At 38.5% G+C, this 60,948-nt stretch overlaps 7 protein-coding genes, 1 long non-coding RNA gene and 1 pseudogene across 11 annotated transcripts; 3 read left to right on the top strand and 6 right to left on the bottom strand.

Moving 5' to 3' along the window:
• The first annotated feature begins 1,416 nt into the window (after positions 1-1,416).
• On the top strand, positions 1,417-3,229 carry LOC147551052 (uncharacterized; annotated as a pseudogene). Its single transcript, XR_015238440.1, has 3 exons — positions 1,417-1,644; positions 2,479-2,568; positions 2,654-3,229. The product of XR_015238440.1 is annotated as an uncharacterized LOC147551052 (transcript).
• Positions 3,230-4,158: 929 nt separating this feature from the next.
• LOC147551051 (uncharacterized) lies at positions 4,159-4,806 on the bottom strand. Its single transcript, XR_015238322.1, has 2 exons — positions 4,738-4,806; positions 4,159-4,638 (listed from the first exon to the last, which is right to left on the bottom strand). It is a non-coding gene; the product is annotated as an uncharacterized LOC147551051 (long non-coding RNA).
• Positions 4,807-13,897: 9,091 nt separating this feature from the next.
• Positions 13,898-33,064, top strand: LOC147551049 (CASP-like protein 5B3). 2 transcript variants are annotated; one of them, XM_086667088.1, is made up of 4 exons: positions 13,898-13,923; positions 31,391-31,657; positions 32,524-32,656; positions 32,751-33,064. In XM_086667088.1, exons 2-4 carry the CDS (start codon positions 31,527-31,529, stop codon positions 32,937-32,939), a joined length of 453 nt encoding a protein of 150 aa, XP_086523214.1. In that variant the 5' UTR covers positions 13,898-13,923; positions 31,391-31,526; the 3' UTR covers positions 32,940-33,064. The 2 variants fall into 2 exon arrangements, with proteins under 2 accessions (XP_086523214.1, XP_086523212.1); XM_086667086.1 differs by lacking the exon at positions 13,898-13,923 and having other exon boundaries at positions 31,196-31,657.
• Positions 14,238-21,804, bottom strand: LOC147551050 (UPF0481 protein At3g47200-like). Its single transcript, XM_086668515.1, has 3 exons — positions 21,555-21,804; positions 19,540-20,854; positions 14,238-14,438 (listed from the first exon to the last, which is right to left on the bottom strand). The coding sequence occupies exons 2-3, from the start codon at positions 20,781-20,783 to the stop codon at positions 14,240-14,242; spliced, it is 1,443 nt and encodes a 480-aa protein (XP_086524641.1). The 5' UTR covers positions 20,784-20,854; positions 21,555-21,804; the 3' UTR covers positions 14,238-14,239.
• LOC147551048 (WAT1-related protein At5g07050-like) lies at positions 32,752-37,069 on the top strand. 2 transcript variants are annotated; one of them, XM_086667082.1, is made up of 8 exons: positions 32,752-33,494; positions 33,606-35,189; positions 35,419-35,481; positions 35,583-35,699; positions 35,779-36,010; positions 36,190-36,348; positions 36,460-36,611; positions 36,719-37,069. In XM_086667082.1, the coding sequence occupies exons 2-8, from the start codon at positions 34,984-34,986 to the stop codon at positions 36,864-36,866; spliced, it is 1,077 nt and encodes a 358-aa protein (XP_086523208.1). In that variant the 5' UTR covers positions 32,752-33,494; positions 33,606-34,983; the 3' UTR covers positions 36,867-37,069. The 2 variants fall into 2 exon arrangements, with proteins under 2 accessions (XP_086523208.1, XP_086523209.1); XM_086667083.1 differs by lacking the exon at positions 32,752-33,494 and having other exon boundaries at positions 34,888-35,189; positions 36,727-37,069.
• Positions 37,070-37,498: 429 nt separating this feature from the next.
• On the bottom strand, positions 37,499-39,586 carry LOC147551047 (transcription factor bHLH104-like). Its single transcript, XM_086667085.1, has 5 exons — positions 39,335-39,586; positions 38,894-38,962; positions 38,492-38,569; positions 38,162-38,324; positions 37,499-37,930 (listed from the first exon to the last, which is right to left on the bottom strand). The coding sequence occupies exons 1-5, from the start codon at positions 39,430-39,432 to the stop codon at positions 37,682-37,684; spliced, it is 657 nt and encodes a 218-aa protein (XP_086523211.1). The 5' UTR covers positions 39,433-39,586; the 3' UTR covers positions 37,499-37,681.
• A 730-nt stretch (positions 39,587-40,316) lies between these two features.
• Positions 40,317-43,194, bottom strand: ETFBETA (electron transfer flavoprotein beta). Its single transcript, XM_086667084.1, has 5 exons — positions 42,823-43,194; positions 42,456-42,740; positions 42,259-42,339; positions 41,447-41,541; positions 40,317-40,710 (listed from the first exon to the last, which is right to left on the bottom strand). The coding sequence occupies exons 1-5, from the start codon at positions 42,889-42,891 to the stop codon at positions 40,485-40,487; spliced, it is 756 nt and encodes a 251-aa protein (XP_086523210.1). The 5' UTR covers positions 42,892-43,194; the 3' UTR covers positions 40,317-40,484.
• Positions 43,195-43,523: 329 nt separating this feature from the next.
• On the bottom strand, positions 43,524-46,305 carry LOC147551045 (CDT1-like protein a, chloroplastic). Its single transcript, XM_086667081.1, has 7 exons — positions 45,956-46,305; positions 45,736-45,855; positions 45,423-45,648; positions 44,384-45,100; positions 44,078-44,279; positions 43,898-43,988; positions 43,524-43,803 (listed from the first exon to the last, which is right to left on the bottom strand). The coding sequence occupies exons 1-7, from the start codon at positions 46,246-46,248 to the stop codon at positions 43,746-43,748; spliced, it is 1,707 nt and encodes a 568-aa protein (XP_086523207.1). The 5' UTR covers positions 46,249-46,305; the 3' UTR covers positions 43,524-43,745.
• Positions 46,306-49,444: 3,139 nt separating this feature from the next.
• Positions 49,445-51,121, bottom strand: LOC147551044 (RING/U-box superfamily protein). The gene has a single exon (XM_086670130.1). The coding sequence runs from the start codon at positions 50,691-50,693 to the stop codon at positions 49,686-49,688; it is 1,008 nt and encodes a 335-aa protein (XP_086526256.1). The 5' UTR covers positions 50,694-51,121; the 3' UTR covers positions 49,445-49,685.
• Between the last annotated feature and the right edge of the window lie 9,827 nt (positions 51,122-60,948).

Genomic DNA, 60,948 nt, shown 5'->3' with positions numbered 1-60,948 from the left:
TATTGCAGCTTCTACTCGTCTTAGCATGCATTCTGGCGAGGTTTTTACTGACCCAACATTGTATCGCAGTATTGTTGGAGCTTTACAATACTTAACGATTACGCGTCCAGATCTTTCTTATGTAGTGAATCGAGCATGTCAATACATGCACAAACCAACAAATGAGCATTGGGAACTTGTGAAGCGCATTTTACGCTATTTAAAGAACACAATTGTTTTTGGATTGCAGTTTTATAAGAATTCCTCGTGTCAATTATCTGTGTTTTCAGATGCTGACTGGGCAGGATGTGTTGATGAACGACGGTCTACCGGGGGTTTTGCAATATATTTAGGTAGCAATCTTCTTACGTGGAGCTCCAAGAAGCAAAATACGGTGGCCAAGTCGAGCACGGAAGCCGAATATCGGGCTATTGCCTCTGCTGCAACTGAGATTACATGGCTTATGTCTTTACTACGAGAACTACACATTTCTGTGCCTAGTCCCCCCATCTTATGGTGTGATAACATTGGAGCAACCTACCTCACAGCAAACCCAGTTTTCCATGCTCGCACGAAGCACGTGGAGGTTGATTTTCATTATGTTCGAGAAATGGTCAAACGCCACCAATTAATTGTTAAAATTATCTCTACCCAAGACCAAATAGCGGACATTTTTACTAAGCCTCTATCTACCCCACGGTTTCGATTTCTTCGTAGCAAGCTAAATCTATGTGGGACAGAGTTTAGCTTGAGGGGAGCTGTTGAGGATAAAGACCCATCGGATCTCATGAGTAAATCTTTTATCAAAGATACTATTTGATAAGGATCAATTAACTTATTCTAGATGGTCATTGAGTTGTTTTGATAGTTATCAAATCTTTTGTAAAGAGTGAGATCTCAGAGAAAAGAGATCTCACTTATCTATTTGTTACAACTTGTATTATATATAAATGTAATTGCCTCAACTTCAAAGTGTGGAAGAATTAATATAATTATCAATTTTTTATACTATTGATCTTATGCATGAGTTGGTTCCGTAGTGCTTGTGATTAAGGAAGGAAGTCAGGAACACATCGAAACCCTTTCTCTCTCTTAGTACTTCTCTAGTTTGAGCAACATACTTGTTCCACCACCTCTATATGGACAAAATTTTGTATGTTGATATACAATTGATTTACATGAACTTGGAACAGTTATGATGAACAGGCAATTCATATATCCTATTTGTTTCGCGAATCTCGAAATTGTCATGAGTTGAACGGTTTAGAAGTTTGGAGTTATATGTGGTGTTTTCTCTCTATATAATTATTAATTTTCCTTTTTTATTTCGTCTAGTGAGGGTTAGAGATTGATATGGTGAGGTGGGGTTTTGTGTGTCTGGACAATGAAAGTATTGGTATGTGGATCAAGGCTTATAGAGGTGGTTTGAATGTTTGATCTGGTGGTGATGTAGACAGGTAAAGAGGAGAGCTTTTGGTGATTCTGGGTGGTTGAATTTGTTGGTATTGAATCTTTGTAGCAGTTGGGTTGGATAATTGTTTAATATGAGTCCACATAGAGAAAGGAGCAGGAGCCCTCGAGGTGCAAGACGTTTCCACAGCAACGACCGTGCCCTTTACCGCGAGTCCGCGATGCTCCATATCGAAGGGATCACAGTGGTCCTAGGTATACATTTCTGAACGCGTCCTTGTTCTGATGTTGGAGAACTTTAATTTATATTAGATTACCTGCTATTACTCTCTATTTGAGTTTGCTCTGGTGTCTGTTGGTCATGATCAACTATTTTCAATTTCTAGTTCATTTTTATGAGGAACAAAACTCCGAGATGGAGTCCTCTTACTGAATAACGTAAATTGTGTTCAATGCACTTGCTTTGTGCTGATACATAAGCTAATTATTGGTCAAGTTTTAAGGAAGGAATTTTCAAAATATTTTGGTGAAGATGATTGAAATATTTATATTTCCATGCATACCGAAATTCAGCTAAGTTTCTCTTAACAATGCCTTGTCAAGGAAATAAATTTCGAAATATTTTGGTTTAAATGAGTAAAATATTTCTATTTTCATGTCTACCGAAATCGAAATTTCATGCAACTTCATTAAATTATTTTAGTCTTCTTATTTTTTTCATCTCTCTAAATTTACTTCTTGTTCCCGTTTTTGTCCTCTCTGTTCGTCTCCCCCCAACACTCCTTTAAAAAAAGAGGCTTAGTTGGGGAACCAAATTGTGAGAAGATGACAATGATTATGTGGGTTGACGTGTCCGATTAAGAAAGTGAGCAGAGTTTAGTCGAATTGGTTCTTGGGCACATAGTGACTAGTTTGAGAATCAAATTTGAGTAGCTCAGCGAAAACTACGTCGGTAAAGCTGGCTGACTTTAATAGGGGGTTGGAGTTTGTCAGTTGGTGTACTTCTCTGAAACGAAGTTTTACTGAAAATAACTTCCATTATCACTTTCCATTTTGGAGTTAGGCCCTAATATGTTTTTTTTTCTACAGAGACAATCTTCGCAAGAACTGCAGGAGACCTGGGCATTTTGCCAGAAAGTGTCCGAATGAAGCGATTTGCAACAATTGTGGACTTCCTGGGTAAGAATAGATTTTATGAATATTAATCAGTTATCCCCACGGAATTTAGAGTGTAGTGGTCTTATAAACAATGCTTGGTAAACAGACACATAGCTTCTGAGTGCACTGGAAAGACAGTGTGCTGGGACTGCAAAGAGACGGGTCATGTATCAAGTGAATGCAACAAAGACCCAATATGCCATGATTGTTGCAAAAATGGTCACTTGGCACGGGAATGTCCAGGCTCAAGCCTTCCCCTCCATGACCCAAGAGTCTGCGACAACTGTCACATGATAGGCCACATTGCTGCTGATTGAACAAAGGAGAAAGCATGCAACAATTGCCGAAAACATGGGCATATTGCGCGGGAGTGCCCAAATGAGCCCTCTGCAACGCCTGCAATATCCCAGGGTCATATGGCTCGCTAGTGCCCCAAAGCAAATCTCGCATCGCTCATTGTTGGTAGGTCGTTTCGGAGACATCATTTGCTGCAATTGCAGCCAGCCAAGGCACATGAGTCGTGACTGTGTACCAATTGTCATTTGCAACTACTGTGGTGGATGGGGCCATGTTGCTTACGAGTGCCCTTGTGGACGGATGCTTGATCGTGGGTTTCAAAGGTACTAACAATGGGTGGAAAGTCGACCCAGAAGATCATTGTTGAGATTTTTTATTTATTTCATACATCATATTTAGTTGTGTCAGAAGCGAACAGCTGTATCACTAGCATGGAATCCTTTATTTGTTGTTTAGAACAAACGTTTAGTGGGTTATTAAGGAAACTATCTTCTCTCAATTTCTGTTTGTTCTTCACTAATAAGAATTTATCTGGTGGAGTGTCATATTCATTTTCTTTTCTTTTAGATAGATCTAACTTAAGTTTTTTTGGGATAACAAAGAGTAGAAGAAAAAATGAAAGAAAATGTTGGCGTGGATACTAGTTTCTTCTCTCATTAAAAAATCATCTCGATCTTCATGAACAAATGAGACTATCTTCAAGTAGTGTTGGTTTTCCTATACTCTTCTAAGGTTACTAAATCTGACCAAAGACAGGTAGTTTGTCTAATGATCAACCCTTTTTAGGGTTCACTTTACAATAATCATCACTTCAAGAAGAAAATACTATATGAAGAAGAAAATACAACATGAAGTAGATATGAACAACTGAATCTGCAAAAAACTATGAATAGAAGACATCAACAAGACAAAATTGCATTCGATCATCAACCTTCTTCCACAAACTCATCAAATTCAAAATTTTCCACTAATTGTTGTGTTAGATGTATAGTAACGTGCACGACCTCTAGGGTATCTTTGTAGACAGGTAAACAGGAGAGCTTTTGGTGATTCTGGGTGGTTGAATTTGTTGGTATTGAATCTTTGTAGCAGTTGGGCATATAGTGACTACTTTGAGAATCAAATTTGAGTACTTCTTTGAAACTAAGTTTTACTGAAAATAACTTCCATTATCACCTACCATTTTGGAGTTAGGCCCTTATATGTTTTCTTTTTCTACAGAGACAATCTTCGCAAGACCTGCAGGACTGAAACCAATCATAAAAATGCATATAACTTCTTGAGATATGCTGTCAAATTAAATGTTGATAGTACTTCTGAAAGTCAAATGTTTTATGTTTATTGTCATATGTACAGATTTCCGCTCAGTATGTTTATTTACTAACAAATTGTTTCTGTCATGAATGCAGAGGATACGTTGCTAGTGCCCGGACAAGAGATATTAGAGCTTGTTGGCCATTTCCTCCAGAACTTCATAACAATAGGGACGAGGAAGTGCTTGCAAGGCTTCCTCGAAGTGTTCCCTCATTTAGCTACTGGGATTGCCCCGATTGCACGACGAGAATTTCTAATGAAAATGTAGAGGAAATGAGAGCAATGAAAATCCCATTGATCCCAATCATCACCCGTTGTCGTTTCCTAGAAAAGAGAATGAAGCTTCTCCTGTAAACCCCGAATCGGTCCAGTCTTCCAGATGAGGTGGATAAAGAAACCATCCAAAAACGAGAAGCTCACTGAGGAGACAGCCTCCGAAATGAACATGAGAGAGAAAGTCATAATGATGGCAATCTTGCCCTACAATAAGATAATAAATTGATTAAAACATCGTAAAGTAATAAATACTAAAATAAAATTTTGTTAGGAATGCAAGTAAATAACCAAAAAAAATGCTACCTGAGAATAATACGACTCATATGGAGTAATATTTTCTTGATGAATCAGCTGCTCACCTAGATTGTCAAGGTAAGTGTGTTGGTGTGATTAGATTGGACCCAATTGGTACCAGAGCCTTGTTTGAGATTGAACGAAAAGAAGATGGGATCGAGAAGTGGTACGGTCAAATCAGGGAAATATGAGATAGAGAAGTTCAATGGGAAAAACGATTTTTCTTATTGGCGGATGCAGATGAAGAATCTGCTAATCTCGCAGAAATTACACAAGACGTTGACGGGAAAGAAACCAGGAGATATGTCAGATGAGGATTGGGAAGAGTTAGATCTCGAAGCACGGGCTACCATTATGTTGTGTCTTGAGAGGGATGTGGCGTTCCTAGTAGACGAAGAAACAACGGCGGCGGGTGTGTGGTTAAAGCTAGAAAGCAGTTTCATGACGAAAACTTTAACGAATCGGGTCTACTTAAAATCCAAATTATTCACATGTAGAATGGAAGAGGGTTCTTCTATTCAGGAATATGTGAATAGGTTTGACAGGATTATCTCAGACTTGAAGGATATTGATGTTAAGGTTGAGGATGAGGACCAAGCCCTCATATTGTTACTTTCATTACCTAAATCCTATGAGAACCTTGTTCAAACTTTGATGCTTGTTGGTGATAGTCTAACCATGGAAGAGACGAGAAACTCGTTATTAGCGGATGACCTTCGTAAGGTTGCTACTAGCAGTATGGCGTCGGGTGGAGTAGACAAGGAACAAGCACAAGGGTTGTTTGTAACAAGGGGGAGGAGTAATGAAAGGGGAAAGGGAAAGGACGGGAAATCTAGATCCAAATCTAGAGGCTCTTTCAAGAAAACGTGCTTTAGTTGTGGTGAGCTTGGCCACTTTAAAGCGGCTTGTCCAAAGAGAAAGTTGAAGCAAAAGAACGAAGGCTACAAGGAGAAACAAGAGATGCAAGAGGCGGGATATGTGTCAGAAGAGGCGGACGAATGTTTCTCGGTGACAGAGGTGTCTGAGAAGATCTTCGATAAGTGGATGCTTGATTCAGGGGCGTCACACCATATGTGCCCAAATAGGGAGATGTTTACTACCTATAGGAGTATAGATGGTGGTACAGTTATACTGGGTGATGATAGTATATGTAAAACTGTGGGACTCGGAACAATACGGATCAAGATGCACGATGGAGTGGTGAGAACATTGACGGACGTAAGACACATACCCGATTTGCGGAAAAATCTAATTTCCCTTGGTGTGTTGGAGCGGAACGGCTGTAAGATAATTATAGAGAATGGCTCCATAAGAGTCGTTAAGGGTTCTTTGGTGGTAATGAGAGGTACTCGTTACGGTAATTTATACAAACTTTTGGGGACAACAATTACGGGAGATGTAGCAGTAGGAATCAGTGGAAGGGATCCAACGGCTAGTACGAGGCTTTGGCATATGCGCCTTGGGCATATGTCAGAAAAGGGTCTATCTTTGATGTGCGGGAAAGGCTTGTTGAAGGACATGAAGAAGCCTTGCATGGAGTTTTGTGAGCATTGTGTGTTCGGGAAGGCACACAGGGTGACGTTCTCTACAAGCAAGCACAGGAGCAAAGAGGTATTAGACTACGTACACACCGATGTCTGGGGACCGGCAAAGTTACCTTCCAAGGGTGGTTCCAGGTATTTTGTTACATTCGTTGATGATCATTCGAGATTTGTCTGGCTTTATTTTCTGAAGCATAAGAATGAGGTATTCAACACATTCCTGGTGTGGAAAGCAATGGTTGAGAACAAAACTGGTCGAAAGCTGAAGACGTTAAGGTCGGATAATGGGACCGAGTACACGGATGGGGCATTCAAGGAGTTTTGTAATCAGGAAGGCATTGTGAGGCACTGGACAGTAGTAAACACACCTCAACAGAATGGAGTCGCAGAGAGATTGAACCGTACACTACTTGAGAAGGCTAGATGTATGCGCTCCAATTCGGGATTAGGCGTAGAATGGTGGGCGGAATCTGTTGCTACAGCTATTGTTATATTGTGAACAGGTCTCCACATTCTTCTTTAGATGGCGGCATACCTTACGAGGTGTGGTCAGGTGAACATGCAGATTACGGGAGACTTAAGGTTTTCGGTTGTACGGCCTATTACCATGTTAAAGGTAACAAACTTGACAATAGAGCAAAGAAGGCAATTTTCTTAGGATATGCTACAGGAGTCAAGGGTTATCGGCTATGGTGTACGGAAGACAAGAAGTTTGTAATCAGCAGAGATGTGGTGTTTGATGAGTCATCTATTGTAGCTATGGCGAAAGCTACGGTGCCTAGTTGTGGTGATGTTGGGTCTACTAAAGCTCAAGTAGTGGAAGTAGAAGCCGAAGACCAACGGGTTTCTAGGAATCATGATCAGGTGGAGCATCAGGATAATACTCAGGATGAGGAAATTGATGAACCCGACCATGAGGAGGTTCAAGGGGAAGGTACACAAGTTTTACAACAACAGCAGCAGGATGTTTCGGTACACACTAGGCCGAAACGGTTATATAAGCCGGTACAGAGGTTAGGGTCAGACAAACCTCTTAGGCATTACGGGCAGGCAAATGTGGTTGAATATGCACTCTCGGTGGAAGACGACGAGCCGGTCACCTTCAAACAAGCTATCACCGCGGCGGAAAGAGAGAGTTGGTTGGTTGCTATGCAAGAAGAGATGGAGTCTCTTCACAAGAACCAGACATGGGAGGTTGTCCCATTGCCCGAAGGTAAGTCTGTTATTGGTTGTAAATGGGTGTACAAGAAGAAAGAGGATTCTTCCCAGATCAAGGGTACAAGGTATAAGGCAAGACTAGTGGCCAAGGGTTATGCACAGAAAGAAGGGGTCGACTACAATGAGATTTTCTCACCGGTCGTGAAACATACTTCTATTCGGGTGCTATTGAGTATTGTTGCTCATAGTGATCTTGAGCTGGAATAACTCGATGTTAAAACCGCCTTCTTGCACGGAGATTTGGAAGAAGAAATTTATATGGCTCAACCAGAGGGATACAAGGTTGAGGGCAAAGAAAATCAAGTATGTTGTTTGAGGAAATCTCTTTACGGATTGAAACAATCCCCTCGCCAATGGTACAAACGATTTGATTTTTTCATGCTAAAGCATGGTTTTCGCAGAAGTGACTATGATTGTTGTGTATACATCAAGAAGCTTCGCGAAGGTGACTTTATTTATCTCCTTTTGTATGTGGATGACATGCTTATTGCTTCTCGAAGCATGGTGGAGATAAATAAGTTGAAATCTCAACTCAGTCAAGAGTTTGAGATGAAAGACATGGGCGCTGCAAAGAAGATACTGGGAATGGAGATTAAGAGAGAGCGGTCAAGTAAGAAACTGTACTTGAATCAGAAAGGTTACATCGAACGAGTAGTTTCTCGGTTCGGGATGCAGAATGCGAAGGCGGTGTCAACACCTTTGGCACCACACTTCAGGCTCTCGGGAAAACAATCTCCCACTACTACGGTGGAGAAGGATCATATGGATCGTGTACCGTATGCTAGTGCAGTTGGCAGTTTGATGTACGCTATGGTGTGTACTCGTCCGGATATTTCACAGGCGGTCAGTGTGGTTAGTAGGTTTATAGCAAACCCGGGAAAGACACATTGGGAAGCTGTGAAGTGGGTCTTGAGGTACTTGAAGGGTACTGTTGATACGGGTTTGTGCTTTGGTGGAGACACATGTCAAGTAAGCGGTTATGTTGACTCAGATTATGCTGGCGATCTAGATAGAAGACGATCTACTACTGGTTATGTATTTAGGGTACATGGTGCTCCAGTTAGTTGGCGATCGATGTTACAATCTACAGTTGCGTTATCTACTACGGAGGCCGAGTATATGGCTATGGCCGAGGGTGTGAAGGAAGCATTGTGGTTGTGGGGTCTTCTGGATGATCTAGGGATTAAGCAGGAGTGCGTGGATGTATGGTGTGATAGTCAAAGTGCGATCCACTTGGCGAAGAATCAGGTCCATCATGCTCGTACTAAGCATATCGATGTCAGGTATCACTTTGTACGAGATGTCATAGAGGAAGGTGATGTTTCTCTCATGAAGGTACACACAGATGAGAATCCCGCAGACATGTTGACTAAAGTGGTGACGTGTAGCAAGTTTCAGCATTGCTTGGAATTGCTACAAATCGGCTCGTGTTAAGTTGCCCGAAAGGGCGTAATGGCGACAAGGTAAACTTTATGTGAAGGGTTAGTAGAACTACGGTAGGCTTGATCCTGTAAAAAGGTACGTAGGCAACCATGGTCATATGGTGCAGTCGGATGAAGCTACAAGAAGCAGATATATCTTACAAGGAGTATCCGGGTGTTCGTCCAAAATTTGAAGTATATCAAATTGTGTACGAGGTGGAGAATTGTGAGAGGCGGTTTAGTTGGGTTTAGTTGGCAGTTTCCAAAACTCAATAGGCGGTTTAAGCAATAGGCGGTTTTGGATTCAATTTTCCAAAATTGAAAGGTTTCCAAAATTTGGTCGCCCACCGGCTTATATATTATAATATAAATAGGGGGTCTTGGGTCCAATCTAATCACACCAACACAAACAACAACTCTTCTTTAGAGAGCTAGAGAGAGAGCAAGCGTGAGAGAAATTTCTCGGTCGTCGAAGATTTAGTATAGAAGGTTATTACTATACGGTACCATCTTGGGACGAACTTGCGGGTTGTGTTAGTCGTCTTCATCTATCCTTCAATAAAGATTTCTTGTTCGCCCGAGGACGTAGGCTTTAAAGCCGAACCTCGTTAAATTCTGTTCGCATATTTGATTTTGACTTAGCTTTTCGATTAATCTTCATAATCGGATCAATTTCTAGGATAGGTTCGATAGCTTCCGCGACTTTTAGTTCTAACAGTAAGTCTCTGATTCAACTCGTAAGTCGATCTTCATATGGAGCAACTTTTTCTTCTTGTCCTTACTTTTCTCCATCTCCAGAATTATTGATGGACAGATGGGAACAAAAAGATGAAAAAGATTAAGATGTTTGCAACTTTGCATCCTAAGTAAACTAAGAATATGCATATTGAACTAATGTTGGTTCACTTTTATAGGTTCATTTGCGAGAATTATGACCTCTCTAGCCTAATAAAATGAAAAGTAATATTCTAAATCTTAAAGATTGTGTTGATGGGATTGCATAAGGTAACAAACAATAAATGTTTAAATCTTTTTCAAAAAGTATAAGTATATTTCTTGTTTTAACAACATGATAATGCATATGCAATAACATGGTTTTGATTTTCCATTTTATACTTTATTTTAGGTCCAATGAATTTTGTTATTTCCATTCTTGGTGTTCAATTAGGAAAGATATAATATATGTACTCACTAGTTAGTTTCGAGTTAAGAAGCACTTAGCTGTGAAATAATAAGTACTCAAAGAAATTGATTAATAAATAGACGTAAAAAAATACGTACCACCCTTTATAATAGGATACTGATTTCCCCCATATGTGCAATAAAACCACTCATTGTGTAAGATTCTAATTAGTAGCTACTTAAGATATTATACTTCGTCCAATATCTAGATTCTCTACTACTTTTGATATATTGAAATTTCGTTATATAAGGGAACAAACAATAAATATCAAAAAATTCAAAAGCGTTTTCAAAATTTATGTCTTAAACTTTTTTTTCTGCTTGAGCACAACTTGAATAGATATATGCCGCCGAATATGTGCCTTAATTTTACAAATATTCTATGAGTTACATATATTTTCCTATAAAAGTAAAATATATCTAGTCGTTACTAATCTCTATGGCCATGTACTTGGTGATTTTAACAGAAAAGCAAACCTAGAAAGAAGCAAAGGGTATCAAGGGAGAATTTAATATGCTTCAAGTTTCGTTAGTTTATTGACATCTTAATGGGAATTATATAAGAATAAGATCAATGTCGGCAATATCTCCACAATTAGATAGAGGAAATCGTACGTACTTTCTACATTCTTATTTGGTAGACTTTTAAGTGTTATCTTTTACTATTTACATATGAAATTTGTAAGATTTGTTTGTGCTGTACTGGTAGGTGAGAACCACTTGTCTTCTCCATTACTTCCTTATAAAAACCTGAACAATGATTTTCTCTTTTTGGTTGTTTAGTGATTTTATTTATGGGTTTTGAATGAAGTGAAAAAAATTTAGATGCTTTCAATAGAAAGTAGATAATGGTGCTTTAGAGGTCATGGCAAAGTTCTTGTTTGTGCACAGTGCATCCAAGTGAATAACAAACAGACACTTCTACTCCCATCAACCCTTTGCGGCGACTATTTACGCCCTTTGAGTTTAAAGCATATGTGATATCTTATCCAGTCATTCACTCATCTCTAATTTGTCTTTGATTTTATGCACTCTCTTTCCTTGCGCACAACTCACATATGTTCCAGACTGATTGTTGATAGGATGTAGATGCCCACTCTTACTGGCGTTAGGCCTTCTTTACACATTTTCCTTGACTCTAGGCCTTCCCCATGTGTACTATTACTAATGGTCCTATTGATCTTATGCATGAGTTGGTTCCATAGTGCTTGTGATTAAGGAAGGAAGTCAGGAACACATCGAAACCCTTTCTCTCTCTTAGTACTTCTCTAGTTTGAGCAACATACTTGATCCACCACCTCTATATGGACAAAATTTTGTATGTTGATATACAATTGATTTACATGAACTTGGAACTGTTAAGATGAACAGGCAATTCATATATCCTATTTGTTTCGCGAATGTCGAAATTGTCATGAGTTGAACGGTTTAGAAGTTTGGAGTTATATGTGGTGTTTTCTCTCAATATAATTATCAATTTTCCTTTTTTATTTCGTCTAGTGAGGGTTAGAGATTGATATGGTGAGGTGGGGTTTTGTGAGTCTGGACAATGAAAGTATTGGTATGTGGATCAAGGCTTATAGAGGTGGTTTGAATGTTTGATCTGTGTGGTGATGTAGACAGGTAAAGAGGAGAGCTTTTGGTGATTCTGGGTGGTTGAATTTGTTGGTATTGAATCTTTGTAGCAGTTGGGTTGGATAATTGTTTAATATGAGTCCACATAGAGAAAGGAGCAGGAGCCCTCGAGGTGCTAGACGTTTCCGCAGCAACGAACCATGTTTATCTAAACTAGGAATCAAGGCGTTGTGGCTCCGGAACATAGATGTTGGTCATTATGGTATGACACTAGCACTTTAGCTCAAGATCATCAGTGAAGGGGCCTTTAGCTTTTACAAGAGCTTATTTACTTGATTCATTATGCATTGACATGCTTAAACCCTTTACTATATGAACCATGTTTATCTATGATTTGGATTTTGGACCCTTGTGTATTTGAAACCACGATGTTTGTGGGTGTCATCTATGGAAACCCCCACGAGACGACACTCTGGGGCAACCTAAGGGTTTAAAGGCTTGTTGCATACGCTAAATGCAACCGGGATGCCTCCGAAAGTGAGTTAGGCTTTTATTTTGTTTTATTTGCTCGAGGACTAGCAATGTTTTAAGTTTGGGGATCTTGATGTGACACGAAAATGTCACATTTGGAGATCCGAACTTAGATTAGTCCCTTTTCGAGTGTTATCAATAATATTTTATGTGTTTTCATGTTAGGTACCTATTTTGGAGTTAAACATGTAAATCGGAATAAAGGGAACGAATTGTCACTATCATTTCATGTGCCGAAAACGAGAGAAAAAGACTTCAAGCAAATCAAATGACAAGAGGAGTTAATGGCGAGTCCAACGGTGAAGACGGAAGTCAATTCCGAGTTCGGACGAGGAAGTTGTGAAAGATAGAAGCCAAGGTCTTTTCTTGAAGGCACCCGGAAGATGAGCATAAACATGAATGGACGAGGAGAACCATACTTTTGAGCTGGTTGAATTACCTAAGGGTAAGAAGGCATTGCTTAACAGGTGGGTGTATAGAGTAAAGCATGAGGAGACCATGTTGCTCTCTCGATACGAGGCTAGGTTGGTTGTGAAAGGATTCAGCCAAAGGAAGGTTATTGATTTCTATGAAATATTCTCTCTTGTTGTGAAGATGTCATCCATTCGGGTTGCAATTGGATTGGCAGCGAGCCTTGATCTAGAGGTGGAGCAAATGGATGTAAAGACTGTTTTTCTCCATGGGGATTTGGTTGGCTGATTACAACCAGCCCCGCTTCATCGACTATCCTTGACAGTCTTGTAATCAGCCTTGCTATCCTTGACAGTCTTGTAATCAAGGATAGCAAGGCTGAAGTTTCCAGGGCTGTCAAGAAGAAGCGGGGCTGGTTGTTCAGGGTTGTCGAGGAAAAGCGGAGCTGGCTGTTTCTAGGGTTGTCAAGGGGACAATAGGGCTGGTTGTTTCTCCCACCTAGTCGGAGGGGGAGTTTGTTGGGTTTTCCTCCTAAGTGGGGAAACCTAGTTGGGTTTGGATTAGGAAACCAAACCCGGACCCGAGTCGAGCTTCTTTGGGTCTGTGACTTAGGTCGGTGACTTAGGTCGGTTACTTAGGTCGGTTACTTAGGTCGGTGATTAGGGTTAAGAGAAGTCTATAAATACTTCGTTAATCTTAATTAGAAGTAAGTTGCACAATTAGAAACGCACAAGAGAAGAAGGAGAGAGAAGGAGGTTGCCGAGAAGAGCAGAGCTGATCTGTTTCAGCGTGCGCAGTCTTCGTTGTTCGGAAAATCCGACGGTGAGTTCTTCTCCGATTAAGCTGAAATTTTTCAGAGGTGTTCTTAACCTGTTCATCTAATATTCGGACGGAGGGATCGTTGATTGGTCGCCGGAATCCTAGTGAATTTAGGGTCGTTTTAGACTGAACTGTTCTGGGCTGTTTTGTTCTTGCTTGTGAGGGTTTCTGAGTGTTTCTTCTTTGTTTGAGATAGATTCCTATTGGAGTTGGAGTCTCGGTTGGACGTAGTCTGTAACTACTTTGATATTATAGTTGATTTGGTTGGACTACGAGTCCCGTGGTTTTTACTTCTCACATTGAGAAGGTTTTCCACGTTAAAAAATCGTTGTCTTATTCACTTTCGTTCTTTGTTTATTGCTCCCACATATTCTTCTATATTATCCTCGTAACTAACACAAAGGGAAAAACTCTCGTTTCCGCTGCGCCTAAGTGCTCGTTTTTCCCAACAAGTGCTTGGTTAATTTATGCATGAGAAACCCTTTTCTTCCTCATTTGTTTCAGAAGTGCTTTTGAAGATGAAATGTTTTTTTATGTCTCTCTCACTCTTATTCACACACACACATAGGTAAGAAAGACAAATTTCATTATAATACAATGTCAGAATCAGCAGGAATAGAAAGCACCAAACATACGTAACAGACTGAAGATAACACACTAAAAAAGGAAACATAACATACAAAATAAATAACGAGAATGATACAATAAACGTATCCAAGAAAACATTTGCAACAAATAGATTATGGAGACCCTTCATGATACAAAAAATGCTGGCATCAGATTTATTATTACCATGCCGTTTCAATTCATTAATCAAGAAGGGCGAACAACGGGAATAATACCAAATATAGTTGAAGTAAGAGTAAGAAGAAGAAGTAAAATTGCACCGAAGAATGAAATAATTGCCCATGGACCATTGAAGTAGTCACGCTTCAACGTTGCTCTCCAAATATTTGTTTCCTTACTGCAATATGCGTTAATTTCATTATAGATATGAGAATAATGAGAGCTACTGGTCAATATGTTACAACAGAGATTATTGAAAAGAGTTGAGGCCTCTTGGTCGCTTCCTAAATGGTTTCTTATAATATCATTAGAACAAAGTATCTATTGGCGTATCAAGAGAAAGAGAAGGAAATCTCCGACAGATCAAGAAATAGGAAATAAATCCTAAATAGATTTCCTGTATAAATTCTTTCTATGTTTGTAATATATACAAAACCCTAATGTAATACTATATATACAACTTATTAATAATACAAATTACCTTTTCAACTGCAATTGCTCTATGTTCTTGATCCAATATTCACTGCAGGACATCTAATTTCACATGGTATCACGAGCCTAGGTCTTCTTTTTGAACGATATTATTATCTCCGGCAACTTATTGGTTCTTATTTCATCTCTTGACTCATTGCGTTGATCAGTCATGAACCCTGACACTACAATTCTCTCAGACACTAACGTCTCTGATGACTCTTCAGCGATGGAAACAAACGTCTCGGCCTTGGTCAATTCTGAGGCTTACTCTATTCATCCATCTGATAACCCAACTTCAGTGTTTTACTCACCAGCACTTTCTGGAGATGATTATGCCCAATGGGCTCACGGCATGACCATGGCCTTAGCTGCTAAGAATAAAGAAGGCTTTATCGATGGGTCTCTTCCAAAGCCCACAGACCCTACTGCAGCTACTTTATGGACACGTTGTGATGTTATGGTTAGAAACTGGATTCTGAATTCTGTGTGCCCTGAAATTCGGAAGAGTTGTATGCGATGCCCTACTGCTCTCTTGATTTGGAAATTTTTGAAGGAACACTATTCCCAATCGAATAACCCATACATGTTCCAAATTCGTAAGAACATTGCTTCACTTCGCCAAGGTAACTTGACTGTTACCTCTTACTTTTCCACAATGAAGTCTCTCTGGGATGAACATGACACAGTAATGCCTCCACACCCCTGTGTTTGTGGTGCTGGTAAGGGTATGCTTGAATATGTTAACAAAATTCGCATCATGGAATTTCTCGAAGGCCTTCATGATCGTTTTTCTGCTGTTCGAAGTAGTATTTTACTTCTAGACCCTTTACCCCCTTTTGGTAGGGTGTATAATTTGATTAAGCAAGAAGAGCAACAACAACACATAACTGCTGGTGCTCCCTTTGACTATTCGGCTCTCGCTGCCAAGGTGACTGCTTCCCAGTCACAACAGTCAGATTCTTCCAACCGGGGTAAGAAACCTCGCCCTTACTGCGAGGCTTGTGAACGACACGGACATACTATTGACCGTTGCCACAAAAATGTTGTTTGTGACCACTGTAAGAAAACTGGTCACCCCGTTGAACGGTGTTTCATTCTCCATGGTCGAGCTGATCGTTCTCAAGGTACTAAGCGATCTTTGGCGGTTTCTGGCGCGTCTACTTCGGGCTCTTCTCCTGCTCCAACTATCTCTAGAGAAGACTATGATAAAATCATGTCTCTTATTCATGGACCTTCTCCACCTCCTGCAACTACTCCCCTGACAGGTAAAATTAATTTAACACTTTCTAGTTCATGGATTGTTGATAGTGGTGCTTCTAACCACGTTTGTCCCTCATTGAGTGTTTTTACTTCTTATCAAACTGCTCCCCCTTCCCTTTATGTTCAAATACCCGATGGGAGCACCCTTTTAGTTCAACATGTGGGTAAAGTTATTTTCTCTGACTCTATCTACATCGACAATGTCTACCACATTCCAAGTTTTCAATTTAACTTGATTTCTGTTAGCCAATTAAGTAAATCTCTTAATTGTTCAGTCACTTTTAACCCCACTCGTTGTGTTTTTCAGGCACTTTCGACGAAACGGCTGATTGGTCAGGCTGATGAAGATGGGGGTCTCTATTACTTACGTAATACTTTTCCAGCACTTGCATTCAATAAGTCGCTCGACGTTTGGCACCGTCGCCTTGGACATCCTAGTTTAGGCCGTTTACGTTTTCTTTCCAAACGTTTTAATTATATTTCTATTCCTCATTCGGATAATTGTACTGTTTGCCCTATGGCAAAACAATCTAAATTACCTTTTAATAAAAGTAATTCTATTAGTACTTTTCCTTTTCAATTAGTACATGCTGATATTTGGGGACCTTTTCCTGTCCTATCACTTTCAAATAAACGTTATTTTCTCACTTTAGTTGATGATTATTCTCGTTACACTTGGACCTTCTTAATGCAATCTAAGTCTGAAACAAAGTCTTATTTAGATTTTTTCTTCAACTTCACAATTAAACAATATCGGAAATCTATCAAATCGATTTCTTCTGATTTGGGTCTCCCTAGCACGTGCCCTATTCAGACATTTCGTTCTGATAATGGAACTGAATTTCTTACAAAGGAACTTCAATCCTGGTTCCAATCAAATGGCATTATTCATCAACGCAGTTGTGTCTACACTCCTGAACAAAATGGCGTGGTCGAGCGCAAACATCGCCACTTACTCGATGTCGCTCGTGCCTTGCGTTTTCAAGCTAATCTCCCCCTTTCTTTTTGGGGTGAATGTCTCAAGACGGCTACGTATCTTATTAACAAGATGCCTACCCCGCTTCTTTCTCACAAATCTCCTCATGAGCTCTTATACGGTGCCCCACCGGACTATCAACTTCTTCGGGTGTTTGGTTGCTTATGTTTTGCCCACAACGTTCATGCTACAAACAAATTCGACCAACGAGCAAAACCAGGCATCTTTGTAGGCTATCCTGTCGGCAAAAAGGGCTACACAATTTATGATCTCGAGAGTAAGACTCTCTATGAATCACGACATGTTCGCTTCTTTGAGGATAAATTTCCCTATTCCACAGTCTCCCTTGATTCTTATGAATCCCAGAAATATACTCCATTCAATCTTCATATTGTGGATGATCACATTGAATATCCCCCTCCGACTTCTGCTTCACCTAACCCAGTCGTGCTTTCTCCGCCTTCTCCTGCAGGTTCCCCTGCAACTTCCCCTTTTAGCAGTGAAGCCCCAGATACACCTCCCTCGCCTACATCAATTTCAGCTGATTCTCCCACTCCTTCTAGGCAGGTGGATAATCTAGGCGATGATCCTGATATGCACTCTTCTACTTACCAGCAGTCTGACGCCTCACTTCCTTCCGCGCAGACTGATGACTCGCTTCCTCCCGAGCTACTCCCTTCTCGTCCTGTTCGGGATCGACACCCGCCGAGTTACTTGGCTGATTACATTCTTGCAAGTTCTGAATCTCACCCTTCACGGACTCCCTATCCATTAGTTGATTATCTCACTTTTGAGACCTTCAGCACCCCTCATCGGGCCTTCCTAACCTCCGTCATCACGACGGATGAACCTAAGTCTTACAAAATCGCTTCCGCTTCCCCTATCTGGCGTAACGCCATGTCTAAAGAAATTTCTGCACTCGAGACCAATAATACTTGGACTCTGACTCCCTTGCCTTCTGGCAAGAGACCTATTGGCTGCAAATGGGTCTACAAAATCAAGTATCGTTCTGACGGTTCTATCGAACGTCACAAAGCACGCCTCGTTGCAAAAGGTTTTACCCAAATAGAAGGCGTTGACTATCATGACACATTTGCCCCTGTAGCCAAAATGGTCACAGTCCGTGTCTTATTATCCCTTGCTTCCATTCAGGGATGGCCCCTGCTTCAATTAGACGTGAATAACGCTTTCTTACAGGGTGACTTAGACGAGGAGGTTTACATGACCATTCCCCCTGGTTTCAGTAAAAGCGGTGATAATCGCGTTTGTCGCTTGAACAAATCCCTTTATGGTCTGAAACAAGCCTCTCGTCAATGGTTCGCCAAATTCTCATCTGGCTTACAAGCTGAGGGCTTTGTTCCATCTTCCTCTGACCACTCACTTTTTTGTTATTTCCGTGGTTCAACTTCTATTTACATTCTTGTTTATGTTGATGACATCATCATCACCGGCAATGACCCTAAGGAAATTCATTTCCTTCGCCTCCGTCTTGAGAAACGTTTTTCTCTTAAAAATTTGGGGCGCCTTCAATATTTCCTTGGCCTTGAGGTTTCCCGGTCTCCCAAGGGTATTTTCCTATGTCAACGGAAGTACACCTTGGATATTATACGAGATTCTGGTCTCCTTGGTGCCAAACCTTGTTCATTCCCTATGGAACAACGCTTAAAATTTCTACCTACTGACGGCACCTCTTTGGATGACCCAACTCCTTTTCGTCGTCTCATAGGACGCCTTCTTTATGTTACTGTCACTCGTCCGGACATTGCTTTTTCAGTGAACTATTTAAGTCAGTTCATGCAGCACCCCCGCTCAGTTCATATGGATGCTGCTAATCGAGTTCTACGCTACCTTAAAGGTACTCTCAACTACGGGATTCTCCTATCTTCAGCTAGCACTCTGACCCTTTCGGGTTTTACCGACTCTGATTGGGCAAGTTGTCCCACTAGTCGTCGTTCTACAACTGGTTTTTTTACCATGCTTGGTAATAGTCCATTGTCGTGGCGTTCTAAGAAACAGCCGACGGTTTCCCGATCTTCTGCTGAGGCAGAATATCGTGCTCTTGCTTCTCTTACTGCGGAGCTCCAATGGTTGAAATACCTGTTTCAAGATCTCCGCATTTCTATTCCAGAACCATTTTCGGTTTTCTGTGACAATAAAGCGGCTATACACATTGCTGCCAACCCGGTCTTTCATGAACGCACCAAGCACATCGAGATCGATTGCCACTTTGTTCGTGAAAAGGTTACCTCGGGCCTCATTCAGACTCATTACATGCGCTCTGCTGATCAAGTAGCTGATATCTTCACCAAACCTCTTGGTTCTGATCAATTCCAACGACTTCTTTCCAAGTTGGGCTTGACTCAGATTTCTTCCCCTGCTCCAACTTGCGGGGGGGTATTGGCGTATCAAGAGAAAGAGAAGGAAATCTCCGACAGATCAAGAAATAGGAAATAAATCCTAAATAGATTTCCTGTATAAATTCTTTCTATGTTTGTAATATATACAAAACCCTAATGTAATACTATATATACAACTTATTAATAATACAAATTACCTTTTCAACTGCAATTGCTCTATGTTCTTGTTCCAATATTCACTGCAGGACATCTAATTTCACAGTATCCGAACATCTTCTGCAGAATCAATTAGACAATCCATGAGAGAAGCGTAAGAACTTATATAAGTAACTTTGCCATCTGCACATTGTTCAAAAGCCATAAGATTTCTAAAGAACAATTCAGTATTGTCATCTAAAGATATAGGAGGAATCTCCAATACACCATTACTGAATTTGATGTCTAAGAAGCTGCCCTTGGTAGACCCTTTCTTGAACTTTACTCCGGATTGTTTCATCTCTGTAACAGATGGTAGTAATCTCCAAGAATCAGGTGAAGGGCCTGACTCATAAAATTTATTAATTAGATTACTTAGTAAATGTTTACAGTTGGAGTACTTATGATCTTCATCAACAACTTGTACTACTTCATTTTTTGGAGAAGGATGTAATGTGATACCGAAGAAATCTAGTAGATGTTTGGATTCACAGTAGAGGTATCTCGTAAAAATATCGTCGTCTCTTTTAATCATAACATTGAAGAAAGCCAAAATGTATGAATTTAGGGGAAACCCTTCAACTGTTTGTCCATTTACTGCAATTGTCTGGAATAAGCCGGTTAAAACAAACATAGGAATTTGGTTCTCAAGGAGAAATAGATCTCTAAATAAACTTACCAAGTCCCCAACTTTACTAAATAAAGGATCATGATTTTCTTTCTTGTTCTCGTCAACGAGCCTCGCAAATAGCTCGATTATGAATAAACCATCAGTTACCATCATTCGGACGAACTCATCCCTTTCAAGAGTAATGTCTTCTGAATAACATTTTCGAGCTTGTTCTTCTATAAGCTCTATGTATGAAACACAATTCTCTAATATGTCTAACCACCCTATTGTTCTCATTTCCGATTCCTCTATCTGTCTTTTGTAATAATTGCCAATAACATTATCACTAGTACTACTCTCTCCAATGACATTTTGCTCTAGGAATTTTCTTTGAGCTGTTCGATAAAGCAAGGCGTGCATATACATCAACTTAGTTTGTTCCATTGCTTGTAACTCTGGTTTTCCACGGTGTAAGGGACCAATGGAAGCCACTTCAGGCCTGTAGGCACAATCATTCATTTTGTGAAACTTTTCGTGCACTCTATATATACTGCATTCTCTCCCAAATCGTAAAGAAAACGCTTGCTTGACCTCCGCCTCAATCAAATAAACCAAAGTCTTCCGTGGATCTTTGCTTACTTCTGCAGTTACATTTCCTGACCCATAGTTTGCACCAACAGAATCTTGTGGAATATTCATAAGTGCAATGTGATCTTTATCGGGTTTTCGTTGTTTTAGACCTTCTATTTTTCAGTATCTACGAATGTACCCTGTATAAACAACTTATTAACCCCATAAGTGAAAGAGGAAAAACAAATTGAAAGATTATGCAAAAAACAATTAGCTTTACTCCACTTGCAACAAAAAAGAAAATTAGCTTTATTCCTTTATGGTTCCTGCGCAAAGATGTGACCAACTCACCATTTTATTCTTTGTTTCCAATACGGTCCTTTTGTCTTTTCTTTCTTTCAAATTGGTCCCCTTTCATTTTTTTTCTCTCCTCCATTTAAGTCATGAAAATTATGTCCAAGGCAAGAGAAATCCCCTTTTGCAGTTGGAGAAGGGACAGAAGAGAGGTTCTATTCTCTATTCTGAGATCAGAGAAAGAGAGAAGACGGAACCTTTGTCTTTTTGTTATTGGACAAAGAGAGAGGACTTTTCTTCCTAATCGGACATTGAACAGAAAAATAAAGAAACCCCTTATCTCTCTCTTTCTTTTCCACTTCAGATTAGAGAGAGGGAAAATCCCTTCTTCTTCCTTACAAGTAAAATGGGTATTTATATGCGTTGATTATAACTTTTTCTCACGAGCACCTCAATCAATAAAAAATTTCAAAGAGACAAAAAAAAAGAAGGGCAAACTTGAGTGCATAAATTAAAAATATATCAACAGATGCATACACTGCGGAGGCCAAATTGGTGAGTTAGTCATACACGGGGTCAAAGAATAATCACATTAAATCTTGTCACTTTTAGATTTTGGATTTATTCAAAAAAACAAACACAGCCTATGTACTTTTAGCATGATATAGCTAGGCTGAGTCTTCATAATCCTAACAAAAGAATTTGATGCAACTAAAAGTACAGAAAATACATACATACATATGTATATATATATATATATAGAAAGAGAGAGAGAGAGAGAGACCTGGATGAACTCTGTATTGAGATCTACTAGCTCCTTCTCTTGCAACTCCTCATCTACACATCTACATAACAAACAAGTTCATTTGAAATTAATCAAAGTCAATGGTTTTAATTTTTGGTTAAATTTTTTTATACAAAATACTAAGACCAACTGTTATTTTCGGTCGACAACCCTTAGCTGGAACAATCACAAATTTGATGTTTGTTCGCCATATACCTGGATCTGGGTGAGGCTTTATAAATTTCATACTCTCTTATAAATTGTTGACTACTTTAAATAAAGAAACAAAAAATGTTTCACGAGTTGGTTCAATACATATCTTACCATTGGCTCATAATGTCAATGATGTCCCCAATTCATTTTGGTGGCCAATACGCGGACAACCATTTTTCTTATATGGACAACTATTTTCGGGCCCGATGCGAGTCAACTATACTTGACTTAGTTGACTTTGATTTAATAAGGGGACAACTCCATAAAGTCTTGGATACTAATAATTAGTAACTTGTGGACTACTAACAAAAATAATAGTTAAAGATTGAAAACCTAAACTGTCTTCTTCATCTTCTTCCTTCTTTTTAGTCTTCTTCTTCCTTCTTTTTAGTCTTCTTCTTCTTTCTTCACTTCTACTAAAAGTAAACTGTAGTTTCTACCATTTTTTTTATCAAACCCTAGATGGATGAAGAAGACAAAATCTCTTCTTAGTCTTATTCTTCTTTATTCACTTCTACTAAAAGTAAATTGTAGTTTCTACCATTTTTTTTTATCAAACCCTAGATGGATGAAGAAGACAAAATCCTCAATCTGCACCTGTAGAAGTTTTTCCGGACGTTTCTATAATAGGCATTAATGAAATTGATGAGGTAAAACAGAACATAACTTGCGACGAAAATCGGACAATTTTCCAGATTTTCGTAGCAACTTAGCTTCTGTTATGCCATATTTTCGCAGAAAATCTGCGAAAATATGGCATAACAGAAGCTAAGTTGCGACGAAAATCTGGCAAGTTTTCTGATTATGCCAGATTTTCGTCGCAAGTAATGTTCTGTTATGCCATATATTTGCACAACCCCAATTACTAGATTCATCTTCCTCTTCACCATCGTTTTCAGAGTCGGAACCAACAGATCCATCTTCGTCTTCCACATCTTCTCTGATTTTTCTCCCATCAGTACCATCTTCTTCTTCATGGTTGGTTTTAGAATTTTAGGGTTCTAACCTTTGTCTTTGGGAAGATTCTACAACAACTCCCTTGCCTTTGTTTGATGCAATAACCACCAATATTGCTTCTCCAAGGAATTTCTCTCTCTAGAAATTTGGGTGATGATGAAGAACAAGTAATAGAAGAGATGAAGACTAACTAACCTAGGGTTTATGGAGAAAGAGGGAGGTCATCAAATAATACATCTGATTCTAAGAGGACTTGAGTGAAAATAATAGAGAGTTGTCCCCTTAGAAACTGATGTCCATATAAAAATTTAATTTTTTTGCGATGTCCACATAAGATAGTTGTCCATATAAGAAAAACGGTTGTCCGCGTATTGGCCACCTTCATTTTCTCTCCCCTCTTATTAGGGGTGGCAATGGGTACCCGTTTACCCGAGAACCGAACCGACCCCGAGTCTTAATGGGTAGGTACTGGGTATAGGTTTTAGATCCATTAAGGAAATCGGGTCTTAAATGGGTATACACGAAAGGACCCGACTCGGAGGCGGGTCCTTATCGGGTATATCCGCCGGGTACCCGACGGGTAATGGGTACCCGAGATAATACCCTAGATTATATAGTATTCTTGTACGTCAGAGTTTTTCTCACCAAGTTACCAACTCACCAAGTTATGAAATTTCTCAAATCCTCTTTTCCTTGGTTGAAAACTAATTTATAAAACACAAAAGTGAGCGAGTTAATATAACATAAAAAGGTTCATTTCTTCTTTCTTGATTCCCCTAATCTCTAATCTCTTATACTCATCAACTATTGTACCCGAGATATTTGCTTATTTAAGGATCTATGTCGTTTATGATATTTCTTTTCACTAGTTTCATGTAGATTCTTCTACTTTAAGAAATATTTGATCTACTTTTGTGAATACCCAATGGGTACCCGATACCCGATGGGTACCCGAGAATTTTAAAGGTTCCGGTTCTGGATCCTTTGATTGAGGTACCGGTACCGGAACCGTCAAGAACCGAAACCGTTACGATTTATAGGTTCCGGTTCTGGATAGTTAAATACCCGAACCGGAACCGACCCGTTGACACCCCTACCTCTTATAATATGTATTTAATTCTTATTGAGCTAGTACGAGAAAATAACCATACATAAATAAGCATTTAGTAGTTCCCACGTATGACCAATCGGATCAATTTCACAAGTTAAATGATAAAACTGTATAACAAAACTGTAGTCAACATATTGACAATATTTTATGAAGCATGCAAATTTCCAGGAGGCCTAACTTCGTCATTACATTTGGAAATGTCTTTTATATATAAAATTCCTCATAACTTATGGTTACACAAACAATTCTTTTATCCTAGTCCCACTTCCTTATTTATATTCTCACATTCATGGAACCACACACAATCCATAACCCAAGATCCAAATATAGAATTGGGAAGAACATAATGCAATACTAGAGTTTATGGCTTTTGGTATTTTAAAAAATTACAAGCATTAGATAATGTGGTAAGGTTGCTTCCTTATTAGTCTCATTAGTAATGGACCATAATGTCATGGGACTCATGGTGCTTTTTTTCTTTTTTTTTTTGTTGAGTAAGGAGTCATGGTGGTTGTATTATCCATTTCAGATCCAAATCATCAATACATGATAAGTCGTTAACATAACAACATAAGATGGTCCCAAATGTTTTACCATCGATTGCCACTGAACACAACTTTCGTTTTTTTTTTTTGATGAAATAAACTAGCATTAAAAAAGAGTCTATTACAACTTACTAGAAATCCGAAAATAAAGAAAGAACGTCTTGCCATATTTTCTTTTGGCCATGGGTACGTCCCCATTTAGCTAAAGCATCAGCATAAGTGTTACAATTACGAGATATATGCGTAAATATAGTGCCTGTAAAGCTATCTTTGATGTCGTTTATCTGATGAATGATACTCTGAGTTTGCCAGTGTAGATTTCCTCCCTTGCCATTAAGCGCTAAGATTATAGCTTGATTATCGCTCTCTATGTGCACATACTGAATTTGGAGTTGCAATGCCTCTTTTAGGCTGGATAATATTGCTAAGCTTTCGCATTCTTCCGCATGTTGTCCTCGAACTGTGTCTGCTACCGCTATTATGTAATTAGCCTCTGCATCACGGATGATGTAACCAATTCCCGCCGGTTCTTTAATATTTATAAAAGAAGCATCCACATTGACCTTCATATATGGTGTCGATGGAGGTCTCCATGTTTGGATAATGGTTTTTTCCTTACCTTTCTTGATCGTACTGGATTCGGTTTTGAGAGGTGTCGTGGAGGTGTTCATAATCCTCTCTATAATCTGTAAAGGGTTTTGTTTATTCGTAGTAAAGCAGTTCTCGCATCTGGCTTTCCACAGGAACCATAAGATTTTTGCATAAAGGTTGATATTATGCTCATCTAGCGATTTCCAAAGTAGAATCCACTGGGTGGTAGTAATGATCGTGTCCGTTCTAATATTAAAATGGAACCATATTGCTTTAGCAAAGGAGCAATGCAGCATTACATGATCAAGAGTCTCCTCTTCATTGCAATTAACACATGAGTAATTATTGCCAATGAATTTTTCAATCTTAGCTCTAACTGATAGGTTATTGGTGCAGCATTTCCAAAGGAATAATTTAATCCGAGGAATGGTATTCATGTTCCATATAAAGAACCAGTCCATCTGAGCCTGATTATTATAGATAGTTTGGTTTCTAAGAAAATTATACATAGATTTGAGAGAGAATTACCTGATTTGGTCAGTGTCCATATGGCGTTATCCTCTTCGTTAGGATTAAGGTTGATGCTAAGAATCGATCTGCAAATATCATTGTTAAAACACATGTTAATTAAATTAGTGTTCCAGATACCATTCGTAATGAGTTGGGAAACCATCTCGATAGTGCATCCTCTTTCATTAGTAATTGGAGGTGGATGATTAGGTATGCAATAGTCAGTCCAAATATGGATATGCTCACCTTAATTAATATTCCAAAAAATAAGGTTGTCAAGATTATGATGGTATTTGGAAATAGATTTCCAAGTCCAAGAATGATGATTCTTAGGCGGTGTTGGTTGGGCAGAGTTATGAAAGTATTTACCTTTGAGAACTTGAACCCAAATAGCTGCCGGATTTTTAACAATGCGCCAATTGAGCTTATGCAGAAAAGCTTGATTATCGAGTTGAGGCAGGCGCAGACCTAGCCACCCTGATTACGGGGTTTGCAAATAGAATTCCAGTTTATGGTGTGAAAGGTTTTGGATTTTCCCCACCAATATGTCCTCTGAATGGACTCAATACTGTCACTAATGCCTTTAGGAAGGGCAAAGCACTACATTTGGTATCGGGGAACAGCCGCTGCGATAGTTGAGATGACTACCGAGAGGCCAGCTTGCGAGAGAAGATGAGTTTGCCATTTGGCAAGTTTATTCTTAATCTGAGTGATGAGGGAATTGAAAGCTTATTTCTTGTTACGATCAATGAAGAGCTTGGTGCCTAAGTATTTATCCCCGGAAGACGACTGATGAACTTTAAGTTCCCGGATAATCATCCGTTTGAATTTCGGGTGAGAGTTTTTAGAGAAAAAAATGTTCGATTTAGCATAATTAATCATCTGCCCCGAAGCCTCGCTGAATTCCTTAAGGATCTGTTTTAAATTGTAGATATTTTCCAGAGAGTTTTGCCCGAAAATGATACAGTCGTCGGCAAAGAGAAGATGTTTTATAGAGAGGCTGGAGTACGGAATGGGAAAGCCAATGAAAGAAGACTCGTTGTGGTGCTTCTCTAAAAGACGACTAAGGCCTTCCATCGCGATGGCAAAAAAAAAGGGAAAGAGGATCACCCTGCCGAATACCCCTGCTCACATTGAATGTGCTGCCAGGGCGCCCGTTGATAAGAACTGCCATCGAGCTAGAGGTGATACAGGTCTTGATAAGATTGATCCAGGAGTTAGTAAAGCCCATCAAGTTCATAACCTTATTCAGATAACTCCATTCGATTCTATCGAAAGCTTTGGACATGTCCAACTTAAGACCGAAATAGCTTTTGGGGCCCTTAACTTTTTTGAAAGAATGGATGAGTTCCTGGCTTATGATGATATTATCAGTAATTTGCCTACCTGGAACATAGGCACCCTGAAAAGGAGAAATAATATCAACCAAAACAGGTTTAAGTCTATTGGCCAAGATTTTGGTGATGATTTTATAAGTGGTGTTAAGTAAGCTAATGGGCCGATAATCAGCTGGAGTCTGAGGGGTTTTAGTTTTGGGAAGAAGGCAGATATGAGTGTGATCGGAAGTAGCCGGAAGCGTAGCATTCTGAAAGAACGAAGAGATCATCAACTGAATATCATCCTTCACTGTCTCCCAATTGGTTTGATAGAAATGCGACGGAAAGCCGTCAGGGCCAGGAGTCGCACCAGGTTTAAGAGCAAAAGTGGCCATTCTAATCTCGTCATGGTTAGGATTAACAGTGAGCGATTCATTCTGTTCATCCGAGATTTGAGGGAAGAAGCAGTCTTGAAGCCTAGCAGACATCGAAGAACCAGCCGTGGTAGAAATCTGTTGAATATGATTAGTAAAAAGCAAAGCTATTTCGGTCTCATCATTGGCCCAGGTATTATCGTGCCTTTTAATGGACAGAATCTTGTTTTTACGAAGTCTAGTAGTGGCTTTCGCATGAAAAAATTGGGTGTTTCTATCTCCTAAGTTGATGTTAGCTATTCTGGACTTTTCCTTCCATAAACTCTCTTGCTGAAGAAGAAGATTATCAATCTGGGAATAAATGGATCGGAAGTCTTCAGCATTCGTAATCCTTTGTAGATTATGAGTAAGTTGTTTGATGTTATTATCGAGATTACCAAAAACTTCTTTGTTCCATTTAGAGAGCTTAATGGCAAGAAAGTTAAGCTTAGAATGGATAGGATTAGGGATAGAAAGCCAGTTAGATTTGATGAAACTAGCGCAGTTGGGATGAGACATCCAAGTACGAATGAATTTGAAGGGTTTGCGATCTCTATTAGAATGATTATCAGTGGAAAGCAGAATAGGATTGTGATCAGAGCCCAGAGTATCCAGATGATTTATCCGAGAATGAGGGTAATTGATGAGCCAGTTATAGCTAGCTACTGCTCTGTCCAGCCTTTCTTCAATCAGATTACTCGCAAATTGTCTATTAGTCCAAGTAAACGGATAACCAATAAATCCAAGATCGTGAAGGCCTAGGTTATTGATAACATATTTATGATGCTGGATAGTGGGAAGCTGAGTCGGTTGACCCCCCGACTTCTCAGAAGGATCGAGAATACAGTTAAGGTCTCCAATGACAATCTAAGGAGTGTCATCTTTTGGAGCCACGTGAGCCAAATTATCCCAAGGTTTCATCTTATTGTTTTTATAAGGACATCCATAGAAACCAGTGAGATAACTTTTAGTGCCCGAGACCACTTGAGTGCTTTGAACATGGATCATGTTCTGATGCGCGTAAATAATTTTCATGTCATAGTTGGTATTCCAGAAAAGGCCCAGCCCTCCTGCTTTATTAATAGGATCTATAATGCACTTGTTGTAGATATTGTGCGTGTTAAGCATTTGGTCTATGTTCACATTCATACATTTAGTTTCAGACAAAAAGATTATGTCGGGATTATGCTCTTTAACCAATCTGATCAGATGCTTACGATTAGCAAAGTTGTTGCAGCCTCTAACATTCCAAGCTAGAAGTTTAAGATCCATAGAGACCGACCAACCTCGTCACAACCAGAAACCGGAAGGAGTCTCTAAAAAGAAGCCGACTCCTGAACTAGAACAAAATCTAACGACACCCTGCACAAGAACTACCGAAGCAAACCCAGACCCTCCTCAACTAAGGATGGCCCCCAAAGCACTCAGCAACTGAAGATAACCCGCCCCGTTCTAGAGGCACTTAGAATCTCAACCTCTCTGGAGTGCACCTAGACAGAAGTCCAAGGAAATCTCTAAAAGAAGCCCCCGAATAAAGAATTCTGTCTATAGGCACACACACCCGGGCAAACTAAACGTGACCCTAAACCACGCAGGAGTGAACCCAACTACTCAGGATTTATCCTAAACCGAAACCCAAGGAAACCTCTAAGAGAAGCCTCGCAAGAGAATCCTGTCTAGAGGCATTCACACAAGAACAAACCTAGAGGGCCCCTAACCACACGGGGGTGCTCCCAAACCGCAGCCCACGGAACCCGCTAACGCAGCCCAAAGACTACGAAATTAGTCTGAAGGCGCAACACCAAGAACGAGCCTAGAGGGTCTCTAAACCAGGCCTTGCTTCTAAAGACACCCACCTAAATGAAAGTCACTATTCCTGACCCGGCCTCACTGAACAAGAGCTAAAACCAGGAACCCTAAAAGAAGAAAACAGAAGAAACTAACCTAAAGAATAAAACTCACCATAAACAGAAGAGAGTCACTAGCAATAGGATAAATAAGGAGAAGGCAAAAACAAAATAACAACACAGAACTAAGAAATAACAAACAGCAAAAACAACATTGAAGTAAGAACTTAAAAGGAAATAATAGAAACTAAAACATAAACTTAGATAAGATAGTCATACATAAGATAAGAAACTAACGAACACTAAGTCTGTTCACAATCTCAGACCCAACTAAAGGAAAGGGACTAAGACTGGAGTGTCTAGTACCACTCCAGCTTAGACTCCTAAACAAAGAACTCCAAAAAGAATCCACTAGGATCACGAGTCTATGAAGATTGGAAACAGACTCCAACAACTACTACCACCAAGAAACAAAACAAGAACACAACAACAGACACGCAACTACAAACAAAACACCCCATATGGTCATCATTGGAGCTGTTCTCATCTTCTGTCGAGTTATCAAAAATAGGACAGATGCTAATCGGGTGCTCGATGATTCGACAAAGTTGGCAAATAGCCCCAGGGAATTTCTGATAACTTATCTTTATCTCTTTCTCTCCATCAGAAAAAATGGGATTGATAACTGCAAGAAGAGGTGTACGGATATCGTAAAGGAAATGAACACGAACTGTATTGTTGTTAACCCTACCAAAGTTGCGAGGTTTGATACTTATGATCTTGCCCATGCAACTAAAAATGAAGTCAAAATCCTCTCGGTTCTGAATGGCTTGAGGTACCTTATATAGAGTGCAACGCATAGGCTCATAGAATAGGTCATCTGTGGGTTCAGTAAGAGGGAATTCAACAACCTTGAGGACCAAAAGCATACCTCTCAGCACCCATGGACGGCCAAAGTTCAAAGCATCCATCACGAATTGGCTTTTAGGCTTGATTATAAACGTATTGACAGGACCTTCCGACGGATAATAGTCACAGTCTCTAAAGAATCTAGACTGTGGAAAGAGCATCTTTTTGATGAAAGTCATCCCAACATCATAAGGGCAAATCCACCTGCCTATGAAACCTTGGTTGATCGGTTGAAGTTCTTGCTTAGAGGAGGGTTTGGAGAATTTCAAGGTGAGTTTTCCATGAGTAGCAACAGAGTACTAGGTAGCCATTGAAAGGAGAAGATGAAGAGAGAGAAGGGGACAAGGTGATAGTTAACAGAAGCACTCCAATTCGATGTTAAATAGAGAAGAGGAAGGAGAGAGTATACAAACACATCCGGCCATATTAGAATCATTGCTATGCATGCATGGTCCTCGGGAATCAGCTGCACTTCCAATTGGTCTACTCACTTAGGGTTAAAGTTGCTGACGACATGAAATAGGGGAGAAAAGGATTTGACCTCAAAACCAGTGAAACAGACCTCAAAACCGGCGGACAGACTCAAAACCACACAAAAGGAAGAGGAAACGTTAGGGCTTAACTTTACGTGTTGGTTGGCGCCGTTCTGGTTCTCGGGATTGAATGCAACGTGGTGATTTTTGTCGTTGTTGAGCTTCAGTGGATGTGATTATTCTCCCTTGAAAGACGAAACCCCCAATTACTAGGGTTTGTGATCTTGGACGAGTGATCTTCGCGTGACTCGAAGAGTTAATTTGGTTTGTCGTTGGTGGCTGGATATGGAGGAGGTAGTTGAAGTAATTAATGGTTTGTCGTTAGGTGATAGAATCAGTATAGTTGGCTATGGAAGATTTCGCTGCTAGGGTTTCTTGTTTTGGGGACGAAGGTGGAAAGGATGAGAGAATCGCCTGCTGACGTCACGGCTCTTTCTCTCTCCTCAAAAAACCTTCTTTTCGTCCCTCATAAAGAGTCGAAGATGCTTACCGCAAAAATATCACTTTTACTTCGCTACGTTTGAGCAGGCACGTATAACTCAGACTTTAGACATTCTCACAGAATCTATGTGTGTTAGGACTCAGGATAAGAATACAATCACATGACATCACCACTCCAAGGAAAGCAAAAGGGAGTGGTTGGTTGATTTTATGAAGAACCCTTTACTTCCTCATTTCTTTCAAAAGTGCTTTTCAAGATGATGTTTTTCTAGGTTAATCTTTGTCTTCTTACTTTTTCTTGGTGGAGGGATGAATTTTTGGTTATTTGATAATTTAAGAGAATGGGTTTTCTTCTTCTCTCATTTTAGTTGAGCATCTGAAAAAATCTCTTGGGTTGGATGAAAAAAAATGAAGGATTTTCCAGGAACACCAGGGACTCGGACTGCATTATTTCTTAGGGTTTCACAGTTTTTGTTTGCAGCTGGTTCAATTACTTGGATGGCAACCACATGCAATTTCGTCAATTACACAGCTTTCTGGTATTTCTTCTTCCCCAAACTTATTCTGATCTCAATTTTATCTTGAATAGTGAAAGATTTATGATTATTATCCTTTTTTAAACTTGGGTATTCAATGTGAATTTAGGTTGATTCATTACTAAATTCAATACGGAAGAAATCAGAGTGAGATATTGTTATCAACTTAAAAGTCCTTGTTTTGATGAAACCCCCATTGATATCTTAGTTGCTCATTTGTGTTTCACTGTTGCTTGGGGGAAATGGAAATAATTTTCTTATATGGAAGTAAGAGAAATAGAAATCCGATGTTAATGGAGTATTTTGGGATTATAACATATGATCTAGGATATCACGTTTTATGTAAAACTTCGAAATGAAACCATACAAGAATTCATTCGCTTATGTCAAAATGCTCCTAGTACGTTAAGACGGCTCAAATGCTTATATTTATTCGTTTTTTCGAGAGAAAAAATAACATGGGTACCTTTTTTAGTTTTTCTTTCTTCTTGTGTTGAATACCCTTGTCGAATATTTGCAGTCACTTGTAGTTTACTCGTTGGAGAGACGTACAATGAACTATATGTTTGAGCTCTACTGGCCCCAAACTGGAAAGCACAATCCAAATTATGGCTAAACTATCCTTTAACCCGTGTTTCTAATTCTGCAAGTAACTAGCACATTATGCAGACGGCTTCCTCTTTCATAACTACGTCAATTAGAGTTTGGAATAGAAATTGTCTATTTACGAAACATCAGCACGAATGAGAGAACGATTGGTTTTGAAACTAAAGCCTGGTTTATTCTATTCGCTATATTATGGTGAGAAATAGAATAATGTCGGAGTTCTTAAAAAACGAAAACTTAATGTTGTTTTCGCCCTTATGCAGCTATCTGATTGCATCAATGGGGTTACAAGGTGTCTGGAGCTTAGGGCTTGCATGTTTGGATGCATACTCCTTGACAAGGAAGAAACTCTTCCATAATCTCCTTCTAGTTAGCCTTTTCGCAGTTGGAGATTGGGTCAGATTCATCATTCCTTCAAGCCTCTGTGTTTCCTTTTTCTCTTTTATATTTCAGGGTCATATTTTACAGAGGTTTCGATTAAATTTTACAGGTAACAGCACTGTTATCTCTTGCAGCAGCATCGGCTTCAGCGGGGATAATTATCTTGAACTTCATGGCTCATGGAGATTGCCAAACAGACCATCTGAAGCATCTGATGTCCATCTCTCTGGCTTTCATTTGCTGGGTATCGATTGAAATTTCTTCTCTTATCATGCTTTGGCTATTGGCTCTAGGCTAGACCTTGTCTGTTCCAATAGACCTTTCATCTGATCCTTAGTTTAGATGCTTACTGTACTGAAAATTCAGAAAGAGAACATGAATGAAAGCAAGTAGAAAATATATACTCAATTTTCTATTAGAAAACTTAAAGAAATGATTACGGAATTTAGTCCGTTTGGATCGTCTTCGGGTGAGTGCTTGTAAAGTGTAAACGGGGTGTAAGAAAAGGCATGTATTGGGACAGAAAATTGTCCTGCTAGCATAAAAGATACCAACCTTCCTGCTGCAGCTACCACCATCCTTGAGGGCTGAGGTCATCTATGGCTAGGATTGGAGAAGCCTATTTGGCCTTCTCATCTTATTTCTAACCAACTTTATAATCAAATGGATTGGAGGAGTAATAAAGACCATTCTTTTTCTACTAAAGGGATCAAATATGGTTTCAGATTCCTCTTATTATTCAAATAGATAGAATGATCCGATTTTATTCCATATAAAGATCAAAGGTTCTCAATATTATAGTAGTTCACAACGGGCTGTGTTCGGTACTGTGATCACTTAAATGGGTCAGGGGGTAAATGGGTCAGGGGGTAAATGGGTCAGGCGGGAATGGGCTGGTCTCGAACCACCACGACCATGCCCCTCTTCACGTAGTGCAGCTTGTTTCAGGGGGTAAATCGGTAAGGCGGGAATGGGCTGGTCTCGAACCACCACGACCATGCCCCTCTTCACAGAGTGCAGCTTGTTTCAACCGTGCTGTGGCACGCAGTGTTGTGCCAACATGGCCCGCTGGCCACCTCTATCTTGTTGGTGATATTCTAAAAAGACTGCCTACAAAAATCTGTTTACGCACTCCTTAATTTTGTGCTTATACGCGTTAAAATGTTTATTTTTTAATGTTATTTGTACTTGTCATACATGAAGTCACATCTCATGATATTCCATGACAGAAAGGAAGAATTAGTCCCACAACACTTGACATGGAAAAAATGTGGGGAGAATAAATATTTTATAATCAAATACACTGAAGAAGAGTAAGGAAGGCCATTCTTTCTTCCACGAAAAGGATCGAATATGTTTTCAAATTCATCTCCTTATTCAAATGTATACAGTGATTTGATTTTATTCCATCCAAAAAGGTTTACACCTTTTTTTTGTGACAGAATTCTCCCCTTATTTTCAATCTGCACAAAGGTTCTCAATAGTAGCTCCCAATGGGTCGTGTTGGGCATCGTGACTGCTTAAACAGGTCTTGGCACTCAACCTGCAGAAAGTTTGTTGTTCTATCCTCTGTGAAAGTATCATTCTGCATTAATGCTAGATATGGTGTCAGCCCTATCACTTTTAGGAATTGATCCAAGTTCCAGATGCCTAAGGAGCAACACGAGGGTAGCCTTTTTGCCCGGGAAGATTGATGATACGGGCGCACGATTTTCTTACGAACCCAGCCTTATCGAGCCCGAAAACCCTAATGCACATAGTTTTGCGACCAGACCAATCTCGTTCCAAACTAAGTAGGCACTGACTGTAGCTTGCTTCCGCATAGTTTTAAAACCAGATCAATCTCGTTCGAGCTATAAGTAGGCACCAAGCATAGCTTGATTCCAACCACTAGTGGTGGCTTGTTGGTGCAGCCCTCTTATTGGATATGAATCATGAACTCCCAATTTAGATGGTCTAAAACAAGTCAGCAACAATAGGAAGTAAGCCAAAAAAAGTTCAACCACTTCCAGATTCTTCTTCAGTACAAATTTCAGTCTTTATGCCAAATGCAACTTTTGATTTATTAGAGCATATAACTGTTACAACTAAGAGCATCTTTTTCTGTTTTTCATTTACTATCTGAATTCAGACTTCAAAGTATTTTAGAATACAAGAACAAGATACTTTCAACATGCAAAACCCATCAACTCTATCATCTTAGTATATGAGAAACTATCACTCTGAGTGGGAATATGATCTACAAGAACATGATACTATCAACAACCACATGAAAGAATAATCAACAAGGATTTTGATCTTCATATAAGTCGTCTCCAAGATTGTAGAGAAATTCGAGCGAAATGGCAGTTATGTTATGTGAATTGAAGACAACTTTCAAGAGGTTTAAACCACATTTCCTTATGATTCTAGCTCAGATGGGTTACACATTTCTCTATTTCATTACTGAAGCTTCTTTCAACCATGGACTCAATCCTCATGTCTTTGTAACTTATCGACATATCGTTTCGACTTCCATTATGTTACCTTTCGCCTATTTCCTTGAAAGGTATGAACTCAAAACTTATGACAACTGATTCATTGTTCACTCTTTCTATTTCCTTGAAAGATAAATGTATCTTAAGATAAAATGATGGTTATGTGCCCAAGAAGTTCACTTTAAGATGTACAGGAAGCATATAATTGTAGACAAATAGGCAAGCCAACAATCGGAAAATATATCGGTTTATAGTGACGTACCTGTTGATCGAACTTATTTCGTTTATTCTTTCTGGCAGAAAAGCAAGGCCCAAGCTAACATTAGCCTTATTTGGAGAGCTATTTGTGCTTTCTTTTATGGGGTGAGTAACCGAGAATACATAAACCCGAAATAGACAGCTAAAGTTTCACTTGTTGGCTCGTTCTAATGAATGCAACCAGACGTTTTTCTTTTGGTTTACAGGATTAGCTTAACTCTGAACATGTACTTCACTAGCTTAAAGTACACCTCTCCAACTTTCGTTGCGTCAATGACCAACACAATCGCCTCTTTGACTCTTATAATCGCCGTTATACTAAGGTGGGTATCTATTTAAGATTCATACATGACCTTCTTACCCAACTGCAGAAAAGAAAATGACTAAATTTCTCACATGTAGGCTGGAGGTTGTCAACGTTAGGAGCAGACGTGGAATGGCTAAAGTTCTTGGAACTGTAATTTCCTTGGCTGGTGTCATGATCATGACATTGTACAAAGGACCTGCTATAAGAAAGTTATGGGGTGCCCTTATCCATATCGAAGGAAATAGTAGCATCCATGAGAATTGGTTAAAAGGTTCAATCTTAACCGTTGCTAGCTGCATAACTTGGGCTATTTGGTACATCATGCAGGTTTCACTCTTCGACTCTAAACATCTTCGATAAAAAAATTACTAAAAATTTTACTCCGTATTGAAGAAATATCTTTATCTACTATTGGTTCACCATAAATGGATGTGGAAATAAATTTTCGCCTGATTAACGTATACTCGAAGATAAAGTAATGGTAGAATTGAAATTGAACATTATAGGCGGTCACATTGAAGAAATATCCTGCACAACTTTCACTCACGACATGGATGAGCTTTCTTGGCGGAGTACAATCAGCAGTCTTCACATTGTTCATTGAGCATTCCTCGAAAGCATGGTCAATTGGATTCAACATAGACTTATGGGCAATCGTTTATGCTGTAAGAAACTGTTTTCTACATAGTCTAAAATATTCGATAAAGATTGATACAATCTTGAAAAACATAGACTAAATATTTTTGTGACTTTTATGTCAATGAGGAATTTTGCAGGGAGTGGTTTGCTCTGGCTTGATAGTTTTTATCCAACTATGGTGCACCGAACAAAAAGGTCCAGTTTTCGTTACCATGTTTAATCCTGTTTCAACATTGATGGTGGCAGTTCTAGCATACTTTGTTTTCGGTGAAAAAATGTGCATGGGAAGGTAAAACATCTTATTTCATTATACCCTAAGGTTTTCAAGCACATACCTCATTCCTTCTCCGATAATCGATTTGATGTCCTAATTGTTGATCGTTGGAATTCTTTTAGTATTATAGGAGGATTTGTTGCCATCGTCGGTCTCTACGTGGTGTTGTGGGGTAAAGAAGGAGACAAACAAGTCAAGATCGACACTCAAAAATCAATCAGTCTGCAACTCGAAGAGCAAAATGAAGCGAAGATACAAGTGATATCTTGAACATGTGAAGATATAGAAAACAACAAGGATAGAAAGGGAAGTGTTGTTAATGAAAACAATGCTTATTTTCTAAGATTGAGCATCACTTTACCAAGATCTTCAACTCCCCTTTTTGGATTAAATCCTGCAAAAAGAAAGTCAAGTTAATTTGTACTTCAATGATTAGACAATTAATGAAATTTCTAATTTTCTCCCTTGGCAAACTTACATGTTTGACAAGTTCCCGGATTCCGAAATCATCTCTGACTCATCTGGGGATAAAGACACCTCTTTCTTGCATTGTAATAGTCCCACGTCGCTTGGGACTTGGGAGCGTGTCTAGAGTCTGGGACTCTGGGTTATATGTGCATTCTCAAGTTAGTAAGTGTCGAGGCCTTTTGGGTAAGCTCATGGAGACTTCACAAACAAAACCCCGTACCCCCATGGACATGAGTCAAGTTGTCAAAAGCGAGGGCAGTATCGATAACTGCTAATGCATAGGGCATTATAGGTGGTATCGGCATTATAGGTGGTATCATTCCAAATTTTCATTTCCAGACAACTTTCATCTAGAGCAGTTAACATACCCAGAACTAAAACTCATTCACATAAATCCACAAGTTCAAGATAATAACGAAAATTGTTACTCCAGATACGAATCGAAATTGATATATTTTACTGAAGAATTGGCAGTCATTGGTGCTACATTGTTGTCAATTGCCTATCAGTCAGAAAGCATATAAAAAGGGAAAAGATTCATATGTACTACTAGAGGACAAACTTTTTAAGCCAAATTAAAGAAGCAACGGGAGTGTTGCAAGAAATTGTCAGAAGATTTAAGCTACAGGAGGCCTGAGAACGTGATCTTGTGATGTGTCGAGGGAAGTTTGAGGTATCCATTGCCACATAGGGAATCCGGCATAGTTGGGGTATGCCATCATTTTGTTGACTCCAGCTTGATATACTGCTGGGGGTGGCGCCACAAATCCAGCAGGGACAACATTCACGGATTTGGCCTGCTGTTCGATTCTTTCTTTATCAGCCTTCAGTACGAGTTTCTCTTGACGAAGTTCATTCTTTTCTACCTGCAATATTCACAACCGAACATGAAACATATCCCACTTGAGTAGCAAATAGGAAGTTGATCAAAATATGTATTACTCATTGACCAAATAGAATATGGCAGCAAGGTATTGCAATATATATGTATAGAAATGAGAATAAGCAAACGAGAACGATTATATCTGAACGGGATGAACGCCTCTTAGTATACCAGCTCTTCAATCCATGATTTGATTCGAAAAAGATAGAATTACCTTAAGATTTTTAATCTCCTTTTGAAGTTTCTTATTTGCATCTTTAAGCTCCTGAGTTTCACTTCTTAGCTGATTCAAAACACGGATGGCATCATTTAGTATGGCAGACTTGTCAGTTTTGGCAGGTCTCCCAGGCTCCAATATAGAGCTCAATTCTGCAAACCTGCACGAAGCACATACAACACGTTTCAGCAGAAATACTTCGTAATCAACTTGACTTGTCTAAGAAAACATATCAAAATTGTATAAACCGTTTTCCTTGCTTGAAGATTCTGATAACTCTAGTATATTAGTGAAATTGAACTCTAATTTGTCTAAGAAAAAGCATACCTCTCATTCATCTTGTCCCTTCGCATTTTCTCACGACAAGCTTTAGAACCTCCTTTGTTGCACGAATCAGTCCGTCCACTGTCCAAGTCAAGCTTATGTAAATTCACAAGGTTATGACTGAATAATAACCAATAAAATGAAAACAACAATGGCTGAAACTTGGTTTCCATATACTAGAAAGAACCATAAATAATTTTACTACCAATTGATAATCGAAAGCTTTTTACGTTAACATCTAAGATAAACCAAAAGAGAAATAGAAATGGGAGAAAATCACCAAATGCTTTGAAGATTCCTGCAAAAGGTATTATGACAAGTCTTGCTAGAAAAGGTTAAAGTAAGAACATCGACGAGGCGATAATGCATATTTATGGATACTAGATACGAAAAAAAAATAGGTACCGTTTCCTCGAACAGCCGTCTTCTTGAGCAATAATACCAGTAGCTGAAGCATCCATCCCCAAGCAATCACTGTAAACAGAGCCCCAAGTAATAGAGTAACATTAGCAAATAAAGATCTATATCCCAAATATGATCGTGCTACATTCGCGAAAATAGATAAACAATTTAGGGTTTCTGGGTCTAAATTCTTTTAAGTACTTGATAGTTAAATAAGTACTACAGTTTTCAGGAAACACCTAAGGATGCTAATTGTGAATGATGAATTAAAAAGAGAACAGAGACTAGTTCAAAAACTTTCATATCTATAATCAGGATTGAACTTTTGCCCCAATTAAAAATTACTCATCGAGTCTTTTCACTGTAGCAGAAAATTAGAAAACCCTAAAAGAAAAATTTAATCAAACAAAAATTTCAAGAAGAAGGCTTAGGATTTTCTATTACCTTCCATTATTCCAATAAAAATCTGTTGATACTGGGTCTTCCATGATACTACTATAATCTATTAGATTCCAATTACTATCATCCTGAAACGAATCCATCTTCTTCTTCTTATTCTTTTTCACCTACAATTGAAGGAAAATAAAAACCCTAGAAATCTAAATCGGTTAGATTCAGGGAAGAACAAACTGCAAAAAAGCTGCGATTTTTATTTTCTTTTCTGTTTCTTTTGGCATCTTTTTAGCGTGGGAAATTGGGACTAAAAAGTACAGATCAATCTTAGATGGAATCAAATAAGGACGATTCTACCCTTTCGTTTTTTTCTTAATTTGAACAAAAAAAATTCATCGTTAAGGGTATGTTAGTAAAAAATCTAATCATTTGTTACTCGCGGTTAATTGTTAAATACGGTGACGTGGGAAAGGAAAAAAGATGACAGATTTAGTTTTCTTGGAGATAGAATTAATAATAACCGTTAGATCTGTTAACCTATTGGAGTTCTCAGTGATGAGCGTACCACTAGAAAACATTTCCTTAAGTTGCCAAAATGACAAAGTCTCTTTTCAAGTTTCATTAGAAGGGCGAATCTTGTATTTCTAATTTGACACACTTGAGTCTTGACAGGATGTATAAATCCAATAGTCCAGATTTGAGATGTAAAAGTCCTTGGGGGTAATTGAGGATGTCTACTTGCCTATTAGAGGATATGGATTAGGGGTGAGTGTTGTAAAAGGTAAGGGTCATTGGCTTTCTAGGGTTTTCAATGGCCATATTCCAATGTCAAGTGGGCCTGTCAATCTATATATACTATTTCGAAAAGAAAAAAAATCTATATAGACCGAGGCATTAAATTGTGTCAACATACATATGCGTATTTACAGATATTCTCGGGTATGTACGTATAAACCTATTCCGACGATCTTATTAGTAAAGTTGATGGATGTGACTAGTGGTCAACAAAAAGAATCTGGCTCAAGTGAGAAGAGAGATGCAACATGATTATTTGATTATGAAAATGGTACAAGATTTACAAATTTTATATAGATTCTTAAGGTTATTATCCATAATAGTAGCATTTCATGTGTTAAGGATGATATCTTATCAACCAAACTAGAACAACGAGATGGGCCTAGGAAAGAAGTAAAATAGAGGATTAAATGACATGAGCTTCGTTCTTTAGCTTGTCAATTAGCTCGTCGACAGAGGAAACAATCACACCGGCTTTTCTCTTTGGAGGTTCTGTGACTTGAACAAGCTCCAAATCTGATTTGATCTCCACATTCAGCTCTGCTGGTGTAATCTTCTTTATAACTTTTGATTTTGCTTTCATGATGTTTGGGAGTGTTGCATATCTTGGCTGGTTCAATCTCAAGTCAGTTCTGCATCAAAACACGATAATTGAAGTAGTAAGATAATCTCACTGAAAAGATCGAAACATCGCATAGAAAGTAGATATTTAGCTAAAAGCCAACAACTCAGATAGGTAGATGGATACAGTCTCTATGTTGTTATCACCACAAAAACCTGTTTTAATTAGATTGACCTCAAAAGTGCAATAGGTTGGAATCGAATACCAAATAACTCGCTTTTTCAGGCTCAAATGCTAACTAGTTTTCAGCAAAGACCAGTCCAGTCATCCAACAAATTCAGTGTTCTCTACTTGTTAACTTAAAGGCTGAAATTTTGTAACAAAACAAATTCAATATGTATTATGATGGTTGTATCAGGGTTTCCCGAAGTTCTGTATTTACAGATAGACATAGCGTTGACTCTAACCAGTATTAACTTCATTCCAAACATAGAAGTGGCGATAGTTCTAAAAGGATAGGGAATCATAGTTCCGAGCCCCAACTCCCAATTCTGGGTTCGAAGTTTTGAAGTACTCTAATAGTAAAATAGCTAGTAAGCTGCAATATTTCTATGGACAAATCTGAGGTCAACAATGACAAAGTTATACCAACTTCATAAGTTTTAAAGTTACAAACAAATTTGCATCCACGTTCTATACCCTCAATATTCATAGCTTAATACTCAATAGTTGATGTTTGAACTTAAAACAGAACAGAGAATACTAGTGAAGTTCCTAAGCAAAAGAAGAGGGAGTGTGATAGTTACGTGATAACTGCTGGGAGATCCAAACACAAAGTCTCGAGACCACCATCAACTTCCCTGTCAACTGTTACCACTTGTTTCTCTTTGTCGAGCACAACCTACTAGGAAGCACCAAATGTCATACATAGATTATCATACAAGTCCTTGGTAGAACCATAGAATATCAAGCAAAAGTAATGAAATGCACAAGTGATGATGCTGACGCCTAACAAGAAACCAAAAAGTAAGGTGCCTCGGAAAGAGGAATGGAGGTTTATTATAGTGAGAACGAGAAGTAAAAATTAAGCAAGATGTGATATAATAATATATAGTTCAGTGGCAAGTCGGCAAGGGTTCAAACTGAAGCTAATTGATATCTAAAAACAATATTAAACGACTGGTTGCTCCATTCTAGTTTCTTCTTTTATTCCAGTTCTGGTAGTCAAGACTCGAGAGAGTGCTACATGGCAATTTGGGAGACGGCATAGAGTTTGTCGAGAGAGTGCTAGTTGGAATTGATTACTTTATCCAGGGTTTGATAAAGTAATCAATTCAGAACTCTCATGGAAGTATAAAAAGCAAATCTCTTGGGTAAGTGTTTATTACACTACCAATACGTAGACAATAGATATACCAATACCCCTTGATACCTATTCGGAATATCTCAACAGAAATAAACTCGAAAACTATTCAGTGTGCATTTTTAGGTTCACATTCATCAAAACACAAATACTTATTTCACTATTTCCGCAAAAATATGATAGTTTCAACTTCAAAATAGAGAAGAGATGCAATTTTTCATTTTCAATTAGCATATAACAAAAACAAGAGCTAACCTTGGAAGCAAAGGTTCCTTGAGGCCATTTAAGCAACCCAGCAACCATCTGCCCTGTTTGATTACAATCATCATCAATGGCCTACAACACCCAAAAACAAAACCCTAAAGCTGAGCACAATAGAGAAACACCCAAATTAACCAAAAAGACTAAACCCTAATTTGAAAACTTCAAAACTAGGGTTTTCAGAAATTAACCTGTTTGCCGAGGATGAGAAGCCCAGGTTTCTCAATATCAATTAGGGCTTTAAGGAGCTTAGCAACAGTAAGAGGATAGAGTATTGAAGGAGAATCGACATGAATTGCTCTATCAGCACCCATAGCAAGTCCAGTCCTGAGAGTATCAACGCACTGAGCAGGACCCATACTAACGGCGATCACTTCCGACGCAAGTCCGGCCTCTTTGATTCTTAAAGCTTCTTCTAAAGCAATTTCACAAAAGGGGTTCATTGACATCTTGATGTTATTCGTCTCAACCCCAGTCTGTGCTTGAATTATACATTTCAGTTTTCGATCATCAAATGGGGAATAATTCTAGTTAGAGAGAGAGAGAGAGAGGGTTTACCTTGTCTGGTTTGACTCTGATCTTGACTGCGTAATCTATGACTCGTTTAACAGCTACCATGATCTTCATTTTTGTTTTCAATTTTACAGGAAGATTAGATTGAAGAAAGGGGAAAAAAGTTTCTCTTCTTATCTGTGTTTTATAGAGATTTAGAGTGATTTATTAGATAATACTTTAAGTACAAAGAGTTTATAAGATATAGTTAATTACTTTGGATTAGGTTGCCATTTCAGATCCAACAAAGAGATTAGTAGTGCTCAAGGATTTTAGGGAGAAAGCTAAATAGACTATCCAAATTGATGCCTCAACTTTCTTTAGATTTGTCTTTCAACTTGTGAGAAAATCTCAGTGGTTGATTTGGAGTTCTCTAACAAATTGACGTAGATTTTGGGTGTATGTTTATTGCTCAAAAAGATAATATTAAAAGTTCCAAGTCGAATCCTTTGACTCTCATTGACCCAAAATATTCAAAGACATACGCTCAAATGAGTAAGACATCACGAGTCGAACGAAACCAAATGTTCTAAAGTCTCATATCAATTCAAAACTCGAGTCCTGTTTCATATCAGTGCTCTTTAACAAAAAAAATTGTCTAATATGGACACCCAAATTTTGCCCAATTTTCTTTCTTAATGGCTTGGGGCAAAATTCGACCGTCTACATCAAATTTCGGCATGCTTTTACCAGACGGAGCATCACCATGGGAAAAAAAAAGTGCTCATTTACTAAATAGTAAGGTTAGACAATAATCATGGATATATACAAATGGGCATTTTCTTTTGCGAGTCTGCCCAACTCTTACACGACTATGTATAACTAGAAAGCAACAAGCTTTTCCTAATTGTTGCTGTTTGACAAAATTCAAGCTATACAATATGTTAAAAATGGACTCGTCCATTGTTAGTGACATCATGGCTTCTCCTCTACACAGCCTCTGCTAATCTTCTCCTCAATGAATCGATACTAACCGTTTTATTGATACTGCAAAGCAAAAAAACAAAGAATTTAACATTCAAATTCTGTATCAGATTTTCGAATTTCAGATTTCGAACATGTAAGAATCATTAATACTCACCGTAAGAGAAGATCACCACTATATGAAACCTTCTCCGAAATCCAATCTGGAACTAGTTCTTGAAGAAGTGTTAGTTGTTCTATAACTTCTCCTGAAAACCCAAGAAGGAAACACATTCCGTTAATATCAATCAAGAAACATGAAACTATACATATTATCATAAAGATTTAATGAACTTACTTCTATCAATAACGTCTAAATGGCTTGTCATAATCTTGCGTACAAGGTCTTCTTTCGTAGTAACACTACGATTCAAAGACTGAAATGTAAGATAGATCACATCAAACATCTTCGGAAGGCAAGCAATTGTTCGTTTCCGTAACTTTGCACGAGTGATATCTGGGTCTTGCTCCTCCATTATCTTTCTCTCATTCTCTCTTATCTGCAAAATCACAACACCATAAAATCATTCACTGTGGTACCCACAAAAAAAGACTTCAAATACAAAATCATAAAATGAGGACTATTGAGTTTGTGGTAATTTACCGATTGAATAAGTTCCTCTGGGAGGAGTTTAATACTATCCGAATCCAAAGAACTTCTTTCCTCAATTATCATTTCCGTAGCTTTTGCATTCTTCACCGGAGTATTAAACAATGACTTTTTGAGTGGACGTCTTAGTAACTTGTTTGGTGAATCAATAGAATCATCATCCTGATTTAGGCGACATCTCTTAGGTGTTTGGAGGTCAGGTGTAGAAGTCATCAACTTTGCCGGTGTAGAAATGAGTTTTGCAGGAGTTCCCTCAATCAAACAAACATCTTTCTCATTGTAATCTTCATCCGTTTTCGACTTGATCTTAGCACAAGTAACAAGAGGGCTTAAAGGAGGTTTAGAAGAACTTCCAAGAGGAGATCGAATTTGAAGCACAGAGCAAGGTGATCCCTTCTTCAAAAAAGAGCTATTGAAGGTTGTGCTTTGAGCTGCCGAATTTGATGTTTTGATAGGAACTCTTGGCAGAAGGCTAGTTTTCTCTATCTCAGGAACGAGTACTTTCTGAGAAAATCTTCTTTGAAAAGATCCGGGTAGGTGGGAAGTCGTGACTGGATTTTGTCGAGGAAGACTTCCCAACAATGATGATGATGCTGGTGATGAAGATGACCCCATGGGAACCGCGCGGGTGCTAGCTTCATTGATGGTCGGAAGAACTTGCTTCCTTTCATTAAATGGACTTGGCAGTGTTTCTTGTGGAACATCGTCCTCCTGATCAAAGAAAAGAAATTGTTAATGTTAAACTGATAAAGATCAATTTCAGAAAATGCAAATCAAAATCGAAGTTATTACTCGTATAAGGAATGACTACCAGTACTACTTCATAGAAATGCTTAAGATGAGTTACAACAAACAATCAAATCTAAACTCAGAGGATTTCTGTGAATCAAAATGTGGTTATACCCTTTCGCTCAATTACATTTCAACAAATCAACAATTCGAAGTACTAAATACTTATGACAATAAAAATGGTGAAGCCCCAAAACCCTAAATCTAAATACTAACAAGTACAAGGTAAAGAAACCAAATTTACCTGAGGATGGGTTCTCGAAAAATTCGATAGGCGAGAACGGAATTCTTTCTCCAAAGATGAATACCCACTTTTCCCTTTCTCCATAACAATTGAATCAATTTCAAGACTAATCTGAAGATCTGGCTTCATACAAAGTGTATGTTCATCTTGTAACAGAACCTTCTTTAGTATAATAACCTCAGGTAAAATATACTTCAATTGAGCTAAATGGGCATAAGAAAACCTCCTAAAAACCCAAAAACCATTAAAAATCAGAAAGAGTTGATTCTATAAACATCAAATCTATTAAATGAAAGTGAATAAAAAAAAATACCTGTCTGTTAGCGATTCAATTTTGGGGGAAATGTTAGTAAAACTAGTCATTTTCTTCTTTAATTGAAGCAATCTGATTGAGATTAACATACTCTTGAAGAACTCAAACAAAAGCTCATACCTGAATCAACAAAATCAAATACCCAAATAAGGGTATAAATCAATAAATGAAAATTCCTCTTTAAACAACAAAAACATTAAAAGATATCGAAAACCCTTACTTTTCAGGGAGTTTGATTGGTGCTTTCTTCTTTGGTTTTGAGAAAAGGGTACTTGATTCGATCAGATCTGGTTCTTCTGGTGTTTCTTTCTTCTTTGATTTGTGAAGTCCTTGTGCGTATTTCCTCACTTCCTTGACTGAAAGTGCTACAGATCCGTTTCTGGGTCGCCGTGGAATCTGAATTGATTTCTGTGGAGTATTCAGATCTGAAGCTTGGGACTCATCTGATTTAGGGTTTGATTTGAGTATCTTCTTGGATCTGAAGGTACTGATAGGAGACGCCGACGGATTCATTATCAAAAGACTAGATTGAGAGAGAATAGTGAAATGTTAGAAGTGAAGCGGTAGGGTTTTTATGTAATCACATATTCGCGCGAAAACCTTAGGGGTTTGGCGGGAATCCGACTTGGCAGCCCACGTGGTTGCCTGCCAACTCAGATTTCGCGCCAAGACTCTCCCGCTAAAACGTGGCCACGACGGGCTTGATGTTTGATTTAGCCCAGTAAAATAGCCCAGCCCATCTAATGGAAAAACATTTCTATAGCCACCTCCAGGAGGCCATAATAGCTTTAGGCATCCTTGGTTTTTTTGGGATAAACTACAAATTTTTATTTAGTTTGATCACCACGGTTTTTGCACGTTTCCTAGTGGACCTTTTAACGAATAATTCGACGGTTATTGCACGTTTAGCAACACTTTGTTGGCGATGACAGTGTTGTTGAAAGGTCTAAAAAAAGCACCATGAACATATCTCTAAAAGTTTCCTCGAGTGTCACGAGAAAGTGCCTGAGGAAACTTTTGACGAAAGTGTTTACAAAAATGTCACCAAAGTTCCCTTCCAATGTACAGGGCCGTGTGGTGGGGGGTGCGGGCAGGGCTCCCCCACAGGGCCCCCACCACTAAGGGGTCCATTTGTCTAAAAAGTTAGACTTAAAACAATATATAAAGATAGACACACAACTTACATAAAAATGGGAACTAGCTATGCTGGTTAACTTGGTTGTTCTCCAAGCAGGGGACACGGGTTCAACTCCCCAAGCCATCAAATGTGGTATTTATTTTTTCCTTCTTCTGGTTAAGAAGAGTATTGTCGTTAAATCGACTTTTTATTTTGTTCCGTTGCACCTTTTTTAAACTATTTTGTTATTTTAGATCTATATTTTATATTTTCTCAAGTAACTTCAAAGAAATAGAAATCTAAGAGCTTTAAAAAAAATTCCGACAATAGATAAATATATATGTGAAAATAATTATACAAAAGATACCATGTTCGAAAATTATTTTTAGATTCTAGACTATACGATGTACGAAGATATTATTTTCTCTCTATTATTTAAGTCAGCTATGCTTGCTAACAACCTTCGTTCACCCCTGGTCATGGTCGATAAGTTGCAAACTGAACATTTAATATGATTATGCGTTGAAATCCAAACATATTATGAAAGTTTAGATTTTTATTATGTTACATGTAGTTATAAGTTTATAATTTAAAATAGAATAAAATTTTTTTTTGTTCACAAGTAATAGTGGATTCTTAGATTAGATTATTCATAAAAATGATGTTTCAAAATAATTTTTTTTTGCTATGACTATTTTTCTTCAAGATACGTTTGTAATTTTTATTCAAAGGCCCATAATCAAATTTCGCACTGGGCCCCTAAATTCTCAGGCACGGCCCTGCCAATGTATACTCGAAACTACCCATAAAAGCGTCACAAAAAGTGTTCGCAAAAACCACCCTTAAAACATACATATGAACATTTGTATATATTTAGGGTTTTGCTCAGATGTCCCAGATTTTCCAACCCGATTTGCTAATTTTGTCAAGACAAGTCACCCTTGATTAAATGTTGATTAAGATACTATATCATGGTAAGAGTTCAATAATTGAAGTATGGTTTCTCTCTCTCCTCTCACACACGTCGCACGTGGTGACATGGGCACAAGAAAATGCACGACAAAGACGCCGATGCGTGTGGACGTACATACAATCGACAGCACAAATAAATAAGACACTTAAATCTCAAAATAAAGAAATGGGGTAAGAGATCAAAACAAAACCACCACATGAATTCCAACCCCCTTAAAAATTAAAAATAAGTATATTATGGATAGTAGTGGCTATTTATGTCATGTAGAAAGAGTAGAATATTAACTCAAAAAGAGTGTTTAGTCCTTGAAGTTATTAAAGAAGACAGTTAGAACAAAGAGGTGGAACTTGTCATGTTAGCATCTCATATTTAGAATGGAAATGCTAAATGTACAAAGAATCTTTTACAAGATTCTTTACAAAATGTTAAATGAACAGTCTCGATCAAAGTCGAACTTTGAAAAACTTTGATTATTTTTTATTTTTTTAGTAAAAATGAGTCATTAAAGCAAGAATTTTGACAGAGACTTTGTACATGTGCACTCCCGTATTTAGAAGTAGAGAGAGGATAGATAGATAGAGACTACAGAGAGAGAGAGATTTTGGTTATAGTTTTAGCAAGTGGTTAGTGGTGGTAGTGTGAGTCATGGATTCAATTAAAGTATATTTAATAGTTTTAGAACAATGTGCCACCCCAACTCAAACCCATATGCTTTGACTGCAACTCTTCTATATCCTTGCTTCTTGTTGCTGCTCCTTTACTTCCTCATCTCATCTTCTTCACAAACTTACCTTTTTACTAAATAAAATGGTTGTCTGCGCGACTTTCAGTTCAATTTTGTACTGACAGTTAAACGTAAATGGTCCAGAGAATCTCAATTTGTCAATTTGTTTCTTTCTCTTAATGGTGATCGTTCATGTCCTTCTCTCCATTTTTTAGGTACCAACCCCAAACTTAATGGTAAAACAAAAACCCTTTCATTGAAGTTACCATGTGGGTTGTAATTTTTGATTAGCTAATCATCTTCTCAAGTTTAGTATTTTAAGTTGTATTGACTTTTTGAACACTTGCTTTTTGTATCAATCTTAACCCAAAGTTAGTGCTTTAAATAAACAATGACAAAAAACTAGAAACTTGTTTGACAAGTCTATGCAATCTTCTAAAATACTTGTCTTCTATTTTTTATTTTCCCATGACCAAATGCTTTACAGAAATTTCAGTTTTGACTCTTTTGATAGTAGATATAACTAACTAACTTGATGTCTTAGGTGGTAGGGTTTGTTTGGTTTTAAGGATAGCAATATTTACCCTTTGTACCTCTTACCGAAGTACTATATTACTTAGTCTAGATTAAATATTGGCTAATTTTACCACTTCAAACAAAATTTTTACGATTAGGACGAATTGGTGGGACTTTTAATTGGTTGGAAAAGTGTAGAGGATGCTTTTACGAGTTTCGTCGTCAACGTTGAGGTAGACTGAAATACCCTACTTAAGATATGTAGCCCCTTCTTTGATTTAAAGTTATTATGTGTTTCTTCTGCTTTAACTTTAAATCCAAGAAAAGGCGAAAAAAAAAGAGAAGAGAAAAAAAAGAAAAAATGGTATTAAACATCTTATCCACATAATGTGGGCTCAAGCTATGATACCCATAATCATTCAAGAATCTACTAACATTGATCACAAGTAAGAAAACAAAAAAATAATAGATTTGATGGAGAAATCAAATCTCATTACACATTACCCAAATTTCCAACTTTGATGTACACTACTCAATTTGATTCTATAAACTATATCCTCTTTGATAAATTCTACTATATTTTTCTCTCTAAAAAAATGATATAGATGAAGTATACTAGTTTATGATTCAAATTGAATAGGAAGAACTGCACTTCTAGATCCTCTGCTATGGCCGAACGAAAAGAACGGCCGACGAACTCTACCACCACCACATTCACTTGTGCTAACATCATTGAGTTGTTGTCTATTTTGTTGGATAATCTCTTGAACAGATAAGTAAAGGTGTCGATCAGCCGAAGAATCCATGGAAATAGATCTTCTAATTGGTTGGACTAAAAATTGATCATCTTTTGGTCTAATGTTAATACATTCATCACCCATACTTGAAAGATGATGAAACTTTCTTGCTTTCTTGTGAACTTGTTTGTGTTCTAATTTTCTTGGTGAAGGATTGATAGGTTGAGCTAAAACTTCTCCTGATTTTATCGATTCTTGTTGACGATGTGAACTAACTTGATGATCTAAAATATTGTCACCACCCATGATTTCAATTACTAGGAAATCTTCATCTGTATTAATGACAGTCTCTGTGAATGGAGTTTGATCTTGAGGAGAAGAACTTGGAGCTATAATTTGATCAAATGGAAACCTAGTTGGAGTTGATATACTTGATCTACAAAGTGGACAATTATCATTGTTTTGAAGCCAAATATCAATACAATCAATATGAAAGGCATGACTACAACTAGGAAGAACCCTTAAATTCTCTTGTTCTTGAAACTCATTCAAACAAACAGAACATTCATGAAAGCTTCCTTCTTGATCTCCTCTTCTTTTGAATTGGCAAATTGGGATTGTTCGAATTACAGATTCGTCGACACCTCGATTTTGGGTTGGTGTATCATAAACCATTAATGGGTCTTCATATCTTCTAAATGAAAATCTACTTATAACACCAATTCTGTGCCAATTTAACCAACATTTGATGACAAAAATGTAGTACCCAAGTAATAAGAAAGCTGTAGTTATGATTCCTAGAATAGCTATGACTAAAATGGGGGAGCTAGTTTCATGGGAATGTGGAGGAGGTGGTGAATAGATCTGTGGTTGTTGTTGTAATGGACTCATTGGAAATAATTTGGGATCTTGAAGACACCCAAGATTACAGAGAGAGAGAGAGAGAGAGAGAGAGAGAGCAGTTAATGGTGGTAGTTTAGAAGAGATGTGAACAAGGTGAGAAAAGTTGGGATCTCAAAATGAATGACTACCCACATTGAGATGATGAAAATAATTATAGACTAGTGAATATCATTGAAGTTGAAGTCTGATTGGTGGGTTAAATAAAAATCAAAATTTAAGTAGAGAGAATACCAAATGAGAGACATGAGAAGGTAGTGTAATTAATGGTAATTAAGGAAAAGAATTCCAAAGAAAGATGAGATTGTTTGGTTGAATGATACTATGAAATAGAAAAATATGTGTGTCTATTAGGTACTGAGATCCCTCACAGGTTAGAGAGAGATGAATGTGAATGTGTAGAAGAGAGAGGGAAAAGAGTTGACTGTGACTCTGCCAGGAAGGGGGCTTTTTAACCTTTTAAGGGAGGGAGATAGACAGAGAGAAAGAAAGTATGTGTTATTGTTAAGGTACCTAGGTGGTTAGGTGAGAGCTCACACAAACGAAGTGGAGATAACTTGGATATTATTTAGTACTGTTGATATCAATTAAAAATAAGTAGAGATGAGTGTTACAAGAGCAAGTCCCCGGTGGGGGGAGGGGCCCTTAACGTTCATATGGGGGGCCTGATCTGGCCGTTGGATTTGTTCCAACGGTCACATTTGGGTTCAACCCAAACAATCCCTCATTTCAACTCTTTCTCTATCACCTTCGACTTCTATCTCTTTCAATTTTTTCTGTCCCATTTTTTCAATCTTCAATGGATCCCTTGAATGATAATGATTTGTTTACCCAAAGTTTTATGGATCTCATTCAAACTCCTGGTTATCACTCGAGTCAATTAGAAAATGATGAAACTTTTGATGATTCTTCACGCGTTCCCTCGACGGTAGATGAAACTTTAGATGTCTTGCTAGCAAGAAGGCACAACTTCAATTAGGAAAGCTAAACGGGTTGCGTATACAGTCGATGAAGATATTATACTTGCTAATTGTTATTTGAAATTCACGTTTGATGTGGTTGTCGGAAATTGTTAGAATTGTAAAGTATTTAGCAAAAAATAACGGATGAATTTAATTCAATTGCAAACTCAACGCACACTCAAGAGTCGTAAATCTCGTTTCAGTGAGATAAATTCTGATTGTCAAAGTTTTAACTCTACTTTGAGGATAATAAATAAAGTTCAAAAAAACGGGGAAGACGACTATGAATGGGTAATTTTTCTTACTTTTAATCTCTATATTTCTATCTTTTGACTTCATAATAAGAACTTGAAATCAATTTTGATTATTTCAGATACAAAGAGCACTTGAAGTTTATAAAAAAATCACAAAGGAAAAATATTTAGATTCCAACATATTTACAAAATTTTGATGTCACATATCAAGTGGATGAAAGACATGCCAAGAGAGTCAACATCCGGGAATAGAGGTTCTAATACGAATCCATCGGAGGAAAGACCGATTGATTGTAAACAAGCCAAAGCAAATGCAAGAGTCGGAGAAAATTCGACAAATTCTACCGCTAAAGACAAAGAAGTCAGTGGTGCTCCGACCGGGGAATATTGGCAAATAGACAAGAAGAATCTCAACAAAGATCAGTATCAATGCAAGAAGCAATACGGATTCAACAAGAGTTTCTTATTTTTGATAAAGAATACAAGAACCGACAATATGGGATGGACTTATTGAAGATTGACGCTAGGTCTCTCGACAAACATATTGCACAAATGCTTATAGCAGCGCGACAAGCTTGGTTTAACTGTCGACCACAAGACCCAAGAAACCCCTTCTAATTAGTCGTATTTACGTAGACTTAAATTTTTGTCTTGTTGTTTAGTCGTATTTACGTAGATTTAAATTTTAATTACTAGTTAATTTGTAATCAATGTTGTTTAATCGAATTATTTAAGTAAATTGAGAAATTAAAAATTCGAATTTAAGAGCCCTAAGAGAGTTTGTGGTTGGAGCTGAGTTGAAGCTGTAAAATTTGAGTGAAAGGGTGGTTTCAAGGGACTGAGACAGTCCCTGGTTGGACTTGCTCCCAGACCCCGGTTGGACTTGCTCTAGGTATGGTTATTTTGTTTGACTCCTGGTCATAGAACATGTCACTTATTGGCAAAATTTCATAGTCACCCGATTCAAAATTTAATGGAAGGTTTTGAAAACCTAATTCGTTTTCAAAGGTGAGAGCTCACACAAACTACAAGTGGGTCCCGATATTAGGTGTTTTATTCTATGGAAAGTCTAAACGGTGTGAATGGAAAATGAAAACCAAATCAAAGGGATAGAGAGGAGTAGAATAGAATAACTGTACTTTTGGCACACCACCTACCTGTCTCTCTAACCTTTTAAGGTTAGTTAGCCGCTTATACTCACTTTGAGAATGTTCATCATGGGTATGAAAGTTTTTTTTTTTTTAGTCAAACCACCGAACTTGATCAAGAAGTCTACTCCCCTCTCTCTCTTTTTTTTTTTTTTTTTTTTTTTTTTTTTGTTGAAATCTACTCCCTTTTCTCTACTTCTTTTATCATTATAAAATAATAGCATTACTCTTTTTTAGATCAAAAAGAGAAAAGTAGAAAGAATGAAGTCTTCTTCCATATACACCATTGTCAATTGGGCTAGGTTCGATTCTCAGTGGTAAAGTTACTGCTCCTTAGTCCTCAATTAATGCAATGTAAACGGTTAAAAAACACAAACAAGTACACAAAGGTAAATAGGAACTTTTTTTTTTCTTAATAAATCGACTACAATAAACCATGGATGCCACCTTTTCTCGGAGTCAAACCTGGGACTTCCAAAGTTTTTGGAACACTTTCAACCACTTGAGCTAGGAAGTGTTGACGGAACTCTTCCTTGATAGACAGCATAGGCTTTCTTTATGGTTGGATACTGCCTTTAATTATATCCTAAATAGGAAGTGCTATAGGCGCCACATCTATCACTATAGACCCCATTTGGACCTTGTCAGAGCCCAAAGGTATTGAATTTGGAGTGTGGCTTAGAGATCTGTTACTTTTGGGGGAGCATGGACTCTGTCCAAATTAAGTGGGGGTACAGGGCCTTAGAACACGCACTACAGAATGCCCCCCAACTTGAGTCAGGTGACTCATTAGAGCAATCACGGGCTTAGAATGATGAGCTCTTTGAAGCCCATTAAAATATTATGATATGGGATTAGTGATATATAAGAGAGAATGTAAAAGTAGATCCATAGGAGTCGCAGCAACAATATTGTCGAGCAATTGTACTTTACCAAATCACTAGGAAATTGATGTAGTGAATGGTGTTAGGACATGTCAACTATTTCCTGTCTTGCGGTCTCTGTTGAAGTAGACATGTTTGGCCAATATGGCATACCAAGTAAACTTACTTGACTAATTAATCACAATAACTTAAACACATAGATTAATTAAAGGAAGTAGGGCCTCAAAGAGGAGGTAAGACCTATGACAAATGGTTGCAATTGGATTTCATCTATATATTTAAAGCCAAAAAAGAAGTTTAGATTATATATCTCTATGAATCTAGAGTTGTACTTACCATTGAAAGACACATGTTCATTCACCACATTTTTTTTTGTTGAAAGAAAATACATTAACATAAAGAGTCTATTACAATAACCCAAATACAAAAACAAAATTAATATACATAAGGTAGTAAAACAAAATATCAGAGCTGAAGAAGTGCAAAATAGAACTTCAATATGTATAGCATTCTTCATTCTGTAACTTGCGAGGCTGGCATCTCTTCTTGAGCATGATATAATATTTGATCTTGAGAGTCTTTCTGGGTGAATTAAATATAAAACTCCTATCTAACTTCTTGTAACACTTAACATGGATTAAACACACACCCACAGTTTCAAGAAGAAACAAAGGTGCCTGCAAGATGGAATCATAGGATGATTCTGGGGTATCCCTCCAGTATTCTCCATATGTTCATTCACCACATTTCGACGTTTGGTTGACTACCAAGCTTATTTCAATTATTCGATCTTATGTTAATCAAATAAAGATTAATTTGACCTTGACTGTCGGCTTTGATTAAGACTGTACTAGTTGTGCTATATATATATATATATATATATATATATATATATGTGAGAGGCGGTTTGCGAAAGATGTGAAATAGGCGGTTTCACTCAAAATTGGAAATCCAATAGGCGGTTTCATTCCAATAGGCGGTTTCACATAGTTTCCAAATTGAGGCAGTATAGTGTATAGGCGGTTTCAATTTGGCTTTCACAAATTGTCGGCTTATATTGTATTTAAATAGGGGATTGGAGAGCCTATTCAATCAACCAACACAACTACTCAACAACAACTCTTCTTTAGAGAGCTAGAGAGAGAGAGCAAGAGTGAGAGAAATTTTTTCATAATTTTTGAGCGGTGTTAAATTTCTCGGTCGTCGAAGATTTAGTATAGAACGTTATTACTATACGGTACCATCTTGGGACGAACTTGCGGGTTGTGTGAGTCGTCTTCATCTATCCTTCAATAAAGATTTCTTGTTCGCCCGAGGACGTAGGCTTTAAAGCCGAACCTCGTAAATTCTGTTTGCATATTTAGATTTTGACTTGGCTTTTCGATTAATCTTCATAATCGGATCAATTTCTAGGATAGGTTCGATAGCTTCCGCGACTTTTAATTACAACAATTGGTACCAGAGCCTTGTTGAGATTGAACGAAGAGAAGATGGGATCGAGAAGTGGTACGGTCAAAGCAGGGAAATATGAGATAGAGAAGTTCAATGGGGAAAACGATTTTTCTTATTGGCGGATGCAGATGAAGAATCTGTTAATCTCGCAGAAATTACACAAGACGTTGACGGGAAAGAAACCAGGAGATATGTCAGATGAGGATTGGGAGGAGTTAGATCTCGAAGCACGGGCTACCATTATGTTGTGTCTTGAGAGGGACGTGGCGTTCCTAGTAGACGGAGAAACAACGGCGGCGAGTGTGTGGTTAAAGCTAGAAAGCAGTTTCATGACGAAAACTTTAACGAATCGGGTCTACTTAAAATCCAAATTATTCACATGTAGAATGAAAGAGGGTTCTTCTATTCAGGAATATGTGAATAGGTTTGACAGGATTATCTCAGATTTGAAGGATATTGATGTTAAGGTTTAGGATGAGGACCAAACCCTCATATTGTTACTTTCATTGCCTAAATCCTATGAGAACCTTGTTCAAACTTTGATGCTTGTTGGTGATAGTCTAAGCATGGAAGAGACGAGAAATTCGCTATTAGCGGATGACCTTCGTAAGGTTGCTACTAGCAGTATGGCGTCGGGTGGAGTAGACAAAGAACAAGCACAAGGGTTGTTTGTAACGAGGGGGAGGAGTAATGAAAGGGGAAAGGGAAAGGGCGGGAAATCTAGATCCAAATCTAGAGGTTCTTTCAAGAAAACGTGCTTTAGTTGTGGTGAGCTTGGCCACTTTAAAGCGGCTTGTCCAAAGAGAAAGTTGAAGCAAAAGAACGAAGGCTACAAGGAGAAACAAGAGATGCAAGAGGCGGGATATGTGTCAGAAGAGGCGGATGAATGTTTCTCGGTGACAGAGGTGTCTGAGAAAATCTTCGATAAGTGGATGCTTGATTCAGGGGCGTCATACCATATGTGTCCAAATAGGGAGTTGTTTACTACCTATAGGAGTATAGATGGTGGTACAGTTATACTGGGTGATGATAGTATATGTAAAACTGTGGGACTCGGAACAATACGTATCAAGATGCACGATGGAGTGGTGAGAACATTGACGGACGTAAGACACATACCCGATTTGCGGAAAAATCTAATTTCCCTTGGTGTGTTGGAGCGGAACGGCTGTAAGATAATTATAGAGAATGGCTCTATAAAAGTCGTTAAGGGTTCTTTGGTGGTAATGAGAGGTACTCGTTATGGTAATTTATACAAACTTTTGGGGACAACAATTACTGGAGATGTAGCAGTAGGAATCAGTGGAAGGGATCCAACGGCTAGTACGAGGCTTTGGCATATGCGCCTTGGGCATATGTCAGAAAAGGGTCTATCTCTGATGTGCGGGAAAGGCTTGTTGAAGGACATGAAGAAGCCTTGCATGGAGTTTTGTGAGCATTGTGTTCGGGAAGGCACACAGGGTGACGTTCTCTACAAGCAAGCACAGGAGCAAAGAGGTATTAGACTACGTACATACCGATGTCTGGGGACCGGCAAAGTTACCTTCCAAGGGTGGTTCCAGGTATTTTGTTACATTCGTTGATGATCATTCGAGATTTGTCTGGCTTTATTTTCTGAAGCATAAGAATGAGGTATTCAACACATTCCTGGTGTGGAAAGCAATGGTTGAGAACAAAACTGGTCGAAAGCTGAAGACGTTAAGGTCGGATAATGGGACCGAGTACACGGATGGGGCATTCAAGGAGTTTTGTAATCAGGAAGGCATTGTGAGGCACTGGACAGTAGTAAACACACCTCAGCAGAATGGAGTCGCAGAGAGATTGAACCGTACACTACTTGAGAAGGCTAGATGTATGCGCTCCAATTCGGGATTAGGCGTAGAATGGTGGGCAGAATCTGTTGCTACAGCTTGTTATATTGTGAACAGGTCTCCACATTCTTCTTTAGATGGCGGCATACCTTACGAGGTGTGGTCAGGTGAACATGCAGATTACGGGAGACTTAAGGTTTTCGGTTGTACGGCCTATTACCATGTTAAAGGTAACAAACTTGACAATAGAGCAAAGAAGGCAATTTTCTTAGGATATGCTACAGGAGTCAAGGGTTATCGGCTATGGTGTACGGAAGACAAGAAGTTTGTAATCAGCAGAGATGTGGTGTTTGATGAGTCATCTATTGTAGCTATGGCGAAAGCTACGGTGCCTAGTTGTGGTGATGTTGGGTCTACTAAAGCTCAAGTAGTGGAAGTAGAAGCCGAAGACCAATGGGTTTATAGGAATCATGATCAGGTGGAACATCAGGATAATACTCAGGATGAGGAAATTGATGAACCCGATCATGAGGAGGTTCAAGGGGAAGGTACACAAGTTTTACAACAACAACAACAGGATGTTTCGGTACACACTAGGTCGAAACGGTTATATAAGCCGGTACAGAGGTTAGGGTCAGACAAACCTCTTAGGCATTACGGGCAGACAAATGTGGTTGAATATGCACTCTCGGTAGAAGACGACGAGCCGGTCACCTTCAAACAAGCTATTACCGCGGAGGAAAGAGAGAGTTGGTTGGTTGCTATGCAAGAAGAGATGGAGTCTCTTCACAAGAACAAGACATGGGAGGTTGTCTCATTGCCCGAAGGTAAGTCTGTTATTGGTTGTAAATGGGTGTACAAGAAGAAAGAGGATTCTTCCGAGATCAAAGGTACAAGGTATAAGGCAAGACTAGTGGCCAAGGGTTATGCACAGAAAGAAGGGGTCGACTACAATGAGATTTTCTCACCGGTCGTGAAACATACTTCTATTCGGGTGCTATTGAGTATTGTTGCTCACAGGGATCTTGAGCTGGAACAACTCGATGTTAAAACCGCCTTCTTGCACGGTGATTTGGAAGAAGAAATTTATATGGCTCAACCTGAGGGATACAAGGTTGAGGGCAAAGAAAATCAAGTATGTCGTTTGAGGAAATCTCTTTACGGATAGAAACAATCCCCTCGCCAATGGTACAAACGATTTGATTTTTTCATGCTAAAGCATGGTTTTCGCAGAAGTGACTATGATTGTTGTGTATACATCAAGAAGCTTCGCGAAGGTGACTTTATTTATCTCCTTTTGTATGTGGATGACATGCTTATTGCTTCTCGAAGCATGGTGGAGATAAATAAGTTGAAATCTCAACTCAATCAAGAGTTTGAGATGAAAGACATGGGCGCTGCAAAGAAGATACTGGGAATGGAGATTAAGAGAGAGCGATCAAGTAAGAAACTGTACTTGCATCAGAAAGGTTACATCGAACGAGTAGTTTCTCGGTTCGGGATGCAGGATGCGAAGGCGGTGTCAACACCTTTGGCACCACACTTCAGGCTCTCGGGAAGACAATCTCCCACTACTACGGTGGAGAAGGATCATATGAATCGTGTACCGTATGCTAGTGCAGTTGGCAGTTTGATGTACGTTATGGTGTGTACTCGTCCGGACATTTCACAGGCGGTCAGTGTGGTTAGTAGGTTTATGGCAAACCCGGGGAAGACACATTGGGAAGCTGTGAAGTGGGTCTTGAGGTACTTGAAGGGTACCGTTGATACGGGTTTGTGCTTTGGTGGAGACACATGTCAGGTAAGCGGTTATGTTGACTCGGATTATGCTGGCGATCTAGATAGAAGACGATCTACTACTGGTTATGTATTTAGGGTACATGGTGCTCCAGTTAGTTGGCGATCGATGTTACAATCTACAGTTGCGTTATCTACTACGGAGGCCGAGTATATGGCTATGGCCGAGGGTGTGAAGGAAGCATTGTGGTTGTGGGGTCTTCTGGATGATCTAGGGATTAAGCATGAGTGCGTAGATGTATGGTGTGATAGTCAAAGTGCGATCCACTTGGCGAAGAATCAGGTTCATCATGCTCGCACTAAGCATATCGATGTCAGGTATCACTTTGTACGAGATGTCATAGAGGAAGGTGATGTTTCTCTCATGAAGGTACACACAGATGAGAATCCCGCGGACATGTTGACTAAAGTGGTGACGTGTAGCAAGTTTCAGCATTGCTTGGAATTGCTACAAATCAGCTCGTGTTAAGTTGCCCGAAAGGGCGTAATGGCGACAAGGTTTTCTTTATGTGAAGGGTTGGTAGAACTACGGTAGGCTTGATCCTGTAAAAGGGTACGTAGGCAGCCATGGTCATATGGCGCAGTCGAATGAAGTTACAAGAAGCAGATATATCTTACAAGGAGTATCCTGGTGTTCGTCCAAAATTTGAAGAATATCAAATTGTGTACGAGGTGGAGAATTGTGAGAGGCGGTTTGAGAAAGATGTGAAATAGGCGGTTTCACTCAAAATTGGAAATCCAATAGGCGGTTTCATTCCAATAGGCGGTTTCACATAGTTTCCAAATTGAGGCAGTATAGTGTATAGGCGGTTTCAATTTGGCTTTCACAAATTGTCGGCTTATATTGTATTTAAATAGGGGATTGGAGAGCCTATTCAATCAACCAACACAACTACTCAACAACAACTCTTCTTTAGAGAGCTAGAGAGAGAGAGCAAGAGTGAGAGAAATTTTTTCATAATTTTTGAGCGGTGTTAAATTTCTCGGTCGTCGAAGATTTAGTATAGAAGGTTATTACTATACGGTACCATCTTGGGACGAACTTGCGGGTTGTGTGAGTCGTCTTCATCTATCCTTTAATAAAGATTTCTTGTTCGCCCGAGGACGTAGGCTTTAAAGCCGAACCTCGTAAATTCTGTTTGCATATTTAGATTTTGACTTGGCTTTTCGATTAATCTTCATAATCGGATCAATTTCTAGGATAGGTTCGATAGCTTCCGCGACTTTTAGTTCTAACAATATATATATATATATATATATATATATATATAGTTAATTATTTGATCGTTGTGTTAATTAAACAAAAGCTGGTTAGGGTTGAGGCTTGGTGAGCTCAAATACTAGACGTTTTGTACCCTATGATCTCAACTTGGTTTCTCCACGGGAGAGGGACATGTTTTAAGAAATCACCCTAAATTAAAAGAAAATGTTATAAGTACAAATAAATTCTACTTATTTTTTAACATACTGCAAATTCGGATCACGGAATGATCTAATCCTAATCTAGACATCTAGTTTTGAAATTTTTATCTTTTAGTGAAGGTAAGTAGCACGTCAAAGATTAAATAAAAGTTCTTTGTCCTTTTAACATTTTTTTTAATTAAAACAACATATTAATGAGTTAGTTGAGTGTAAATCTTTTGCAAATCACACAGAGTCTGTTCCAAAAGACCTTCCAATAATGTCTCTTTGCATGTTTATCAGCCTCAGCAATTAAGTTCTCAATTTACAATCACAAAAGATAAATAAGTGTGCACAATAATAAACATTCACCTATAGGCTATAGATTGTATTTTTTATAAAAATTCACTAGGCCCCAACTAAAAATATCCGGGTTATTTTTCAAATAGCCCTCAACTTTGTGACCAGCTTCCTGCCTAGCCCTACTTTATTAAAAATACTCAGATGGTTTCCTTTTTCAGATTTCGTTGTACCATT

This window comes from Eschscholzia californica, unplaced genomic scaffold, assembly GCF_041429995.1.
Source record: "Eschscholzia californica isolate CP2 unplaced genomic scaffold, dmEscCali1.0.p SCAF_3, whole genome shotgun sequence".
Taxonomy (NCBI): domain Eukaryota; kingdom Viridiplantae; phylum Streptophyta; class Magnoliopsida; order Ranunculales; family Papaveraceae; genus Eschscholzia; species Eschscholzia californica.
Note: the sequence above shows the minus strand (reverse complement) of the source record. Positions and strands in the feature narration are given on the sequence as shown.

What these genes read in the sequence shown, in the direction of transcription:
- LOC147551050 (XM_086668515.1), bottom strand. Translation starts at nt 20,783, where the DNA reads ATGAATATTCCACAAGATTCTGTTGGTGCAAACTATGGGTCAGGAAAT. An exon ending in GCAGAAGATGTTCGGATACT is followed by an intron (nt 14,439 to 19,539) that starts GTGAAATTAGAT and finishes CATATTGACCAG; the next exon opens with TAGCTCTCATTATTCTCATA.
- LOC147551049 (XM_086667088.1), top strand. Translation starts at nt 31,527, where the DNA reads ATGAAGGATTTTCCAGGAACACCAGGGACTCGGACTGCATTATTTCTT. An exon ending in GTCAATTACACAGCTTTCTG is followed by an intron (nt 31,658 to 32,523) that starts GTATTTCTTCTT and finishes GCCCTTATGCAG; the next exon opens with CTATCTGATTGCATCAATGG. An exon ending in TTTTCGCAGTTGGAGATTGG is followed by an intron (nt 32,657 to 32,750) that starts GTCAGATTCATC and finishes TAAATTTTACAG; the next exon opens with GTAACAGCACTGTTATCTCT.
- LOC147551048 (XM_086667082.1), top strand. Translation starts at nt 34,984, where the DNA reads ATGGCAGTTATGTTATGTGAATTGAAGACAACTTTCAAGAGGTTTAAA. An exon ending in TTTGTGCTTTCTTTTATGGG is followed by an intron (nt 35,482 to 35,582) that starts GTGAGTAACCGA and finishes TTTGGTTTACAG; the next exon opens with GATTAGCTTAACTCTGAACA. An exon ending in CTATTTGGTACATCATGCAG is followed by an intron (nt 36,011 to 36,189) that starts GTTTCACTCTTC and finishes TGAACATTATAG; the next exon opens with GCGGTCACATTGAAGAAATA.
- LOC147551047 (XM_086667085.1), bottom strand. Translation starts at nt 39,432, where the DNA reads ATGGATTCGTTTCAGGATGATAGTAATTGGAATCTAATAGATTATAGT. An exon ending in TTTTATTGGAATAATGGAAG is followed by an intron (nt 38,963 to 39,334) that starts GTAATAGAAAAT and finishes CTCTGTTTACAG; the next exon opens with TGATTGCTTGGGGATGGATG. An exon ending in AGGGACAAGATGAATGAGAG is followed by an intron (nt 38,325 to 38,491) that starts GTATGCTTTTTC and finishes TGCTTCGTGCAG; the next exon opens with GTTTGCAGAATTGAGCTCTA.
- ETFBETA (XM_086667084.1), bottom strand. Translation starts at nt 42,891, where the DNA reads ATGAAGATCATGGTAGCTGTTAAACGAGTCATAGATTACGCAGTCAAG. An exon ending in TCAGAGTCAAACCAGACAAG is followed by an intron (nt 42,741 to 42,822) that starts GTAAACCCTCTC and finishes ATTCAAGCACAG; the next exon opens with ACTGGGGTTGAGACGAATAA. An exon ending in AAGGAACCTTTGCTTCCAAG is followed by an intron (nt 41,542 to 42,258) that starts GTTAGCTCTTGT and finishes GCTTCCTAGTAG; the next exon opens with GTTGTGCTCGACAAAGAGAA.
- LOC147551045 (XM_086667081.1), bottom strand. Translation starts at nt 46,248, where the DNA reads ATGAATCCGTCGGCGTCTCCTATCAGTACCTTCAGATCCAAGAAGATA. An exon ending in TTTCGAGAACCCATCCTCAG is followed by an intron (nt 45,101 to 45,422) that starts GTAAATTTGGTT and finishes TTCTTTGATCAG; the next exon opens with GAGGACGATGTTCCACAAGA. An exon ending in TTTAGACGTTATTGATAGAA is followed by an intron (nt 43,989 to 44,077) that starts GTAAGTTCATTA and finishes TTGGGTTTTCAG; the next exon opens with GAGAAGTTATAGAACAACTA.
- LOC147551044 (XM_086670130.1), bottom strand. Translation starts at nt 50,693, where the DNA reads ATGAGTCCATTACAACAACAACCACAGATCTATTCACCACCTCCTCCA.